At 39.2% G+C, this 72089-nt stretch overlaps 1 protein-coding gene and 1 long non-coding RNA gene across 6 annotated transcripts; one reads left to right on the top strand and one right to left on the bottom strand.

Moving 5' to 3' along the window:
- Positions 1 to 19199: 19199 nt before the first annotated feature.
- Positions 19200 to 34991, bottom strand: LOC111610569. 3 transcript variants are annotated; one of them, XR_002753716.1, is made up of 4 exons: positions 34599 to 34991; positions 29540 to 29607; positions 21191 to 21557; positions 19200 to 19488 (listed from the first exon to the last, which is right to left on the bottom strand). It is a non-coding gene; the product is annotated as an uncharacterized LOC111610569 (long non-coding RNA). The 3 variants fall into 3 exon arrangements; XR_002753717.1 differs by having other exon boundaries at positions 34757 to 34991; XR_002753715.1 differs by lacking the exon at positions 34599 to 34991 and adding an exon at positions 31411 to 31767.
- LOC102227233 (teashirt homolog 1-like) lies at positions 29828 to 69642 on the top strand. 3 transcript variants are annotated; one of them, XM_023345177.1, is made up of 3 exons: positions 29828 to 29906; positions 33758 to 34270; positions 65158 to 69642. In XM_023345177.1, exons 2-3 carry the CDS (start codon positions 34231 to 34233, stop codon positions 68490 to 68492), a joined length of 3375 nt encoding a protein of 1124 aa, XP_023200945.1. In that variant the 5' UTR covers positions 29828 to 29906; positions 33758 to 34230; the 3' UTR covers positions 68493 to 69642. The 3 variants fall into 3 exon arrangements, with proteins under 3 accessions (XP_023200945.1, XP_023200943.1, XP_023200942.1); XM_023345175.1 differs by lacking the exon at positions 29828 to 29906 and adding an exon at positions 33407 to 33549; XM_023345174.1 differs by lacking the exon at positions 29828 to 29906 and having other exon boundaries at positions 33644 to 34270.
- Positions 69643 to 72089: the final 2447 nt, after the last annotated feature.

The raw sequence follows: 72089 nt of genomic DNA, 5'->3' as shown, positions 1-72089 counted from the left end.
TGACATTTTCAGTAAGTTTCATAATTCTAGGTCAAAACCAAAGAGCTTAAAAATATTGACTGACTAAGAAATTAGGAGCAGGGTTCCTGTAATGTCTGGAAAGTAAGAACTTGATTGAAGTATTTATTGAGATTTTTTTGTATTTCCAGAAGTATTTCCACAGCAGAAGGCATTCTGCTGTGTCAAGAGTTGTATTCATCCATCCATTTATGCATTTATCTATATTCTCAATCCACTTTCTTCACTAGTAATTCAAGCAGTCAGTCAGTCTCTGGTTTTTCCAAGTATTCTTAGAGTCAGAACGCAATTAGGAGACAAAAAGGGTTTAAATTTGCAGCCTGTAATTTTCTGGCAATCTAAAATAACATGTAAATGTTACAGTAGTAGTCACAAGACTGTGATACCTTAAATCAGAGACAAGACTAAGACCGTAGACAGTGTTGCTGGCCTACATAAAAAGGTGGCTCATATAAAGCAGAAATGGTACGAAATCAGCTGTAATTATTTACACAAGCAGCTGCCTTTTCCTTGAAAGTGTTCACTGTTCAATGTTTTAACAGTATCCACTTTGAAAATCTTGTCAAAATTACCTCTAACAAGTGCCACATTAACCTTTAGCTTCATTTACTGAGTCACAAGGCTTAAAAATAAGTCACATTTAGATTCTTCATCAAAAAACAAGTTCTCAGTTATTTTCTGCAAGCTATCAAAAGGGCACATGTTGTAGGTTACCACAATTATTTTTAAACCACTTAAAGATAATTTTCTGTTCCAACTCCATGTAGTATGATGTGAGTACATCTATAAGGGTAAGGACCCTGGTTAAATTGTAATTAAAGAAATATTTTTTTTCCTCTGCTACTCAAATATAAATCCAGGTTAAGATGAAGCACTAGAGCTGCAACATACTGCCAGTTAACTGTAAACGAGGCCATTTGATGAGCTAAGTTTGGACACAAGAGTCTAATGGCAGCATTAAAGGGAAGACTTGGGAGAATGGATGGCCGAGCATCACTCACTTTAATCACCTGTTTCATTATTCAGTGGACGGGTGCCAGCTGGTCATACATGAAGGGTGTCAATGGGATGTGAGGTCTGTTGAGGAGGACCAAGCCATAATGCGAGAACTCCTGTCCAACAAAACCTTTTCATTTTTAACAGGCAAGCTAACCAAGCCATCATTTGTATACAGTGTAATATAGAAGAGAAGTGAAAGAAATTGGTCAAACAGTTTTTTTAGTCCAATTTTTGGAATTTGAGGCAGTTTTCAGGTTGGTTTTCTAAAGGTTGCATTACAATGTGATGTACAAATCTGTGCTTTATATTTTGATCATTCTCAATAAGTGGAGTCAAAAACATAAAAGAAAAAAAAGAATAATTCTGAACCAGTTTTCTGTCCTATTTTCACATTTGAATTCAATAAGATCTTGTGAATATCTTATTGTATTCCAATATGCCGCAATGTATTTTGTAAAATCGTGTCAGTATGTACATTATATTGCACATTTGCTGAAAATGTGCTATATAAATAAAATCACCTTACCTCAAGATGTGTGTAAAGCTGTTCTGTTCCTTCTCTTTTTATTGATTTTTGTTGTCCTGAAGGAAAGGAATGTATTTTGTGAAGTGAAGTACGGTAAGTTGTTTTTCTGCATTAGCACATTGAACAGGGTGTATGTGATTGGCAGTGCTAAGACACTCCCTCTGGCTCTGATTGGTTGTTTTTGACCGGGAGCTGTGCATTTCTTCAGATGGCAATAGTAGCTCTGGGAGAAGCTCGATCTTTTCACAGATCAGTCTCATAACATATTGTCGCGATGTGGTGACAGTTTTAAAAAATATGTTAAAAACCTTTTTGTTTTTATACAAGTTACATATCCCTGCTTTGACAAGACAAAATAATTTTAAATTTTTAACCTTTAGACTACTTTCAGTTTAACTATTTAGATTCTAAGAAAAGTTAGGGCAGTAGAAGGAGAACTCACCCCTACCAGAGGATTTACGCTTTAACATCTCACTGCAGTCGTGCCACAGACTTTTCACAGACACACTTCGCAGCGGCGATAAGAGAGAGAGAATAAGCTGTCAGCATGCAGAGTCCACCACTCCTCTCTATATTCCTCACACCACCACAGAAGGAACAATGTGTCTGTGGTGGCAGGTGGCCATAGTTCATAATGTGCTGATGCTGACCAAGTGTCAGTTTGATCCATGGGATTGGTGAGGAGGACGGGGCTGTGGCTCCTGAATCCTTAAGCAAGCAACTGCGTGGTGCTCCTGTGGGGACGGTCAGAGACATGATACAGATGAGACCGGCGACTATCTGCCTAATGGCAGACATATACAGGGCAGGAAGGGAGAAAAAGAGCGATGAAAAGGCCCAGAGACAGTCAGCAGGACAGATGAAGGGGTTGAGTATCCCGTTTGAAAAAGACACAAAGGGAGATCAGTCTGTGTTATTTGTCATCAGAGCACAGCAACTCTAAAACTAATGCACTGTTTCTGCTCACAAAGAGGAAATGTAAATGTTTGCAGATGATGATGGGTGCTGCAACTCTCTGAGGCTGCCCCAGAATAGATGTTCTTCTTTTAGTTGGAAAGTAAACTGTGTCAGTTTTCTTACTTGTGTATAGGAAGAGGAAGGAGTGGGTGTGCTGATGAGATGAAAAGATTTAATGCATTTCACAGTTAAGTTGAATTTCTTCAGAAACGTCGGTATTCTGTTTGTGTTTGTTAGATTTATTCAATTTTAGAACATTTGAGATGTGAGCATGAAGCCATACCAATTGGAATTTAAGTCAGTTGCTTGTTTCTTTTTGGCTTTTAAAAAAGTAGATGTTGCTGTATTTTAACAGGATTCGACTCTCTTGGTCGGAGACATTTTCTAGCAAATTATACTTTCAACAGTATTCTGCCCGAAGTAGGAATTTGGAGTAGACCTAACAAAATAATCACGACACTTGGCACCAACATGGTTGACAACATACAAAACAAGCTTCATTTATGCTAATAATTTACGAGTGAACAGTTACCATAAAGCTTAATCCACATAACTTTGTTCTGCAAAATACCCATGGTTTTCCAGAGAGAGGTTAACTTGTTTCACTTGGTTAGAAATTGTTCGTAATCCAAAGGCAGTTTTATAAATGTTATACAAGATATGATTACTGTAAATAAGCATGTCGCCTTGTTCTGACATTAGGTCCTGAACCAAGCTTTGCGCAGGAGAATCTTGTTCCAAAGTTTGGGGTCACAACAGAAACACGTTGATCACCTTTCGGTTTCCTCGGTAACTTAGGACTCCCCACCAGCATCTTGTAAAATGACCTGAGTGAATTTTGTCACAGCATGAAGGCACTTAGCTGAATGCCAATTGAAGCCTTCTCTCTGTACATACTCCATGTTCTCTCTGTACATAAGTGTTTCCAGCAACTCTGATTTCCTTTGGATACTCCAGGTTGCTATCATAGCCCAGAAATACTAATTTCAGGGAATATGTGTATACTTGGATTTTTTTCCCCCTCACAGCAAGAAGATTCTGGGCTGAAGTCCCAGAAGCAGCCGTTCTCAATTTAGTTTATTTGTTCTCTTTATGTGCAAGGTTTTTATTTTTGTTTCCTTTGTGTTGTCCAGGTTTTCTCATCCAATATAAAAATATTTTTACTCTTGCTTCACTATTAGAAGGTCCAGAGTTTAAATCCTAGATGCAGACTTTCTGTTTGGCACATGCATGGATCCAAGAGTTTTCTCTACTCCATGCATGCTCAAGAAGATCCTGAGTTTGGTTCTTGGATGGTAGAGTTCTTGTTGTACACTAGTGGGTTTCCTCTTGATACCTTGATTTCCTCTGGGTACTCCTGTTTCCTAGCACTATATCAAAACATTTCAGTTACTATGTATGTACATTTTTACACCCTACCTCACTTCAAGAAGGTCCTGGTTTCTAATGGCAGACAAAGGAAGCCCCTTCCTGCTGATTTTTGCTTGTGCTTTCTGTACACAACTGGGTTTCTTCATGAAACATGGTTCTTTTCCGTGCATGTAAGGTACCGGATAAGTTTGGCCACTCTGGACTATTTTTTCACCACTAGAGCAGCCAATGTTCCCACCAATCCAATATTTGGATCCCACATTTTAAACACGTTTGTTAGCAGGCAACCAAAGGAGCTTATAGCGAGCAAATTCTTTTAATCCTTTAGCAGTGACATAAGTAAAGTTAACTTTATGGGGGACATGGTAGGGACACAGTTGTTTACGTAAATATATACACACACGCTCCTTAAGGCAGGTTTAGCAGTGAGCTGAGTGAACATGATCAAAGCAACAAAGCACAGCGGAAGGAGACGCTCACATCCAAATGTATTTTTCTCTGCGAAAGCCGTGCAGCTCGCACACATTGACAGAGCCACTTTATCAGTCCCAGCATCTGACTCAATGGCATTTACATATTCAACAAACTGTCACATTCACAAATGTGCACCGGAGCCCAAGGCATTCGTTTGAAATGGATTAATATATTAAGTGATGCGTGAAGTATGCACAGAGTGACAATATATTCATTGTTTAGGTGAGTCATTGTCATCCAAACAGGCACATCATGAGCAGCGGCTCAAGGTGGGCGCCTAGCTAAGGAAATGTTCACTCATCAGACGTACTTGTGAGATTTACTTTTTTCAAAACCAAATTACATCTCAATACTCAATGAGCCAGTGGTGAAGTGTTTTTAGTTCATATAGTCGTGTGTAGGTCATGAGGTAGTGTTAATTTGACAGAAGATAAAAAATAAATAAATAAAATAGAGATGATTTCAAACATGTTTGCAGTTTACCCTCAGTGGCATCCCTGACCCAAACCCGTTGCCTCAGATTGTCGCTGCTTTCACCTTCACTTCCTCTTTAATTTCCAAATACCTCCCCTTCTCTCTTCTCTCTCCATCCCTCTTTTGGTCTCCTCCTGCGATTTATTGCGCGGGGCAGGCGAGACAGCAGAGAAACCTCCCTGTATGGAGCGATCTGTCATCTCAACATTATCAGCCAAACACACCGCCTTCCATATTGTGCTACAAGGGCTTGGGCAAATTGCTATTTTTATTGGACATGATAAAGGAAATGCTGCCTTATGTTCACATTTTTTACTGCCCCATGTAGGAGCGGGACATGCAATGATTCACTACCTTGGAAACCGGTTTGCGTGGCTTGTGATGTCTATATATAATGTATGTGTGTGTGGGGGTGTGCGTGCGTGTGTGTGAAGATTGAAAAAAAAAATAATAATAGCAGGACTATGACTGTAAAATTGCCAACTATTAGACAACTCAACAGTGGGTTGGTCCAATAGATCTTCGAGTCATGTCAGTCATAACAGCAACGAGGCACACGTGTCTTGCACGACTGTTTTTAATTAAAGAAGGAAATCACAAGTGAGGGATTAATCTCAATTACTTAAAAAAAAAAAAAAGATGGCAGGCAAAAGGTGCCAGGAGGGATACTTGGATCTACCTTTTCCATATTTTGTTGTATTGTACTGGAAAGTCAAGAAATGTAAAAGGACAGAAGGAAATGAGGAAGGCAGGGCAACAAACAAATTTGAAGGCAACAGGCAAACGTATTACCATGTTCTGTGGGCAAAATGTGTGCATGTTGACTTCATCTGTCTGCTGTTTTTTCCCTTTCCCTCGCTTCCCTTCTCCTCCTGTCTTTCCCTCTTCTTCAATCCTTCTCTCCCCAAGCCCTCGGCATGCCTGACAGCCAGCCCTGCGCCAAACTGACAGGCCCTCAAACCGTGGCCAAGAAAGCGAACATTAATTAAGTCATTGCCGGACTGTAATTTCCTTGAGAAGTAAAAAAATTTTCTTCACACACGAAAAGGTTACCAAGACCTTTTCTGTGTCAAAATTACCATGCGTCATGAATATTAATGCGCTTAATGAAGACAACCTTTGGTTCATCAAGAATGTTCCAGTAGCAGGTGCCAAGCTGATAAACTCACTTGGTGAAGGCTGTTTCCCCCCCCTTTCTCTATCTCTTTCTTCTTTTTGCAGTTTTATGTCAGATCCTTAGAGAGTCCGTTATTTAAATCGACATCTTCCTATCTGAATTTACCAGCTCACGTGGAAACACACACGTTAACACACCTACACATATCCAAACACCCTTTCATCGTCCTTGGGTTTGTTTCTCAGGCAAGCTTGTTAATGTTGACAGTGAGATTTACTTTAAAAATAAAAAAAGACCAGGACAAATTTATTCTTCAGTTTGTGAAACATTTAAAATGTCATTTATATTTATATATATCATATTTTTGAAAATGACTCACAATACTATCCCATCAACAAAAAATATTACTAGTTTCATAATCACATACTTGACCATTACAAAGTTAAAAGACCTGTTTGATAGACACAGAAAAGAGCAGACTTTATGTCTAAAAAGTGAAAATTGAAAAGTCGTGGGATGTTGACTGATTTCAAGGTGTGTTTGAAAGACGGTTGTGGTGCTAAAATGAGCTCACCAAACTGAATTTACTCATCTGTGTTTAAGCTGTTGTCATAATGTCTGTTCCATGTATCCTGGCATAGTGGAAAAATTAATATATGTCTAAATGTGGAAACTAAAAAAGGTTTTGGTGTATGTGTATCACTTTGATGCACTTTCCCAGTTTATGAAATCATGAAACAAAAAAAAAAAAATCTGATCTAACCACCTTTCATTGTCCCTTAGTTTGTCTGAGGTAATAACTTTGTTAATGCCTGTAATCAGCTTTCTGAATGAAAGTACAGAAGTGGAAAGTAGCAAGAGTTTAACATATTACATCAGAAATTGTACTTGTATGTGGGACCAGTTGCTGTGGACTTTAGATCAAGGGACTTATGAATGTTGTTTGTATTTTCAGAAAAAGATAGAAAGTAAAGAAATTTACAACCACTGCATGTTTCGACGTCTCTATTGTTTGAGTGTGTTTTATGTTTTAAATTACACAAAAACGGTTGAGAACCTTGTAAAATATTTTTAAATACCTAGAGATTTTAAATAAAAATCTGGTGTCTTGTAGGAAACCTGTTCTGTGAACTAAAAAGAAGATCAGAGGAGAGAATATAATGAATTATCCCCCTTTCTGTAGTTCCAAACTTGATATATGTGAAATCTTACAGTGTCCTATTACCGATAAAGAATGTTTTGTTAAAAAAAGAACACAGACAATGTTTCTTAACACAAGACTTTTTCTCCCATGGAAGAACTCAATTAGATTTTCCTTTGTACGTTTTTGCAATGTTAGATCGGTTTATTTTAAGGGTCTTTACACTTCTTCACCATGGGTGCCAATAAATGCTGCCTCCACCTCGTGCGGGTGTATTCACAGGTGTTTGAAATGATAGTCACACATCATCGTGGCTGTGAGTGACTGCTGGTTGAATTTGAATCATTCTATTGGCTGCTTCTCTTTCTATGCCAACAAAATGCTCAACCAGGTGGGAAGGTAAAAAGAAAGAGTCCATCTAAAAATACTGAAAACTCTGTTGAATTTCTATTTTAGTGTTTAACATTGTTCCTCTTCGTCTGTCCTCATCTCGATGACAAAAAATATGGTTCATCCTCTTGAGACAAAGGACCTCAGTCACAGTCATCTGGACACACTCTCAAACACACACATAGACAAGAGCACCGAGGTCTGCTGTCATACACCTCTCATTAATTCCTACCTGTCAGCCGGCTCCCCCTACCGTATCGGCCCCCCAAAAGGTGACAGCTTTCCAATGACTGACAAAGGCTCTTTAGGTGACACAGAAGATCCCCAGCAACTGCTGGCTTCTGTAAAGTGCCCCTCAAATGTCACTTTTGCCGCTCCGATACGTGCGCACTCACACGCCCACACACAGTATTTTTAAAACGGAGGAGCCCGCTCTCAACTCTTCAACCATCTCTGACACACAGAGGCTGTGGATGTCACAGAGGCCTCAGCTCTTAGAGCTTTTAACATCCGAGAAAGATGCCGTTGTTTGACAGAACTATTGGTGGATGCTATTGTTGCATGTAGTGTCCCTCCCAAGTGCAAAGGATTTGCTTGTTTTCGTCTTGTTCTACGAGGCAGAAGGGCGGCGGAGAGCGTAGAGCAGAACCAAACTTTCGCCCCAGGTGTCCATTCGGCTGTCACACGTTGACTGGCAATAGCAAAAAGATTTGGTGTCACCTCGCGCTTTTTCTGAAAGGGGTCAAGTACAGAGAAATTTTGGCTTCTTGTATTGACTTCACTCAGCTGTCGAGGCCAATTCCAAAGTGTAGGCTTACCTGTTTCCAGTGTTGGAGGCAGTAATAGTAGACTGTGAGACATAACTGACTAAAAAACAACTTAACACCTGACATAAATAGAAAAAGCTTAAATTGTCTGTGTTAATGCCAAGTGTTTATGAATTTGACCAGAAAGCAATGGAACATAAACACCTTTCCTAAAAGCAGTTCAACAGCAGTCACCACACGCCCACAGCAGACATTGGTGCTCTTGCAACACGCCACAACAGGGGTAAACAAGAAGGTCATTACTAATGAGGCTCACTTGGAAAGTTCAGTGGAAGGAAAACAGTGTGGGACAAATATAGACATAAGGAACAGAGATGACTGCACACTTCAGAGGATTGTGATCAAAGCCCATTAATGAGATTCATTTTGGTGAGATTTACAAGGCATTGGCTTGCTTCAAGAGCCACAACACAGACACATTTCCATGACTTGGGCTTTAACTGTTACATTTCTTGTCTCAAACCAGTTAAATAGAAAAAGGGCAGGACTGTTGATCCTCAATCCATCCTTCCATTTTTAACCTAAATTATGCATTTCATTTGAAAATCAAGATCTTAAGAGTCTGGAGGAAGAGCTGAACAATCAACTTAAGGTGCAGTGGGAACCTTTCACATTCATGGTCTAATGAGAAAAGCCATTGTTTCAGTTCACTGTTTTCTGGAATCCAAAGAGAGTCCATATACTGAGAAACATCAGAGCGCAACATGCTTCACTCTGCTGACTAGCTGTACGAAGACGCTAATCTTGCTTTCCAGCAGGACTTGAGTCTTAATCACATAGAGACCAAAACCTGTTTTAATGATTTTAGTATTACTCCTCCGATTGACAAGCATGTATGGCAGGTAGAATGATTTTTCCTCAAGACTTTATACTGGTTTGTTGTTATTGAAGATGATCAAATTATCATTCAATTCAGCCGATTATACGGAGGCAGAAAAATGCTCATAATAATTGCTACAAGACACAGTTGTGAAACTGGGGTAAAAAACAAAAGTCACCCGATTCTCATTTCTGAGAAAATTCTGTTAAAATGTACTCAAATTTATTTTCAAACGTTTACTTATTTATTTATTTATTTATTTATTTATTTCACTTTGGCTTTTTCCCTTGATAAGACATTAACATCTGAGTTCAAGCCGCATGCAGAATTTTTGAACTCTAACTTCTACCTGGCGAGGAATGAGAAATTACGTTTTTTCATCCTGCCATGTCAACAAGCGCCATTGCCAAAGAAGGACCACAGGGTCTGAGAAGAGGAGAGATTCTCTGACTTTTAGCAGCCAACCCGTTACTTAGCGATGCTTGAGAGAAATAAGTACTTTCACTTCATTCTCCTCTGGACCAATACCCAGGAAACCTAGAACAGTGAATGAGATTTTAAAACATGTAGAGTTTTTAGCTTGACTACTGAGTCAGTGTTATTAGTTTACATGCGTTTTTAATGTACCTCAAATTAACACTTTACTTACTACAAAAAGACAAAACTTTTCACCAAAAGCTGAGCTGTTTTTAGTCCAGTATTTCATTAACTGGACTAAAGTGTTGTTTGCAGTAAGTGATTCTACACACAAACAGGAAGACGGAAAAAACATCTGGATCAAAAATCTGAATTATTGAGTTGGAACCGATACCCGCAGAAATGTGCGTCAGTGGAGGAGGCTGAGCTTTTCAAACGAGCAGCTCTTACAGAACGTGTCTCCAATAAAAATAACATCAGGATGTGGAGGTTTTACTGTTTTGGGACACAGCACACTTTCCAACATGAGTGGATGAATATAAGAATTTTAAAAAAATTACTGAGTGAACTGATGCAAACATAATTATAAGCGGTGCTGTAAATTTAGACCATACTTTTTAGAACATCGGTTGAGAACAATTTTAGGGCTTTGAATATTAAATACTTTTCTTTAAAAAAAGTGCAACATCTCAAACTAGACAAAAAAAATCAGGGCACTGTTTTTAACATACAAATAATTAGCCTCATCTTGTTCTATGATAAATTAATTTGGTAAACAAGTTATCCTTTAGCCAGCAGCCTCAGACTCCTGAAGACAATTTCTCAGAGAAATAAAAAGAAAGGAAGGTGATTCTCTAACAGAGAAAAAAAACTGGAAAGCCATTATCTCAAGAAATGGAGTAAAAGTGATTTTCATGTTCTTACACAAGCAGGGGTTGTCATGTAGGCTGAAATTTAGTCCACCAGTAAATCAAGTGATTAGAATCACTGCAACCAGGAAGTGAAAGCAGCTCAAATGATCACATTTAGTTTTAACTTCAATGCCGTCAGCATTTGAATGCAAATTTGATTCTTAGGACTGACGAGTGTCTGTATTTGTTCTTGAAATATTTGTGTAACTGATACAGATATTCATTTTGAAACAAATTTATTAGAAACTAGAAATGCACTGAATATTATTTTCCTGAGATTAACCTAACTAAAAAGCGAAAAGGCATGTTGCATGTTTTTTTAGAGAAAGTAGTTTTAAATTAACCAGAAACCAAAAGAATTTAAAGACTAAATATCAAAACTAATTTACTCAACCTTTCTTTACTAAATGTGATGGGATTTTTTGTTGTTTTTTTACCTAAAACTGTGAATGTTCTAAGTTTTAATTGATAAAGTGATCATAAAAACAACCATATTTTTCTATATTTGCCTACTGATCATGTAAAGTCGATGATTTGAATCTCTGGCTGGTGGATTGGTGCACCTTTATTAGAAAGTGTCAGAATAATTCCTTAAATTCTTTACTGTGTGAGTCAAGAAATCACTCTTTAAAAAAAATCCTTTCCCATTTTTCTATACGTCTTTCTAAATTTAACAGCTTTTCACATTTACTTTAGCCTTTGAAGTCAATAAAGCGCTAACATTTCAACCTTTTTTTTTTTACAGGATGATAGCAGTGATTATTTCTTCTTTTACAATATCCAGCTCTGTGCCAGTATCACCCTTTATAGTGATAAAAAATGTTGGAAATATAGTGCACCGTGTTTCCTGCAGGAATTAATTACTGTACATAAGCTGTGAAGCACACCTCAAAAGTTCACGGTGCATAAAAATCTTAATATGCATGGCCTTCACCTTTACAGACTCATAAAAAATGTGGAGTCCTGCAGATTTTTTTTTTTTTTTTTTTTTATAATGTAACAGAAATAATTTATTAAAGACCAGCATATGTACAGTATGTCACAATCCAGATGAAGAAAGACTTTAAAAAGTTGGGTTAGAGGTCCACACGCTTAGCTACAGAAAGCTCAATAATAATTTCTAATAGGGGCTTAATGGTATTCATGGTCACAGTCACCTTATTGCAGTTGGATTTTTGCAGGTATCAATTGACTTATGTCTTTAAAATATTAACATCTATGAAATACATTGTCATTTTTCTTACAAATCCATGTGAGCAGACAGAAATTCAGAGAGAGCTGGGATAACAGTACCAGGATGCATTTTTGTTTTTTTGTCAAACTTGCAATGCATTTCTTGATCAGAGCCAATTAAATATAGTATGAGGAAACAATATGACGCTATCACAGTATCAACAGAAAATACTTAACATGATTACATTTTTTTTAATAAAAAAGATGAAACCGTTATTCCTTCTGCTGCCAAGATTATGATGATTATTATAGCATATTTTTATTATTTTGGTGCACATACCTAAGTAAAAACATAGAATCAAATAAAATTGATCAGATAATTAGTAGATAGTTTTTGTGCAGAATGTTTCACAGATTTGCCTTTTTTGCTCTCAGCACAAGTTCATGAAGTTGATAATAAATTCACTGGGGCTTTTATCTTTTGTTTAAATTCCTGATGAACTGGCTTTAGGATTGTGACAGCTGCAGCCCAAGTCCTGGATACATCTTTGCGTTGTGGCTGTTGAAGCACTAAAAACACACACTGCATTTGCCTCTTTGTAAATACTTGAAATATCATCTGTTTCATTTGGACCTGGATTAGTGGAATAATTAAACTTTTTTTATATGTGCCTGCATATTTGGCATTAAAACAAATGTTGATGAAAATCTGACATTTTCAAGCATCGATTAATTGACTCCCCCACAGACAACAACTTGAACAAACCTAACCAAGGTGTATTAGTACTATTCAAACTTAGGGGCGTTTCAAAATTAATGAACATTTTGCGCATTTAGAGACTTGAAATGCCAAGCGTGTTTATTTGCTTATTTGGCATTCCTCCCCCTTAAATGAAAACACTGTACAGTGAGCCTGCCAACGGGGTTAAATGGTCACTTTTAAACCATGTGCTCTTTGTGCACATGTATCAGCTGGACTGATGAATCCCGGGCTCTGCATGTTCTCAGACGAGGCCGGGTCTGGCAGCTCTGCCTACTACTTGATTAGGCCACTGTGACAACCCAGCAGCCTGGTAAGGTCAAGCCCTACAGAGTGTCAGAGAGGTGGGATGATGATCTATCTCTCCCAGGCCTCCATTTTTAACCTATTGACTTTGTTGTTTTTCTTCTTTGTGTCAGCATCAACTTTTTGCCCATCTGCTGGGGACGTGTCTCCCATCAGAGTGGGACAGTCAGGCAGTTAACCCCCTGTTTACCTAACGTGTGTTTCCTGGCGACAATGAATCAGAGTTCATCTGTTTCTATGGTGATTTCTCAGTCAAATATTTGATAGGTTAAGGGTGTTAATTTATTAAAGCTACCAACTTATTTGGATTGTGTATGAGTTTGTGTTTTAGAATTTCTAAATGTACAACGCTCATTTGTCAAAATGAGGCCTCATTAGAAGTATTGTTTTAGAGTAAGGCGTAGAACTGAAGTGTGAACTGAGTTTATGTATTTATGAATAAATAAAGTTGATCCAAACACTCTTTGTGTATATAGAAAGACGTAATATGTATGCGTGCGTGAGCTATATGGACAAAACTGAGAACATCCTTCACATTTTTGTAAATATTTTTAAATCTTTTCATGGAATAACACTGGGGACATAACACTTTGATCAAATGAGTAAAGTAGTCGGTGTTCAGCTTGCATGACAGTGTGAATTTGCTGCTCCCTCTAAATAACTCAACTCACAACCTTTTGTTTCCAGTGGTTTATGTCTAAACCACAGAATTTTTTTTGTAGATCAACAAGGCAATTCAAAGTGCTTGAAGTGTTTTCAAAGTCGGTACATGCCTAAGTGAAAATGTCTAAATTGTGCCCAAAGTGTCAGTATTTTTAGTGGACACCATAATTTTCCAGCAAAGCCTTAATTCATATGGGCACAAAGATCGCAGTAGTTTCATAGGTTACCACTGGAATCCATGTTTCTGGTTCCTCAAATTGGGGCTTTATGAGCTTTTTATGATGCAAAGCACTTTGAACTGCCTTATTTTTCTGAAATGATTGATCATAGAGGTTGTGGATGTTGAAGACGTTGATGAAAGTGTTGGCGATCCTCAAAAAAAAACAGGACACATTAGAAGAAGGTTTCTGGTCAGAGTAAATTGTAAGTTTCCAGCTTGCATACAAAAAGCATTGTTTAACAGAATACTAACACTTTCTGAACACTCCTCCCCCATGGAAAACCATAATATTGGGCGCATCGTGATGTGGAGATGCTTTTCTTCAAGAGAGACAGGGAAGCTAGTCAGACTGTGAAGGAAAAATTTAGTAGACAAGTTTAAATAGATTTGAATGTACACTTTATGATGTTTTTATTAAAGGTTTGCACTCAGTTGCAGCTCAACAGGACATGTGCTCTTCTGACCCTCCTCAAATAAGTGAAGAACAGGGTGTTCAGCAGTTAGAAATATGAAGACATGGCTAAGGTGATAAGCGTAGATTGTAGAAATTCAGTTTCTAGTATCTGTTTAGAAATTAGCAGAGAGGCTTTTTGGAGAAACGCCTTACGTTGAGCTGTGAATGTGTATGCAACTCTGCTCCACTGAAACTTACAGATAAGTAACGTATAGATTTTTACCTGACACTTGAGCCAGGGGGTGAGACTAAGTAATGTGTGATGTATCCTATGTAAATGAGGGGATGTTCAGCCCCAAGTCAGAACTCATCCGATTCTCACTGAGATGTGAGCTTTGTATGTTTTCTCCATTTGCAAATGTTAATTAAAGCTGTGTTTGTTCTCTTTTAAAGCTGAAGTTTGGTCTCAAATTTTGTGCAACTTAACAAGACGATGGGAAGATAGATGGAGGTAAAACAGGGCAGAATCTGTGGCAGAATGTGAAGACTGATGTTAGAAATGCTGTCTGTTTTAGCTGAGCTTGAGCTAGTTTCCTACAAAAATTGTCAACATCTCAATGCTGGTGTCTGATAGACACACTTCAAAAGTCTTACAACTGTAATATCAAATGCACACCACACTTTTCGAATTTTATCAGTACAAGCATTTTCGTCCACCTGAGAGTCATGCACTTCTTTGACATGGTTCATCACATAAAATCCCGTCACAAAACACGCTGAAAATTATGGGAAAAGGTGGAAAAGTAAAAATGGTATTTCTGCTTTTGTGAGGTGGAGTAGCCATTGCTTTTTGTTTCCTCACTCCGGCAGCAGAGAGTAAAAGGAGGAAGGTTTTAGAGAAAAAGGAGGAGCCGTTTTCTGTTCATCCTGAAGTCATACTACCCAGCAGTTTCTGCTTTAGAACAGTGTATTGTTACTCCATTTTATCTGTCAGCTGATTTCTCTCTTTGCGACACACAATCTTTAGTTCAATTAGCCTCCAGTTTTCTGTGCTCTGCTGTTTGTTTTTTTTTCTGTTTTAGTTGAATGTCAGGAATAAAACTGCCCAGTTAAGGAATAAAACAGGTCAGCTTCCTTCAACACTATGCAGCTCTACAAAGCGGGTTGGGTTTTTGTTTGCAGCCTGGTTTTATTTGTATGAATTTATTCCAGGCTCATTAAACAAAACGTTAAAAACCGTGTGACAGCGGGGATTATCATTTCATCTTCTATTATTCCTGGGTCTCAACTGACCCCGATGTTGACTCCCTCTTTGAAACAATCCCAAAATCTAGGCCAACAGCTGGATAATAAGTCCTGCAGAGATTTGCTAATAAGTCTTCAGCACTCAAATCAATAATTGGCAATTGCTTTAGCTGAAGTGCACATCTAAGCCTTCTTTGTCACTCACTTGTATCTTCAGAGAAAGACTCACAAAAGGCAGCTGAGACGAGATCATTAACAGTCTTCTCAAATTGAAACAGTCATCGAGAGTGTCTTTAAATGTCTCCGGAAGCTTTTGGTTGAGTGCAAATGACATCTCGCTCATTTTGCTGGTGGCTACATGACTGATGTGTAGAATGAGACAGTCCCCATGCTTTTTTTTTTTTTTTTGATGCTTTTGAAGGATCCGGAGGTTTGAAGTTTATGATTCTGAAGTGCCAGCATATGCTTAGCGAGATAAGTAATTTGACACACAGACATCACAGCCAGCAAAATCTTTCGTCTGACTGCCTCGAGTGTCCGTGCCGGGCGCTTTTTCAAGAACACTTTACAACTGTCACAACTGACTGTCAGCGTGCAAATGACACACGCAAACGAGCTCATTTTGAACACAGCGAGACAGCTGTCATATCAAAAAATATGAATCCGGCCTAAAAATACCATCAAGCAGATCTTGAGTGTTTTAGAAATTAATTTGCTATTTAGGAAGCAAAGATTTTTTTTTCTTCCCCGTTTTAGTGTTGGTTTGTTCATTAAAGTAATTTAATTAACTGCTCATCCTCCAGAGTGAAGCTAGATTAGAAGCAGGAATCATTGAAAGCAACACAGCAGCAAGAAAGAATATCTTGCTGCTATTTCCCCTTTCTCTGTCTGTCGATAAGACACTTTTAACTGAGTCACCTAGCTTAAAAGTAAGCGGACAGCATTTGATCTGATAAATATAAAATTCGGAATTCTTGCTTACAGTCAGGTGAGTAAAATTAAGAAATTCTGTGTGTTTTGTGAATGCTTAAAGCTTCAGTGTGCAAATTTTATGTCGCGACAGTTTAGCTCCTATACTTTATCCTTGTGGTCCTACTGATATGAGCAGAAATGCACCACTACCAGTCAGAAACAACCAATCAGAGCCAGGGAGGTGGTCGTAATGGTGTCAATCATGCTTGTATATCCGCTGCTTAGTGTACTAATGACAGTGACATAAGGTACCGTTGCAGGAAATCACTTTATCTGCCATCATTGGTGGCCTGGGCATTCACCGAAGTCTCCAATGTGGAAAGCTGCAGCCTAGAGAGAGAGGAGAGCCACGAGATCGGCCTCTGATTGGTTGTTTCGGACTGATATTTCTGCAGGACAACTCAATGACTTCTGGAGTAATAGTATTGGGACAGTTTAAAATATATTTTCTTTCTCCTTGTGGACACGAGGACAGAAGACATGATTGACAAAAATGAAAGGCGGCATTTCAGGAAAATAACTTTGTATCAATTGTACAGCACAGAGCTGGAAGTCCCATGGTTTGGGGATTCTGCGCTGCAGCAGCACGTGGCCACTGGCCTCATAATAGAATCAACCTTGAACTCTACAGTGGTTTAAGAAAATGTGAGACTACCTGTAAAAACAAATTGATGCAAAGTAGAACCGGACTCTGCATGTCCGTGATCTAAACATGCCACTACAGACTCCTAATTATTCTATATAACTGCATATGCATGCAAGCAGATTCACATAGAGACACACCGGGTGGGGATAAGGAGGGGTGGGGTGGCGGTGGGGGGGGGTCAGAGCTGCAAACAAAGTCGCTGACATTGTGGCACTTCTTTGGCAGCATTGTGCAGGTGTTGTCTGCACACACAGGCCCCTGAATAAATGGATCTGAAATGATTTACAGAGGGTGTCTGCCACCTGAGCACAGACACACGCATCCCTCTCCGCATACACATATAACGCCACGGCTTCTGTTGTTCATGAGGAGGTGCTGATGCAGAGGTGCGCACAAATACCAGGGGGAAAAGGCGGAGCTGCATCTTTGGCGAAGTGAGATAAGGCTTGGTTCGATCCTGATTCCGATTTGCTGGGACTATTTGTTGTCAAACACATTGGAAAAAGGGACTGAAATAGCTTTCAAAATAGAAAGTCTCTTGGCTTTTACATAGTTGCAATTTTCTACAAACACAAAAAGTTAATGTGTCCACAATTACACTCTTAAAAATGAGACACACCACGAAGAAAGCACCAGGACACAGGATAAGTCACTTAGAAACATCTGGAGCAGCTGTTTTCATCAAAATGTGTTCTCTAATAAAGTGTGAATAAGATAATAGATGTACACTATTTTAGTGTACTGTATCTATGTTAGCATGCCATTTACACACTCGCACCCTGTCCTGTTAAAATCAGCCCTCTCCTTGCTTTTAACATGTTTCAGCACTTGTCAAGGGATGTTTATGTCAAGGGACTGATTAGATCCCAAAGCCCTCTGATGGATAAGGTTCATTCATCCTGACGTCCACTGATATTGGTGTCTTTGACTGGTGAGGCAGATGCAATGATGGGAAAAACAGGACAGACAATTTTACAGAAAATAAAACGTCTCGTCATCTGGATGATAATGTGCTTGATTTTTGCAGTGTTGTTGAAGTATTTTCATCATGTTTGAACTAATTTAGAAAGTTTTGTTTAAATGTTTTGAGGAATTGAAATAATTTTGTCTAAAACGTTTGCGTTAACTATAACTTTGTTGACATGGCCAGCAAATTTAAAATGTGGCTAAAACTGAACAATTAGAGTCTCAAAGAAAATTCTGTCACAGTGCCCCAGACATGTTCACACACCTTGGTCACATGTCTCAAGTGTTTGAGGGGCAAGTCTCAAATCTTTAGTGCACAACTTAAAGTTGAATCAGAAGTCTTTTAGATTTTTAACTTTAGCATGACTGAAGTTAGTCTCAAACTTAAGTCACCCTATTGTTCCCAAATTTAATGTAAACTCAGAATGTTATGAATAGATACATTATTTCAGCAAACTGCTTTTATAAAGTCACTTGCCAATGATAAAATGCATAAATTGTCTAACCCTTCACATATAATATTATTTCAATATTGTAAGTGAAATAATAGTTCAATTATTTCTATAAGAGAAATAGATTTTCACTTATTAAATAACCTAAGCCTTTTAAAAATGACTATCTTTAGTAGAGATGGGAATTAGTTTTATGATTGTTTTATATCATTAGCAATATCACACCACAAATAACCGGAACCAAACAATCTGGGGATAACAGTCTTGGTCCTCTCTCTGCAGGCCACCAATAAATGTTTATATCTATTCCCAGACAGATCAGAACATTGGGAATAAGACGCTGCTCAAAATGTTATGGCTGATTAGAACATTTCCTTAGAGCTGTAATATCACTATATTAATGTTCCCCAGCTAAAGAATTTCAACCTAAGAGGCATAAAAGCAAAGGAGGCGTTTTATGATAAAGTGGTCTGAATTTGATGACACGTCTGGTGCACCTCTGTCATCTCAGCTCATTTTAAAATCACTGTGTGTCACTTTCCAGCATCAGGGCATGCTAAATTGTCAGGGTTAGGGAAAAATTACAGGGCAGGGTGCAAAATGGTGCCTAGTAATAACACGCAGTGTGATATGACGTGTTATTCATATAACATTTCGGGAGTCCAGCCCAAAATGAATAAAATGCGGTTTATTTTTTCCAAGCCTGTGCATATGTACAGATGAGGCTTTTTAGAAGCAGGAAATAAAGCTTGAACCAAATGAAGAGAGGAAGGCAGAAGCTCCCATATAAATGCAGATAAACCACACAGAAAATATGTTTTATTAGAAAATAATTAGGTAACCTAATTATTTAAGTTACCTAAATAATTAGGTTACCTAATTATTTAGGTAATAAATAATTAGGTTACCTAATTGTAGTATTACGTCAAATAAGACGTAATACTACAAAATCTTTTGGTACAGATTTGAGGCATTCTAACAAGTTTTATATACATATATAAATTGAGTACAGGCCCTAAACTACATAAAGTCATCCAAGTGAACTTTTAATACATAAAAGCTGAACCCATCCAAATCACGATACATGAAATAGTCAGATTTCAGTTTAAATCTAAACAAATGCATTCCACCTTTAACTAAATATCTCTGATTTAACACTGTAAAAACAAATGTGATTTAACAAGAAGGAACCAGCAGAACCAGAATCAGGAAGGTGCGACCGTCTTCTTCAGCAGCAATTCAGAAGGATCTGCTCCAGAAACAACAAAAACACAATAGTAGAAATTTTAAAATGTTAAGTTCCTTTACCTTTTTCCAGTTTATTTGCGTCTTTAGAGACAGCGAAAACTAAAACCCAGTATTTGCTAGTCTCAATCAAACATAACTTGCCACAAACAAATTTTAAGAATATATTGTCAACTCTGGCACGTTTTTTAAAACATATGAAGTCAAGCAAAAAGATGTTTGCCATGTCAGGAAGTTGAAGTTGTGAAAGTTAAGTGTAATTAAAAACATTTGAGTCTTGAGTGAAGAATAAAATATTTTTATTTGGTCCCAAGGAAATTCTCAAAGTGCAAGTTAAAACTTCTAAATTTTGTCTATTTACAGGACTAAAGCTACAGAAAACCATAATAATATTTCCCTTCATGATCAAATGAATGTTTAAATTCCTTAAAGTGAAAAATTATTGTTAAACTTAGTACTGACCAAAATAATCCTGATTACTGAATAGTCTAAATTGCTGAATTGTAAAACTGAAACATGTCTGTAATATGGCTTCATGTATTAGCAACTAAAGATTTCAGTTGGGTGTTGCAATAAAAAACAGTAAAATTAATGAAAAGACATCCTGAATATACAGTAGCTATTGCAGTGCTATGTAAAGGACTCCCTGAAAACAATGTTAGCTTCTGTGCTGCTTGCCACAGTTTTCTTTTTCCCGTCATTCATCTAATTTTAGACGCTATGATTGAATCTTAATAGAAAAAGAGTCAAGACAAAGTGAGATGGTGGTGGAAAAAAAACACAATTACTATGGTTTCAAGCACAGAAAACAGGTATGCGTGAAAAAGGGTTTTTGTCATAATGACAAAAAATCTCTGCATATTTGGTCTTTGTGAATACTACAGAAAGTATATATACTGTATATATATAAATATATATATTGTTTTTTAACTAAAATCTTTTCACATGTGGATAAAATACAAAAGAGCTGCAGTGCTCATGCTGTGAAACTTTTGGAAATGCCAAATAAATTCTCAACCAGCCTGGCTTAAGCTGATCATAAAATTGTCCTTATTAAACCACAGAAATGTAAAGAATTGATCCTTCAGAGTGGCTTCTGTGGATTAACATTAAAATAATTTAACAAACCATAATAACATAACAATTTTGCATCACTATACTTCACTTGGTAGTTATTTTCATGCGTTGGGGAGATAATCCCAGTTTGGTAGAGTTTCATGAAATATGAGGAATTATGACCACTTGATCAACAAAAAATGAAAATAAGCTAACTCCTGTTTGTGATTAGTCAAAACACTTTTTCTCGAGATGGATTGATGGGCTCCTACAAACTTTATCAGTTGTCTAATAGAGTTTAAAATGGTGGTTTGTATGAAACGTTCCATCATATTTCATTTTTATACCCAAAAATGCCCCATATGATGGGGCTAAAACCAAAAAAGTACAGCTTGGGGGGAAAAAAAGAATGAAATGGCCTGCATCCATTCTGGTCACTCATTCCTGAAGTTTCTAGACGTTAGTAGACGATTTCTTCTATTGATGCTTGATAAACTCAAAGAGTTTGACCTGGAGCAATGCCACTGAAGTCACACATTACCTGCCAGCAACTGTAGCTACTGGTGGGAGATGAGGGGAGTGCTTGGATTAAACTGAGCTAAATGCTGGATGTGGTGTCAGTGAGGGATTGGGTGATGCAGGGTTTTTACCGTGGCTCCAGGTATTGTCGTTTCTCTTGGAGCAGAAGCGTCATTGATCAGGGTGATATCTGGCAGGAGGAAACGTCTCGTTAAAGGCAAATATTTCACAAGCTTTTCTGGCGTCCAACAAAAATTGTCTCGTAAAGACTTTCCATTCTGAGTCAGATCGAAGACGGAGTCATTCTGTTTCTGAGATCCATCTTTTGTCGGAGAGATAATAGCTTTCCAAGATCAGACAGAGTAATGTTTGTGAGATAGAAGCACAGCTGGACGTAGCTCCATTTTCTTAAAACGTATTGATTATAGTCGAGTCGGGCCAATTCCTTCGACAATCAACTGAACTGTCCTGCATCCGTCCTTGTTTCTTTAAGACAACCTACAAAAAAGAAGCAGAAGAAACGAGAGCCTCCAATAAAACTAACATTAATGGCGTTGGGATATGCAAAGTTATGCAAATTTTATGCACACTGTCAACCTACATTGTGGCCGTTCTTCACTCGTTTCAAAAGGTGCGGCTGCAATTAGATGACAGTTGATTGAAATCATGCGCGTTTTATGATCCAGTTACTTTTGTGCACTGACAGGGTGTTGTGCAATTCACTGACAGTATATTTTCACTGCGCGCAGAGATTAACTGCTATTATTGACCCTGATGCAAACCAGCGGGTGATGCATTTCAGACAAACCACTCGTGATCCCGGGTGATTTGCATACGGTGTGTCATTTACCATATTCCCTTTTCTTACCTAATGATTTATGCTTTAATATAACCTGCAAAGCAATATGCGTGCCGTACCTTTACAGTGACTTAACAAGACTGAGCCGGGGAATCTGAAATGATAGTTTAAGGGCTGCAGGGAAAAAGAGAAGTCTTATCAGTTAAGACTTGCTTTGTATGTTGCCCCCCTCCCCTCCCTGCTCTCCTTGGAAGGCAGAGGTGCAGTTGATGAATTCTTAAGCAGATCTTGCTGATAATTGTATTTCATAACTGTCATACAGAGAGGGACTGTCCGCTGAGAAGCTATTTGTGTCACCACATCCCTTTCCTCCCTCTGCCTCTCTCTTTCTCCGCAGCCTCTTCAATAAAGCTCAAATCACGACAGGGATTGTTAAATCTACCTCCGAGATTATTAAATCCAAATGGAGAATTTATGGGTGACACTTCATAACAATTAATCCCAGATGCTTGATTAATAAAGTTCGCTCACACACCTCCCCCTCCTCCTCGTTTCCCTTTCATCTATCCACATTCTCTCCTTCATCGTCACCCTCTCCGTCACTAAAGTTGTCCTGTTTGAGTGGGATGGAGGTGGAGGAGGAGGAGGGGAGCAGACGTACGGGTGGCAGGATGGTTGTCAGGGACGACATGGGTGTCATTCTTTTTGATTAATGGAGCATTGTGACCCTGCCTCTACCCCCCCCCACACCCTTCCGCTCTCTTCCTTTTTCGGCATGCCCACTCACCTCTGCAAAGCCCCCAAGACAACCCCTCCTCTACCTCAACACCAGGTAAAAATAGATGTGGGCCAACTTATGTGAACCGTTTGCATTTATGCACGGCATGATCTGATGGGAAAGAAAGATGGAAACAAAGAGAAGGGAACTAAATGGAGAATTAGAAAGAGGGCTGGAAAGATGGAAAACAGAAACGTCAGAGAAGAAGAGTAACAAAATAAAAAAGTAGATCGAAGATGAGAAGAAATAGGCATGCTAAAGGAAAGAACCGGAATTCAGGAGAACGTCACCTAGCTAACCTTCACTTCATGTTAAGTCAGCTGAGATTAATTAGTTGAGTGAGTCTGAGCAATTAGGTCAGTAGTTTAAGAGTGTGTGTGTGTGTGTGGGGGGGGGGGGGGGGTTTGGGAGGTGTGTGGGTGTGTGTGCATTTTTTTCCACTTCTGTTTCTAGCAAGATTGCTGCAGTAAAAGAGGATATATTTACAGCAGGCTCCACATTTATTGGTAACCCTGGTAAAGATGTGTTAAAAACCCTGGAAATAAATGTATCCTTTACTGCTGCAGCAAAACCTAACAATGTTTTTTCAATATACCTTTACTTTAAGCACATATAAAACAGTTACTGATTCCAATAGAATAAATGCAACTGAAGTTTTACTTAATGATTCACTGATTTAAACTGATTAGTGTGTGGATAAAATCCAAATGAGTCCTATGGGGAATAAATATGACCTGAGTCAGATGCCCATTTGTTTTAGCAACTCTTCAAAATGCAAAAAGACTACATGAGGTAATAGCGTCTTAAAACCAGCAGACATGTATTGTGTTGCTATTATTTAGTACATTAAAAAAGTCTAAATGTAGGTCACTGGAAGTTAACAGAGGCCTTTAACATTCCCCTGCTCAAAGGAAAACAATGTTGACAATTTCTGTTTGTGCCACACAAGTCATTTATGCTACCATTATTTTGAAGATAATAACATAGGAAAATAGGTCGTCATTATTATTTGCACCCTTACATCTATTTTAAAGGATTGGACAAACCTTGTTTTAGGATTCCAATTCCTAATCTGTAATCTGGACAGCACCAACACAGACTCTACCACTGCTGTCAGTCAAAGTTGGCGAAAAGTGAACATCCCATCTGATGCACCACAATAAGATGATCCAAAGTAAGTTGATAATAACTTGCCAAGTGTCTGAGGAGGAGTTCTGACCTTTTTCAATTTTGCTTTAGCTTACCGTTTCACTAAATATTGTGAGCGAGCAGCTGGCTAAAATTTGGGCGGCCACTTTGTAAGCGCTTACATTGCCAAGTGTACATCAGATGCTAACTTCAGTGTTGTGCTTTCCTGAAAGAGCTATAGTCTGATCAAAAAAACCCAGGTAGCAAAAAGCTACTTTCTCAGGATCAGATCTATTATTTGTACTTTGTTGCCTCAGTGACAAAAGACTAAAGATCATGTCGGCTTGTCAAATGTGAACACAGTGCGAGTTTCTGCTTCGTTTTGCACTCTTTATGTAGTGTTGTCTTCCACCATCTTTTCCTTTTCCATAAAGATAAATAAATCATTAAGAACACTTCGTACAACCTGTCAACAGAAACCACTGGAAATATCTCAGTTTTGGAAAAGAAAGGACACAGTCAAGACCAAGCTTTTCACTACTTAGTTATCCGTTCTTGGCACATTTAATAAAATAATTAGTTCAGATCTTCATTACTTTTTTACTGCTATTAAGTGAAACAAAAGTTTAATGGAATTGTAAATAATGCCACTATGTAAATATTCTCCAGATAAATTAATGAAATATGACTTTAAAGTACCTCTCGCTCAAATAGAATAGAGAATAGAGAGGAAACATAAGCCCTAATTAAAGGTTTCCATATTGATGATATATTGAAATTGTTTTTGAATTTGTTGCATTGTGGATGTCTGCTGTTGTTCTATGTTGAGGGTTGGATTTCTGCTGTATGGCTCTGCATGCCTTATTAACTATGTAGATGACAGACATTATGTCGAAGCAGAAAAACTCAAAGATTTCAGTGTGCTGAAGTCCACACCTGTATTGTATAAGTCTGTATAAATCTGTATTCACATTCTGAACGAAAAGGTCTGAGGTTCTGATGTTAAGGAAGGTGAAAGGTGAGATTATACTCCTGCAGTAAAATATGAAATTATTTAGGGTTTTTTTTCCCACAATTGTCAGTAAGTGTACAGTAAATGACACTGTACCTGATGACCAGAATACGTAGCTCGTTCAGTGCAGAGCTTGTAACAGTCGTCTCTCTCGGTGGAGTCTGGTCTTAAGAAGGTATCACCTCATGTAGCTTTACCAATAATTACTGCACAAACATTTCAAAGACAGATCTCACTTATTGCTTTTATCCCCATCCTGTACAATCCAACATCTGTGCATTAATTACATATGTTTTAAAAATGTTGAAGCATTCATTACAAAAACCTATTGTAAAAGACTGCCATGCATCCCGAGCTGATGCTTGTTTATGGAAAAGCAAGATCTGCAGTGTGGTGTGTTGGTGAAGGTCCATTTAAAACAGTATGAGCATAGGGAACCCCCTCAGACAAATCCTCGAACCAGTAAAGGCTTACAAAAGATCATATTTAACAATGATGGCTATATATTTTCCTTTTTGCAATTAAAGAGTCCCTCTGTGTAATTTAATGCTTCTTTTCAAGTGTCGGGTCCCCCGAGACTTGGCCTGTAGCTATGCCATCGCTCTTGGTGATTATCATTAATGAATGTCGGCGAGGACCATCCCTCAATGTGACTAGAGAGGAAACACAAGCCCTAATTAAAGGTTCCTATTCATAAATATACGCCTGGAACTGCACAGATCGAGCGGCGCCCAGGCACACAAGTCATGTTAATGTCAGGAAAGCACATTTTTAAGAGCATTTTCTCCCCTAATGTGCGGCACACCAGCGGCTGTGACAGATTTCAGCAGTCGAAGCCCCAGCGAGGGGATCTGTGCAATTTGAGATTCGCAGATTTACATTTAAGTATAAAGCCCAAGATTAGGATGCTCTAATTTGACACACAAGAGGACTGATGACACACAAAAAAAGATTTGACTTCTAGCTGTAGTCTTACAGTTTAGCTTAGAATTATGATACATTTTAAGCATGTTATTCTCAGAGACTTTTGTGCAATTTCCAATGAAAAAGGTTTAACAGAGCTTCTGGAGATGAGGCATCGTGTAAGGTTTAGAAAATGAAAATGTTTAACAGGTTTACAAGATGTCACTGGAAATGAAAATAATCCCAGTTGCTTGTGTTCCCTCATACATTTGAATTTGTCATAAACAGAATTTGTTGCATTTTGATGTTTAGCAAAGAAAAAGGGATATTCTTATGCAGAAAAGATCATAACATTGGGAATTATGCTCTACTTGACAAAAAAAAACTCAACTCAAACTTGTTAGAAAACAGAAGAAAATGGTGCTCAAAAAGATAAACATTTGGTTCCTTCTCTTTCATCCTAAATGGCAAAAAAAAACCTGCTAATTGGAGTGCATGTGTCAGTGAAAACAAAAGCCAAGGGAGGAGGAGAGGGAAGCATGAGTGTGTATGTCAAAGAGGAAATGTGGATATGTCATTTTGTTCAGCCCAGCAGGGTTTTAAGCAAAGTTGTTCCAGGAAGCAGGAAATTTGTCTTGTAAAAGTTTGGGCTGTGGTGCGACACACCAGAAATCATGTTTTGTTTTGTTTTTTAGTATTAATTTACAATAAGACCTCCCGTATAAACCACTTAGAAATAGTATTAACATTATTAATTAAGCTGTTATCCCTTTATAAATCAATACTAACCAGTTATAATACACACATGCTGGCATAAACGGTTAGCCACTGATGAAATCCAAACGGTTCTGCAAATCTAAAAAGATAAATTCTCATTCACCCTGAAACTAACGCAATGTCACTGCATGTTATTGAATTATTAAAGCTTTTGGGTTGAATTATTACTGTGTTTTTAACAATGTATTACAATAAGACTCTTAAAGGAATGTATAAATAGTTAATACTATTATAGCAATTAGTTAATAATATTAATATTAACCCATAAGGCACATTTGACATAATAATGCCGACTCATGACACTATTCCAATCTTTTACTAATGAACTGAAACTACTCATTATTGATCTATGAACTCTTTCCAGCGTTCAGACACTTAATTTTTTGTATAATATTACAATTAGACTCTCCTTAAAATGAATCAAAAAAATCATGATCCTGATATTCAAGCTGTAAAGCCTTTATAAATCATCAATAAATATTTGTAAGGCAGCAAGGAGTCACTCAAACTATTCATCCATTCATCATCTTCTGCTTACCCAAGAAGGAGTCATGGGGTAACAGGAGGGAAACCCAAATATCCCCAGTCATATTCCAGCTCATCCAGTCTAAGGTTGTTGTTGTTATTCCTTTAAGTCGTCATCAAACAATCTTCCAGTAGTTCCTTAAGGAAAACTGAAAGCCCTTTCTTATTGCCATGAATGTCTCCCATACCCCTGATTTTGCTTCTGTAAACACAGAAGTTGCAGTCCGTCTGTCCACAAGGTATCTGAGTGCTGTTTCCCTAAAGACAAACCTCAGCTCTTTATCACCGCTGGTGTCCGCAAGCATTAGAACAGGCACCAACGATCTTCAGGCCAGAGTTCCTAGAGGTTGCATCTGCAATGGAGGTTCTGAACATGGTACATTGTGATTTCATGTTCCCAACCCATCCACAAGAAGTGAGTTCAAGATATTCCAGACTTCTTTGTTAACTAGATGTTTCCGGTTCTCCCATTCGTTTGGATTTACCAGGTTTTCCATCAGCCTCTCCTGAAACCTGATTCAACTCACTACTAGTGTTGGATCCAGTGGTGTGTTGTACATCTTTTCCTCTCTCTCTTCACCTAAGTGTTCAAGACATGACACAGAAGATTTGCTTACTCGGTTACAGACTTGTTCATTGACGTTTCCCCAAGTAGCTCAGTACCAGAAACACTTGTGAACAAACCTTGTTCTAGAACTAGGTGTTCATTATGGACATCTGGAAATCCGATAGGAAAACACAGCTCAGAGTTAGATAAGGGAAGCTATCGCTCCCTATCACACCACTCCAAGTAACGCCGTCATGCCCCACATGAGCAATGAAGTCCCCAAGGACCACCACAGAATCCCCACATGGCACCAAATCACTACACCATCCAAAGATGAAAAGAAACAGAGCAACCTAAATTGCTGTTTGGTGCAAGAAGCCCAGGAAACAGCCAAATTCAGCACAAAGCCACAAACAGGTGACCATTTCAATCACTGGGGCAAACTTTAACACAAATGCACTCAATTGGATATTTGTGAGTAGCCCCATACCTGCCTCTTTACAGCGCAATTTCACTACTATTATTAATTTATTAGGACACGGTATTTTTTTCTGCCTCATCTAAATGTATTGCTAAACAAACTGAAGTTTCTTATTTTTGTCTCTGGGAGGTTTGAATCTTTTAATAAACTTGTATCTGTCACTACAGTGCTGCACTTATTCACATCCTTTCATCTGAACTGGCAGTCAAAAAAAAAGCTTGGTTAAAAAAAAAAAAAAAAACTTTTGTGGGGGGGATTACAAACCTTTAATTGCATTGTCAAAACCCCACAGAGACACATCGTCTCACGTCACATTTAACAAGTAAATCTCTATAAAATATCAAAAAAACCCTTCTTTTCTTTCTCCTGGTCTCCATACTCGCAGTATATGGCACTTTAATTACGCAGCCTTATCTCGTAGATGTGGAGATAGAGCTCATGTCAAAGTTAGAGCCTATTCTTTATTAATTTCTTAGTGTATATTCCTATATTCAGCCTGTCAATGGATGAAATCTGATAGGACCCATCGCTGAATCAAGATCACTCAAGATTAGAAAGAGAGGTTTTCTCATAGGATGCAAAAGGAGCTGTTAAGGTATTTAAAGTTTCTTATGAGGGGTTTTTGAGTGTGTTTAACCTCTGAGTTTATTTGAAAGGAAATCTGTGGTGCGGTATTTGGTGATGCATGCAAGAATAGCCAGGAGGATTCCAAATCAGAGAGTTAGTGCAGAAAAATGCTTGGGTGATTAGCCACAGGCTAACATGTCTGACTCCGGATAAATTAGTCATTAACATTAAGAGGAAGGCATTAAATAGTTTCTTTCTGTTTGATGCTACTTCAGTGTAATTTCCTGTAACTCATTCAAAAATACATATATTTTTTAGCTAATAACATGACAGATTTGTTTGCAAAATGTGTTTCCTTAAACCACCGAAAAAGGTTTTTGACTCATTAGCTGCTGTCAAACACAAATTAAATCAGCTGGGGTGTTTCACTGTGTTGTGTTTGAATAAAAAAAAACAGGAGGGATCGTTAAAGCTCGATCGTGTGGAACATTTGATGAAAACTACAGGATAAAGGAATGCAAAATAGTTGCAAAAAATGATGAAAAGGTGCCAAAGATAAAGAGACAGAAGAGGGAGAAGTTTGAAGCATTTCTTTTTGTCTTCATTTGAATTGTGTTTTTCGGCGTCAGAAGCAACGCACAATGGCAAGTGTGAGGAATCAAAAAAGAAAATGTGAATGCACATCATCAAGGCACAAACATGTTGGCTTTATTCTTTCACCTTAAATGCTCATTAGGCTTTACAAAGAATTTTTTTTGTGCTAGATGGTTAAACAAAAAGGAAGAAACTGAATTCAAGACAGAATCATAAAAAAAAAACCCAGCTCCACACTTGTCAAAAGAACAATTTGTGATTTTTATGTATTTATCTTTTAATCACAGGTTTCCTCTAATTACATATTAGAGTGAGAAGGAGCGCGTCTACAAGTAAAAATGTGACAGTATCCACTTTTTCTTTTCTCACCTGATTCGACATCCTGCGTGCAGGACTTCTCTGCAGTGTGTCTTCTCCTTTGCATGATTGTGTCAGAGCTGCGGAGACAGAGGACAGAAACAAAACAGGTTCCGCTTTAATGTATGTGGATATATACATGACGAGGACACGCGTGTTCTTGCCCGCTCTAAGGGGACGGGGGGCGGTGGTGCAGGAAACGGGGGAGGGGGGTCTCCGTGTCAACATGCTGTCACCGAGCCACCGTGGTTACATAGAAGGGGGAGCAGGGGAGTCTTCATGTGTAAAAGCAGAGGGTGACGGGAAACAACGGCTGTTCACGGATTGTGTTTGGCTTTTGCGTCGGTCAATATGTGGACACGGACGGGTGAATTGAAAGGTAGTGTGTGTTTCACACACATCACACTCAACATGCTAAATGTTTAGTTGTGGGGAGTGTGAGTGTGTTTCTGATGCAGAGGACTGTGAAAATATAAGCCTGAAGGACAGAAAAAGTGTGAATATAATTACAGAACGCTCTATAATTATCGTCTTAAAAGCACTCTGCTTTACTGCTACAGTTATTTTAAACTTTTTAAATCGTTTGTGATTTATCAAAATGTGGATATCTTACAAGTTTAGTCCAGAAGGCAAATCAACAGACATTTGCTTTGTGTTCTCCTGTCTTCTCCATTTTGAAGACAGTCTAGTGTCTTAATATTTGTCATTTTTATCTCCTAGGAGAACTTAACAAACTGATCACTAATTAAGTGTTTGAAAACACTCTGATCAACATTTTTTTAAAAAAAGCTATGTACAAATTAAAAACATGGCTTAGTTAAACTTGTTTTGGAAGGAAGGTCAGTGCTAAAAATAATTGTGGATTTTGAGTTTTTGTATAAACAATATTTTTTTTTCTCAGTGAGAAATTTATCTCCCGTTGATTCAGTGTTATTAATTAAAAGTAGGATTATTCCAAAATTTTCAGTGTGAATTTATGCTACTGCAGTAAAAGTTGCATTTATTCTAAGGCTTTTTATGCATTTTCATCAGGATGCCAATCAGTGCAGGGCAAGGCACTGTAAATACAAAGTGCATTACAGAAAATTATACACACATAAAGAACTTTAGAGAACCTTTCTATTAAGAATACATCCTAGGATGAACAAATTAGTGGTAAATAGCTGTGGCCCGAGAACCAAACTTCCCCACCACACACACACACACACACACACACACGCGCGCGCGCGCACACGCACACGCGCACGCACACACGCACACGCACACACACACGCACTCTCACAACCAACTATTGGCCTCAGATTATGTTTAACACAGTTTGTACTTTCTGCTCCGTACAAACTTGTACTGTGAGGATGATCAAATGTCATTTGTAATTCCCGCTACTAAATAGGTTTCGCAGAGAAAGCAAGTTTGCAAATTAACATTGCAAGATGAAATATTAGCTGTGCAGTTTTCCTTTATTACACACATAAAATGATTGCTCTTTTTTTTACTTTAGGCAGTAATCCTTGTTACTGGAAGAGCAGCAGACTTTAAATTAGAAAACGTGTGATCCAAGATCCGATTAAACGTAAAGCGCTGCTTTTCAGGAAAACGCGCGCTGGAGCGTTGGCTAAACCTCGAACACGATCTGATCCTGCAGTTCCTCCTGCACACTTTTGATGGAAACGTCGGTGACGTAGGTCGGCTTCATCACTCAGCGCGCAGGCCCCTTTGACAGACACATGTTGGGGCGGTACTCTGCCGTTTCTTCTCCCACAAGCTGCGTCGGTTATCTTCCAGTGCGCGCCGCGAATCCGGGTACGCGGCTCAGACGCAGACGGACAGCGGCCAGCAAAAAAAAAAAAAACCTGCCGAGGGGAATAAAAACAGAAACTCACCAGAATTAGAACTGGAGAAAGTTTTGACTCCGTTTCTGTAAGATCGGAATCCATGAAGCTGGAGGAATGAAAAAAAAAAAAAATAACAAAAACAAAAAAGAAAGTCCGATGCGCGATGCGCACAGCGCTGGATTTCATGCCATCCAAGTGATTATTTAAAGAGAAAATAATCTGATCTCCCTCTTAACCACCCTCACGTCGCCTCATTTGAAACAACATATTAAGGCTCAAGTTGGGGGCTCTTTATAAACACTTTATGGTAGATAATAGTTTGGACGGTGAGGAGGCTATTAATGGAGTCTCCAGTGGCTCCAGAGCCCCTCCCCTTCACCAGAAGCCTCGCTAAAAAGGTGTAACGAATCGATCTGCAGCCTCCTTTGTCCCAGTAAAGAGGTCACTGAAAATATACACAATGTTTTCTTTTTCTTTCTTTATCTTTTTTTTTTTTTAAACTGTGATGCAGAGGAGCTCTGAAGGAACTCTTAAAACTTGTGTTCAAAAGAGAGAGAGAGAGAGAGAGAGAGAGAGAGAGAGAGAGAGAGAGACAGTGTTTTGGGAATTTTCAGAAAATGCTTAAAAAAGCTTTATGTAGTAAAAGCAAGCATGTGTGTCAGATCTGTGATCTCATTAATCATCCAGATCTATTGGTTTAAAAAAATAACCAATTTCTAGCAACAAATAAAGGGTTAAATTAGGTTGTACACTGTAAAACATGTTTCTTTTGAGGCTGTTAAATTCTAGTCAATAAAATTATTCCAAATCAAATCAAGCAGATAGGTTTTAAAACTGCTTGGTAATGAGTGAAATCTTAGACACAGCTTACATCTTCTGTAGAAATTTGTACAATTTACAGCAAAAAAAAAAGTTAGGTTGACATATGAGTTGGATTATAGATCAGCAACAACTTTGTGAAAAGCAGTGGCTGGTAATGAAACTTGTTGGGAAAGCTGCTTTGTTTGAGCAAGAATTTAAGTTTGTGTCCTATACTTTAACTAGATTTTAAAGCAATTCCCCCAAGCATGTGGTGACAGCGGAAAGGAACCATCCCCTCTTAGCTAGAGGGATCTTCCAGCAGAACCAGGATCAGTATAAACGACTAGAGGCTGATAAGCTGATGATGGCTGGTAAACTTATACATCATTTCTGTTTCAAATTGACAAAAATCTAAGCAAATAAATTGTATATACCGATATCATTGGATAAATTATTTGATTTGATTTATTAGAGTAGTTCATTTTTAGTCATAGCAGATTAGTGAAATAAAAACAGGAGACAATTAACTGGATTGTACCTCAACTTTGGGAGACGCAGGAGCGAAGATGTTAAGAAATGCATTGAACAACAATAGTTACTAGCAACGAGATGCTATTGCAACAATTCAAATGAGAATAGATTAAGAATTATAATTAAAGACTTTAAAAAAGTAGAAATAAACACAAAAACCTACTTATGATTCAGACAACTGGTGTAAAAGTAATTTGATCACAACAGAAAACCTAAAATAATTTCAATTAAACGTGTTTGTACATGCATGCAGGCTATAGTGAACTTAAGAAATGGGTTGTTATGAATAAATAACATTACTCTCGTAATAAGATACACAAACTGACAACGAAACAAACTTTTGTTGTTGTTGTTTTTGTTTTTCTCCCGCCACTCATTCTTTTGTCTGAGCGCGGGGTCCCACGCTCTTCTTCCGTACGCGCACGTCGGGGACGCACCTCTCCTCAACCCCTGCTTAGGAAAAAGGAGAGCCATCCCTCCTTTACAATAATTAGAGTTGCAGATTGACAGGTGGGCTCTGACTGTCAGGGTGACGCTTGTCGGAGGGGTGGAGTAAAAGAAGGAGAAGGGGCCCGGAAAGGCAGCTGGATGTGTCTTGTCTGTCAGTAGCAGCCGTCTGAAGGCGATGTGCGCACATTTTTCCCCCTCTCTGCGTGCGGGAGACTATCCAGGGGGGCCTTGGGGGGGGGGGGGGGGGGGGGGGGAGAGACGACGCTCCTTGTTGTTACTTTTCAGTCGAAGTGCGTTAGATGTAATAAAACAACAGGAAGCAACAAGAAGAGCAGGCCTGCTTATTTCCCGATGAGTTTCTGAGAAATTCCGAGCGTCCGTGTTTTGACAATCGGACGGTGTTCTGTGAGTATTTCATTATCCAGGTGGGGGCGGGAGAGAGGAGAGGGGAGGAAAACCGGGGAGGGGGGGTGAAGGAGGGGGGGGGGGAGAGACGGGGTCTCAACACTCGCGTTTGACTGACTGACATATACACCCCTGTCCGCTTTAAGCGTGTCACTCTTTTTTTTTTCCCCCCCTCGCTGATCTCTTTTCCCGATTTTCGTCTTCGCAGCGGAGCTTTGGAGCGCGCGGAGCTGCGGCTGGAACCTGGCCGGGACCGGAGAGACACGAGACACGAGACACGAGACACGCCAGAGCCGCACTTCAGACTCCGCTCCTCCGACAAGGCGACGCGATGTGTTCCGTTATCGGAGCGGCACGGTAGTCCGAGTCCGGCGGCGGGAGCGTGTTTATTCGGATGGAAACGCGGCTGATCTGAGATCTGCACCGAGCTCTTTTTCCAACCACATCAGCCCTTCCTGGAGTTTTTTTTTTTTTTTTTTTTTTTTCCCTGATCGGACGAAGTTAACGATTCCTACTCAAAATCATAAAAAAAAAAAAACCCGAAAAAGACGTAAAGATTTAGAAACTCTTCACCCTACGAGGGGATCTACACTTTTAAATAAAACCACCTTCGTTCGCTTCCAGCTTTGTCCGCTGTTTTGATCTCTGCATGAACAGTCAAGCGGAAAATCCCGCAGCAGCATGCCGAGGAGAAAGCAGCAAGCACCGCGGCGGTCAGCAGGTAAGCCCCCAGCTCTGCAAACACACACACACGCACACACACACACACACACACACACGCACGCACTCTGAAATCTGCACGGATAGTTTTCTTCACGGCAGCTTATACGACAAACTTCTACATCAGTTTTCTATAATGAACTTTAGAACTCAGAACCTCCCAATTGAAAAGCAGTGAACTTTTCTAGTTCAAGTTCTACAAAAATAAAAAAATTACATATATGTGTGTGTGTGTGTGTGTGTGTGTGTGTGTGTGTGTGTGTGTGTGTGTGTGTGTGTGTGTGTGTGTGTGTGTGTGTGTGTGTGGATTTTCTGTTTTTGTTTTTTACCCCAGCGTTGTTTGAAAAGAAAAGAATGAAAAGTTGCATATTTCCAGCTTGGGTTCCGCTCTGGGATTGCCATCCTTGATTTGATGCTTGATTGATCGTCTGTCATGCAACTTGCCTTTGATCTATTCATTCCTGATAAACATCAGTAAATCACTCACCACGTGGAGACGCGCATGCGTTAGACTCTCTGTGGATTAAGAAAAAAAAAAAAAAACAGGCGTTTTGAGTGTGAGGAGAGGGTCACTTTTTAACCTTCCCACGGAGGAAGAAAAAAAAGAAAAGACAAATTAGAAGAAGAAGAAGAAAAAAGTTCTCATGTGGGATAAACAGTTGACGATTAAACGTCCATAGGGGAGGTGGAGATGGGAGGGAGGGGAAGAGGAGGGGGCGAGGGTGCTGGGGCGTAGCGAGATCACAGGGAGATGATCCACAGACGCTGCAGGGTCACTCCAATGCCTTCAACTGACCTCTAGAAAAAAAGAGACGGCCAAGAAAAAAATAATAATAATAATAAAAGTGCATTTCATGCCCAGGAAACTTATACATCGAATTCCAGAGTAGCAACATGTGAAATTCTTCAAGTTTGAGTTGAAAATGTTCCAGACAAAAAGGGAAAAATCAAGCTGATTAGCTCAGTTTATTCATTTATTTCTTTTTATTTCCAATTACACGACGTGATTTCACACTAAGCTAACGGCTACACAGCTACAAATGTCTGCTTCCAGCGTGTCGCGAGGCGACCGACCCCCTCCTCCCCGACAGATGCGAGCGCGTGATTGACTGACACGCGTTTCCAGAACGACCAGCGAGCGCGGCGCTTTGAAGTTTCACGCCGTAATGACCAAAGCCGAATAAAACAGCTGCAGAATGTTAAGCAGCTATAGGCGGTGGAAATGTGAGGTTAAGCAGACTTAATCAAGGTTGTGACGGAGCAGACTTTGAACTCTGCGTGGCTGTCGTCTCTAATTGAGCAAAGCTTTGGGGATGGATGGATGGATGGATGGATGGATGGATGGAGACGAAGAACAAGGGGGGAAATGAGTTGTGTTTATGTTTCCTGTATTTGAGATATCCTGTATTTTACAGCCTCCTTCATCTGAGGTGGCCTCACTTTGGGTTTAGCGTTTTATATTGTGATCGTATTTTTCTCTTTATCCCGTCTTGGCATGCTCTGGATTCACGTTTTTTGGACAACCCCAAAAAGTTCAGGGCTAAAAGTTAACATTTTACAACGCATTAGCTCAGCTTTGTCACAAATACTGAAGGTTGGATATGCACCTCAGCAAGCGAGAGAGCTTCTCAATAGGCCTTTGTATGCCATTTCAAATGGGCTCTGTTTCATCAGTCACAGTGATGATTTTTTTTTTTTAGACCCGTAATGGCGCTGCACCCTATCTGCTTTATGACCAGTGACAATACATCAGTGTTCTCTCGTTTGGAACCGCATTACTGCATCTGTTAGTTTTGGCGGATGGATGCAGAGCCCTGCAATCTGAGCTGCAGAGACTTTTTTTTGTTCTATTGCTGCAGTCATTTGTTGTCATTTCCAGGAGGTTTAGTCTCTCTCTCTCTCTCTCTTTCTTTTTTTGTTGTTGTGTTCTAGGGTCGATTAGTGACATAAACGGTGCAATGATCATCTGTAACATGACACAACTAGAGATCACAATCTTGACGTCAAAATCAAATCTGGGTTTCCTATCATCCAGTCAACTTAGTTCTAAAATGATTCTAAGGGTAAAATGACATTAACATTTCACCGATTCAATACCCGTTTACACTGATACTACTCTGTCTCCTGCTGAGTAGATTAGTCTCCTAAATGCTTCTTTATGCTATGAACTCGTGTGTTTTTTTTCCTTACAACGTTTAAAGTTGCATCATTGGCTCAGGAAAAAAAAAAAAAAAAAATCCAGCAGACTTTAAAACTTTCCCCGAGTCTCGTTGAATGGAAACTGGATCTTGCAGTTCCGTGTTTACATATGCATTACAGCAGGTTTGATCAGTAATTACAGGAGTTTAATTAGCAGATGGAAGAACACACACACACACACACATAAAAGCCATAACTCGGAGCTGAGGTCGCTGTTAGAAAATGAAAACCACCGCACGTCTTACTTGCGCTCCTAGTTTGCCAACTGCAGTATCTTAAATCAAACCCTGACACTCGGAGTAATGAATCTGTCAACTAATCATTCAACACATCACTGTGATTACAGCGTGGCACCATGTCGAGTGAGTTCCATGAGAGTTAAAAAAGGGTTTAGCATTAACAAAGGAAAAAAAAAAAAAAAGTTCTTCTGTTGAACATTTAGCTGTTCTGTCTGAGGAAAAGTCCAGCCACAGTAAAGCGGTTGGAGCACTCAGAGTATTCTCGCTTCCTTTGGATAGACCAGCTGCACTAGTAGGTATGGACTGAAGTGAGATTCACTTCAATTTTTACTGATACCAAACAAAAAAAAAATATCACATGATCTAATTGCTTTTATTTAAAAACAGAAAAGCAATAATTAATCCTGCTGCTGAAATAAAATGGGATGTACAAAACTATAACTAATCCTTAACTTTTTTTTCCCCTTATTTGGTGCATACTTAATTAAATTCAGCTTTGCAAAAAAAAAAAACATTTTGCCATTCCCTTTTTATAGTAACACAAGCTGATATTGGCAGGTTATTCGGTCAGACTGTCTTGGTCTCAAAACAGCCTTTGTCAGAGTGAAAGATGGTGATACTTTAGTTCCTAAGGTAAGCGAGGAGAAAAAATGTAGCAGTCTTCTCTCAGCATGGACAATTTTAGCAGTTTTGTAAGTGGTATGTGCTGATATGGGAAATCCTAATTACAACACTCTTCAGAGCTGAAGTTGTCACTGACGGAAGAAACCTAAGTTATTTTCAGTATCAGTGTGTTGTTAAAAGTAAAGTCAGAGGAAGTGTGGAAGACAAAAGAAGCTATATAGAAATGGAAAACAAATATATATGAACAGTGTGAAGGAAAGTTTGGGCAGGTTTGAAACTGTAACTGCTTGAAGCGGTTGCATGCTTTGTTGCTGGTCTCCATCCAGAGTCTTGGTGGTAGTTCATTAGTGAGGACAAACTTTACTTTGCTCACTATCGTGACTATTGCCGCTGGCCGGGTTTGATTGACTAATCGCAATTTTACACACAACACCAATAATTATCAATCTTTGCTAGATTTTAAACAATGTTCCACCAAATCTCTTTAAACTCGCCGTACGGTTTTTGTCCGGATTATACTCAGCAACTACATCCCTCTCCTTGTGCTCTGCCTCCAACGCCACTTCCAAAAAGGAGTCTCTTAATTACGACTCGCGGGGTGGGGCCTCCCTTTATCCTGACGGCATCATTAGCCCAGGTCCCTAATTATCCAGGTAGCTGGCAGATCAGTGACGGGTCCGCAGATTATTGCTGACAAATTCAGCTCGGTGTCAAGTCTGCAAGCTGCCTTGATGAAATCAACCCTGCGTCGTTTCTGCAGCTTTTTTTTTCCCCTCCTGTGTACACTCAACAGCAGAAGTTGCTTACTGTGTCATTTGACATTTTGTATGTCTGCTTTAGCAGAGGTGCTTCTTAATAGTTTTCCAGCAGATGCGGCCCTAATTTCTTTTCTTTTGTGTGATAGAGAAATGAGTAAAGTTATTTGCATTAAATGCATTTTAACATTGATATTTACTATTGTGTTGACTGGGTAGGCGATTAGCTCGTGGCACCTGTCGAGGAAGAATCAAGCACAAAACTCGGAGTTGGTTTTTATCGGGATTACTTCTGATAAAGAATTTAATGACATTTGTCAGGATGAGAAGCAGCAGCTGTGAGACGAGAAAACATTATTTGAACTTAAGTCTGTGGACAACAGAGCATGTTGGGGTGTGTGTGTGTAATTTTCAGATTCACTGATACGGCAGAGTACGTAAAGTGGCATTAACAGGTGACATTGACTGAAGGAGTCAGTGGATGTATTTGCTTCTCCACACACTCTGCTAGTTTTCATTTGCATGTGCCGTCGGAGGCAGGAGGCCTTCTGGAAATCAAAGACGTGTGCTAATCTGCGCGCACACACGCACCCCTACACACGCACGCAGACTCGACTCCGCTTTCTCTGTCCTCATCGTCGTGGAGGTTAAGTGACAAATGAAGATCGATGACTGCTCTTATGGAAAATAGAGGGTCGAGCTAAAAAAAATATGTGGGAATTAGACGCGCCTGAAGAGTGAAGACGTAGAGGCGTTCTGCGCTGCAGGCGAGAGGTAAAACTATCCCCTCGCTTAATGAGCTTCAGTGGAAGCAGGAAAAACCTGGACTTTCACTCGAGCACAACAAAAGGAGAATTGACTGAAAAAGACATGAAATCAAGGTCATTTTTACAGAGCTAAAAATGACCAGCTTCCTCTGCCTTAAATCAAACTTTTTCACTCGTAGCTCATATTGTATCGCCAGCTGCTTTTGATCCACAAAGATATCTTGGGAAACATTTCTTAACATTCTGCAGGCTAAAGAAAATTTATGGCTTAGGCGTAGAACAATAGCAGTGTTGAAGAAATGAATAATATTTCTCACTCTACTGTGTCGTAGGAAGGTTAGACCACCCCACGGTGACCACACAGAGGCCTGAAGACGCAAGAGAAAGATTCCTGTGTGAATAAGTAAAGTAATAAAGAGTTGATTGAGATGAGTGAATCTAGTAGAGAGCGAATGATTCTTATAACAGCCTTGACTAAAAATACCATGGCTTCAAGGTATTAATATAAAGTGCAAAATAAAAATGTACATTTTCTTTTAATTTAAAACAGAAAATCAAGAATTTATAACGCATCTCCAAAAATAAGTCAACATATTCAATATTACAGTTACTTGTTCTCCACATCATGTATCTATGTAAATATTTTAACTAATTTTAATTAGTTTCCATTATGTGCTCAGGTAGCAAGCCTGCAGTCTGCTGCTTGACAATAACGTCACTTATAGCTTATCAAATCTAGATTTAAAGCTGTGTTACTTAAAATGAGTGATGCTCTTCTATATGTGCTGTATTTTCTTCCACAACACATTTAAAACGTGAACTCAACCGAGTTTCACAAAGTTATTAAAAGATAGATTATTGTCTTCCTGACTTTAATTAAATGTGTGTGTGCATGTGTGGGGGCGTGCGTGCAGGGCTGGGGGCGTGTGTGTGTGTGTGTGTGCGTGCGTGTGTGTGTGTGTGTGGGTGTGTGTGTGTGTGTGCGTTAAGAAAATAAGACTTAATGGCATTTCAGTCCTTTCCACTAGTATCAACACCTCGATGGGATTGTGACAAACTAGGCAGAGCTGTTAGTTTTTGAACTTTCAAAAAGCTGAATTTGGTTTTGAAGAGCACATGTTCTTCACAGTTGGGGACAGATAAGGGATTTTCCATGTGCAGAAATCTCTGCAACGTCGTAACTTCTGTGGAGTTATTGGTGTTTGTCAGGGTTGCACTAGAAAAACACCAAAATAGAAATAAAGTGTTTGTACCTGAACAAAATCTCAAGCAACACTGAGGCGAGGGCGAGAAAAACTTGGATGCAGTAAGTTTTAATGGGAAATGAGGACGAGAGGTCCTGTACGAACTGTTTTATTGTTTCTTCTGGATGATTTTTGTTTTTTTTATGTGAGCTAGATTTATTAAAGCATCTGTGTTCTTATTATTTATGCATTGTATGCATTGTTCACTGTATGTTTTGTGTTTGACCTTGAATGATTGATTCTGCACACCATGTGAACACAGTGATTGTTTGGTATAGTTACAAAGGTCTAAAAGATGGGGTTTTTTTTTCTTCATCCCTTTCTGGATTACATTTGACTTTTCCCCCTTAATTAAGATCAATATAACCGAGTTCCTCTTGATTTTCAGTCTGCTGAGCTAAAAAGATGTCTTCTGATCCACAAACGGATCAGCGCAAACGGCGTTTTCTTGTGACTTGAGTCGCGCGGCACCACTCGGCCTTGAAGTTGTGCTGCTGCTGTTGAGCAGCCCTGAACATCTGGCATGCAGCAGGGCGGATGAACGCGGGTGTGGGTGAGGTAGAGAGCACAACAGAGGGGTTGTGAAGAAAAAGGTATTAAAAGTGACAGATGAACAAGACTCTGGGAGAAGTTCGCCTGCAGCAGCTGTGACTGCTGCCGTTCCTCTGACAGGTGTCAATTAAGAATTACTGCAGAAACCCCGTAGTCATTTTTCCCCCCTGCCCAGCTGTCTGTCTCTGTGCCTTTTCGGAGAAATAGCACTTTACCCTTGTCAGCGCGTTAGCACCTCGCCACCGTTGCCCCAGAAAATAAGTGCATGGCGGGCATTCTAATCAATATCCGGCGTATTAGCAATTATTTTGCCCATTGATTTATGCCGGGCCAGCGACTCCCAACGTGGTCTTATTAGCTGCTGATTTTATGTGCCTGTGCTGCCACTGCAAGACATGCGGCGCACACACTGGCTCTGGTGTTGCCAGGTAGTTTAACTTTACAGGTAGAGCCAAGTACACAAGTAGGAAGACAGAAAGACAATTAAGACCTTGGAACTGTCTCTGTATTTCTCCAGATTATAACATCTAACTGTTGTGTTTGAACCCAACAGTTGTTTGACTAGTGACTGCCAGATCTGGCACATAAAAGTAACAATATTTATCAATCAGACCTTAAACCCAACATAATAAGGTTGCTAAAGCAAGCTGGTATTAGTGCGTGCATTTAGTGGGGAAGTTTATCCCGAGTAAAGAAGACTCATTATTAGCTTTTTGTAACATCTTTTAGGTATTTTTAAAGTTTTGTCATTTAAAAAATATAAACTTTCTATACAGTTATGTGGGCTGCTAATGAGTAGGAATTTCACTGAAATGTAATTTCTTGTAGATATATTGGTTACACCAAATGAGGCACTTTTGTGTGTTTAAAAATAGGCAAAATGAATATGTAGTTGAGTTTGTTTGAATTTCTCTGCTTACAAGATAGCTCTCTAATGTAGTCCAGTTTTTACACTTAAATTCAAAACCAACTACTGTAGAAATAATAATAAAAACATCTAGGTAAATTGCATCCTTTAAAAAGAAGAGCCTATCCAGACTGAATCAGTGCATGTTTTTCCAAAAACAGATTAAATGTATGATGTTGGACAAATATTTATTCTGCGCACCAACCAACAGCTGGGATACCAGAGAGCTCAGCTGGATGAGTTGGTACCTTGTGGGATTAAGTCCCAACCTGTAGCTCTGTGACCTCAAGTCATCCTCCGTTTCTCCCGGGCCACAACATGTTTATATTCTGTGAAATTAAGGTCAAAGGCCCAAGTTTAAGATGAAAAAGAACTCAGACACTGAAACCGAGATAATTTACTTTAGTATAGCAAACCAAAAGGGTGACGAAGCTATTTATCTGCTTTAAATTTAGATCCGCATGTTTTTTTAGCTTCACCTTGATTCTTGAAAGGCAATGTGAAGTGAAGGCATCACAAGTTTATGTGCATTTCTCAATGTCCTGCTTTGTTTTTGAAGTCATGTGATGGAAAAATTATGAAAAAAAGGTCATTTCTAAACAGAGCCTCAGAGATCTCATCCTAAAGTGGTAAATGACTGACAGTCTAGCAGTGGTGTAACAGTACATGCAAGTGTTATTATTTTACATTTACAGTACAGAAGCAAAGGAATAGAACTGCAAAAAAAACCCAAAAATAATCCTGGTAGAAAAATAATTCACCTTTATTAGTAAAAGGACTTAATGTGCGAGAATGTGCACAGAAGGACAGGGTTGGTATGCTGTTCAATTTTCCTTGAATTAAAAATATCTTAGAAGTTTTGATCCAGCGTATACTAAAAAGTGTCCAGTGGGGCAAAAACGTGTATGACGAAAAGTAACGCATACACCACAGTCATATTTAAGTTCAATTCATTAAAGTGCATGGCATTAAAATGCATGACATGGTACACTGGGAGGAAGCCAAAATACATTTGCACGCAAAAATCATACAAAACGGCTCCAGACAGCAACTGCTCCACAAAATATAAAGTCTGTAAGATGGGAAACTGTCAATTAGATTTGGTGACATTTTTTTAAACACCTTAAGCAGTCTGTTCTATAACAGTTTGGTCACTCTGGCAATAATTTGGTGTGGAGTGCTTTAGCTAGTAGCTTAATCCACTGATGGGTTCATTATGCGTCTGTTGTCAGTAAACAACAAGCAACTTAAACACAAGTTCAGTCCTTTTCTTAATTAGTGTTGATTACGTGACAAGTGGCGTCTATAGTGTGACAGGTCTATATGATTACATATCCTCTTTCACACAGGAAGTTACGATTCAGTGATGAGCAGAGCAGCGATGTATAGCTCTCCAGTGTGAACATTAGAAGAGCTGTATTTTCATGCACATGAAGTAATTGGCTTCCCCTGCGACTCCACAGATAAGTCTCTATGTTTTTATTGCATAGCGGTTGATAAAATCCAACCATCGCATATCCAGAAGTCGGAAACCAGTGGAATTTTCCATCCCTGAAGCAACGTTTAACTGATAAAGTGGTCCAAGAAGCAATGAATATTATTTTTTGAGACACTAGTTTACTACAGATAAGCCATCTGGGATTGGATACAGCTAACAGATGACACTGCGTCCTTGGGAGCGGGCGACGAGGAAGGTTATGCAGGAGTCCGGTGTAGTGCCATCTCAACACTTTTTACCTCTTCATCTCTGTCTCGTCCTACTCCCTCTGCCTCGCTTCCTCGCTGCTTGTTTTTTGGGGATTACTAACCTCCTCTCTTTCTCCCTCCTCAGTAAGCCCTCTCTCATCTTCCTATCTGTCATCAATCTCTATCTTACTGACTCAATTTTGCTCCAGCCGGCTCATACTTTCTTTCATCTTCCTCCCCGTCTCTCAGCCTCATCTATCGTTCTCTCGCCGGATGCTCAAGAGGCAGTGAACTGGCTACGAGAACATGAACTCGACATCTGAAAAGGAGACTGTAATGCTCTCCTTTCCCAGGCCCGCTGGCCTTGTTCTCAGCTTTCAAGAAACCTCTTTTTTTTCCTCAAATAGTAGAATTTCCAGCAAACTCCTCTAGTCACACTTCTGAGTTGTGACAATCCAAAAGGTCACAAAGCAGTAAAGCCTTGTGTCATGTTCTTTTGAACCCCAAACACATGACTGTCACATATTTTCCCAGAGCTGTTTCCTGTCCCATTTAACAGACAGTTTATCCGTACGGCATGTTGCACAGGAAACAAATGAAAGCACACTCTGTTAGTGGGGCTCTTTGCAGTTTTGTATGTGGGGGTGGGGGGGAGTTGAGGGAACCCACCGCTGAAGCGCCATCAGCCGCAATGCACCGCTTGATGGGCAGCTGAAAGGGGGATATAATGTTTCGGGATCCTACTCAGTTCAACAACACCACATGTTGCCCCAGAAAATTCCTGTAAAATCTTTCGAGAGCTGCCGCGTTGTCTCAGACACTGTCAGTCGCAGGGGGTATAAGCCCAGCTCCGGCTCTTTAAGTCGTCTGGCTCTGAGAGAGCAGCGGGAGGCCTCTGTTACATCCACATCTCTTAGCGGGTCTCTTTTCGTCACTCTGTCTCTTAGTGTCTCTCTGGCTGGATGTCTGTTTCTGATCACCTGCCCCTCTTTGTGTGAGGACCAAAACGTTGGCCTGGCGTCTATTTCTGATCCGTCTGCCTTTCGACTTCTACCTCACAAAAGTCCCCAGTGGCACAACAGCCACTGCATCACCCACTGAATAATGTCTGTTGCTGCATCACCACTAGAAGATGAAAGTGTAATCAAATAAATAATGTGATGACTGCTGAAGGCAACACTTGATCATTGCTTAATGAGTTTGTTGGGTCCTTTAGTGCATATTTGCTAAGTATGCAGTTTTTGTTGACACATTTCATTGCATGCTGTTTGAAAGTTTAGTTCACGGAACATAGTCTCGATTGTTTTGTCCCTAAAAGCCTAGAAAGCCCAGCTTTCGTTTTTTTTATATGTATTAAACAAGTGATACATTTTCATGCACATTGGCCTTACTGATGTACTGTGTCTGGTGTTCAGTCGGTATGAACCTGCATGATATTCTCATTCTATGACCAATGCTATAAATTATAATGGCCAATTGTTAACAGCATGATTGGAATTGTAATCTCATCTCTAAATGTTTTTATTTGAGTCTTCAAGCTGCTTAAATATTTGGTACATTACATAATGAATAGTCTTATTGGTCTCGTTAAATTAAAGTGACTTAATTTAATTTATTAATATGTATTCACAACCTCTGCCACAGCTACATCTTTGAACAATCGCCAGGTAATGAAACAATAATACTTTTGCTTTTTAAAACTAATGCACAAATATAAATAATCAAAGCTAAAGCTGTCATAATTTTAAGTTTTGTCATACAAGACCTACAAGGTTGTGAGAACATACCTGACCCCTTAAAGATGTCACCCTTAAGTGTTTTTGGCCTACTACTTGACCTGTAGAGTTAAGATATCACTCATCCTACCTGGCAACAGGAAGTAGACTAAAAGTTCTCTAAAAGCAAAACACCAATCTAAAGAAATGTAAAAACAAATGAGATAGAAAGTTAATTTAGCCTAGAGTTGCACACCTACCCAAAACACTACCAAGAGCGCATTAGCAATTTTGAAACTCTTATTTTTGAAATACTTCGATTTTTGTTGAAGAGGTAAAATATTTTAAAAAAGAAAAATTGGCTTTCCAAGCTGTTACGTCTATTTAAAAATGATGCCATTCTTTTAAAATGATGTCAAATAGAAGCATACTTAAGGCAAACCATATTGATGCTTGTGCCCTGTTGAACTCTGTGACTAGTTTGCTGTGAGGAAACATGCAATACATTAAGCAAAGCCAACAGTTTTTGAATTTAGTTTTTTTTTCTAGCTCATTTGTGATTTTTTGTTTATTTATTTATTTATTTTTACACATTTCATTGATGTGAAACTGCGTGCTGTTTGGAAACTGTTTCCGAGCAGCTGGTTTTTGCATCACTTCTATGTAATCTGGACCCATGTGGTATTGCTTTATTAACTGACTTACACTTCATGTTTCACAGTTGGACGGAAGCCACTGTAAAATATATTTATCATCTCACTCAGGATTAAATTCAAAGTCCTGAAAGATCAATGAAGAGTTAGAATTTTGCAGAACTGCTGCAAAATTCTCAAAGCCCAAAACACGAAACAGATTCAAGCTGGGTTGAAAGTTATTAGCTTGCTTGAAGAAGTCTTATGTATATTAAAAACAATCTTTGTTAATGTCTAAAGTGGCTAATTTTAATGTGTAAATTTTAATCATAAAAAAAATAGGACTGTAACAATTCTATAGGAATTTTAGTCAAATTCTCACCAAGGATTGTGTCAACCTATAATTAAACTGTCAATGACTTTCTGGCAGAATGTGGAAGCAGCAAGTGTAGTATGAAGCCTGTTTCATTAAATGTTTTTACCATTTTCGTAAAATGCTAAAAAAACACAAACATTAGAATTTTTATAGGAAATAATAGCCAACATAATTTTGAACACTATTCTTTTCAAAAGGAGAATTGCTTTTAGCTTTTTGAGGTTTCCTGAACATAAATTTAGAAAGAACATGTGTTTTTTTTCTCACATGTAAGTCACCAAGAAAGCAGATGTTGGGTGGATTTGTCTGTGCTCTGCTTTGTTTGTTAAATATATCATCTTATCACTGTGAGAAACAGGAGCTGAGATTAGTTTTTCAACTAGTGCACGCCGATAAACCTGAAAGCCTTCTTTAAGCGACTGCACTTGCTGTAAAAAACAATGTTAATTAAATATAAAATCTGACGCTGGTGGAGAATAAAGACGTGTTTTTTTTTTTTTTTTAACAGAGCACTTTGTGCATGTCGGGAATGTTTAATTAAACTTTGTCAAACTAAACAAGATCAACGAGCTGAATTGCTCGCGCTGATTAACATCACGTTCATCAAGTTCAGTCAATTAGCCCATCACCTTGTTAGATTTTCTGCTCCTCTCGGTGTTTAAACTTCAACAGGCAGACAGAGACGAGTTGCAGGCGGCGAGGAATCCACCGAATTAAGGTCCCTCAGCAACTTGCTCTATTTGCTCTGTAGTTCAAAAACTGCAGCAGTACAAGTGTGTACAGTTATGAATATTTTATAGGTCCTGTTGTTAGAGCAGCTTTGACTTTTGCTGACATTATAGTTTAAAAGAAAACAGCTTTTCACCAGGTGATTTGAAGGTGTGATTCCCAAATGACGTGTGTGTGACTTAGTGAATGTGTGCATGTGCATCAAATATTAAACATATTTTCAGAAGAGAAAAAAAATACTGTAACATAATTGTTCTACAGAGTTTTTTATGCACTTGCATAAAAAAACATGCACTGTTCCTCAGACAACAGCCTTAAAACAGATGGAGCAATGCTGCAAAGATGCATGCCTGGTGGACAGTGATTTTAATTACTGGTCCACAAAGACAAGATGGAGCCTTACACTCCTTGCCTCTTACTGAGGAAGAGGGGAGAACAGAAGAGTACAGGGAGACATTTTGCATTTCTTTATTTTACATTTCGCTGTTGAATATTTTTGTTCTGTTTTTTTTTTTTTTTGTCTCTATATTCCACGTGCCACAATTGTACGGTCTGTACACCAGTGATCTATCTGGCCAGTTGGATAGTCTTTCATTCTAGTTTCAGCCACATCTCATTTAAATGATAGTGGCTAAAATGCTAAACGCAGAAGCTTAGGGAGCATTTTGTGCAAGAGTTAAAGACAAATAAGGTCAATCTGAATCTGTCATAATTTGTATTATCATCAGTAGGGATAGCTTTCCCTTACTTTATGCTACAGCCAAGGCTTCTAGAAAACTAAGATCTAGCTGACACTTGCTCTGGTATCTAATTAAGATAACTTTAAACTGTAGGAATAGTCTGACTAAAAATTTTAGTTCAACATTGTAAACGTTTCAAACTGAAGTGCAAAACCCTGACATTTCTTAGGCAGTTTTTTCTTGCTTTCAGCAGAGTTAGTCATGGAGTTCCACAGGGTTCTCTACTAAGACCAATAAAGTTTGCTTAGTACATGCTTCTCCTTTTATAAAATTAAAAATGAATCATTTACACTTCTTGTGCTGTCTTTGTTGAAACTAACTTGTAAGATTAGGGCAAAAACATTATATAGTATATAATTTCAAAGATAAAAACCTGCTGTTGTTTAGGGCGTACTGCATCTTTAAATATAGTTAAGGGAATTGTTTGCATTCTGACTTGTTATTCATATCACGATTAGAACAGCATGGTACTACAGCTTTTTTCTGGAATATTTTGTTTTCTGTGTGGATATACTGTATGTCTTAAATGGAGGAAGAATAATCATGACCTGTGGTCTAAGATAATAGAATTACTCAGAAATAAATAAATAAATAAAAATATGCATCTTTGCTCTGGTTGTTTGGTGATCAATTATGTACGGAGAAACTGAGTGTCTCCAAGACCGGAGCCAGAGAGCCAGACGGGGCCGAGCAAAGCACCATTGTATGTGTGAAAGAAAAAGAAGCTGTAGAAGGATGGTGTATGAGAGGTTGGGAGAAAGGAGGAGAAAAGGAGAGTGACAGCAGACAAAAAAAAGCAGGGAGCCAAAGGGAGGGAGGAATGAGGGAGTGGAAAAAAGAGGAGGCAAAGTAACAGAGGAGTGAAAGAGAAATGACTTGAGGGGTTGAGGGATGGAGAGAGAGGTGAATGAAGCGGGAGTGAAAAGTATCAGGGCAATGAGGAAGAGAAAACAGAGTGAAAGCAGTTGGAAAGCAGTGGAGAGAGAGAGCAAAAGAGGGAGGATGTCACCCATGGCTGCCACTCATCACTCACAGCTTAATGACGCCGTTTTTTTTTCTTCCCCCCCTTCTCTCGTTTCTTCTCCGTGGGAGAGGGGGGGAGAGGAGGGATGGGAGTTCGGCCCACACCCAATCAAACGGGGTCGAATAGAGTTCACAACCTCCAGGTGGGACCGTCCTCCACCAGGGAAACGTTTGTGTATATGTGCTGGCTCTGTGTGGAAAAAGATAAAAAAAGTCTCTAGACCAGGAGATCAGTTTTAAAAGCGATTTGAGGGCATTTTTAAAACACGAGTATTGCAGCTGCGATGAAAGTAAGGTACCGGATTAACACATTATTATTATACATTATTTAAGGTAATTCATATCTCTATGTATGACAGTTCTTTAAACCTTGCAAACCTTTTGTTTTCCTTTTGTGTGTTTCTCAGATTCGTCAGTAGCAACGGGCCAGTTACTGGTATCAAGATACACTAAGGGTTTAAACGGCAACAAAACCAGAAGTAGTTTACGGTATAATTTCTATGGTCCTTCTTGCATATTATTGAAACAGACATAAACTATAACAGATCTGTAAACAGCAGAAAAAAAAATCTCAAGTTTCCCAAAACGACATCTTGAAAACTGCAAAAGGTTTGAGTCATGCTTTGGTTTAATGTCCTTTTTATGAGAAAACAGAGAATTTAAAGAGTGACCTGGTCTTCCTTCAGCTGTTAGGAGCCCCTCCCCAACCTGCTGATAAACTGCTCCTCAGTGGAAAGTATAGGACAGGTAATGCTATAGCTAACATAATACATGTTAAACTATTTTAGCAGCAGGAGGATTAATTGTTGATTTTCTGCTTAAAATCAAAGCACCATATACATTAGTTGTAAATATTGTGAAATCCCGATACTTTAGCTTCATGAGAACCTCATGCTTGTGTGTCAAGCTGCAAATATGTTTTGGACTTTTGCATATTTGTGAATGTTTATGTGCTTGCAGCAGGAACTTCTGTCTGCTTGCTTCTTGCTTGACTTTATGCATCTGCATGACTGTTTAGCTCCTCTTGTCCTCTCACTCATTCCCGTTTCTGGGAAGCATCAACCGTTTGAAACTCAAATGGCAGGATTTCTTCTCTCCTTACTCTCCTCCTCACACCAAATTTGGGGAACAGCTGGGCCGGTCATGACGATGATTTGTCTCCCTCCACCCGTCTGCCTGACAGGTTGAGAGCACACACGCAAGATGTACGCACTTGGGGAGACGCAGACACTAACTAATGAGCACAAACACACGCGCACGCACACAATTAAACATCCTCTCTGTGGCGCAGACAGACAGGCACAAACATGCGAGTACACACTTGCACAGACACAAAAGTAGACACCAGAAATAAGGGGCCGTTTTCTCAGGGTGCTGCCAAAACATTCTGATTTCCTCTAGCCCAAGCGGCCATACATCAGCTCGGGGCCTCCCAGCCCGGATGGCAGGGGCTGACAGGAATGACATGTGTCATTTATCACACGGGGGGCGCCAGGCCTCAGGAAGAGAACAGACCGCTTTGTGACAAAGCCCTCCATGAGCTCTCCTCCACTCACAACAAGGCGAGTTTGTCATGGGACAGACGCTGACAAATCTGCGGAGATGGAATGCACATGGATACACGCTGACACGACATGAGAGGAGAGGAAACGCACACTGTGAGACTCTCACCCAGGAATCACACACTATATCCGAGCTGCCTTTTGGTTCGAGAAAAAAGCCAGTTGGCTGTGTTTAAAAAAAACACAAATATGTTCTCAGTGTATTCTTGAGGGGAAAAGGCCAATGAGATAGCACACCAACTTTTGCAGTGTTGGTAAAACTTGCACCAAACACAGAGGTCCAAGATAAGTAGGAGTTTGATCGTAAGTAGACCACAACATCCTACAAAAAAAAAATCACTCTTGACTTTTTTCCTTATGTGCAGACAAAGTATTGTTGGAACATAAAGAGCCGGATGGTCAACTTAATACATGAGCCAAACATGGTGATGTATGGCTATTAGCAAATAGGAAAAAATACTCGTATTTGTAGAGCTATTCAAATGTGTACTGTTTTCACTTGCTGACTGAAGTATTTAGTCAAATTCCAATAAGAAATCTTTGACCTCTTTTTGTTTGTAAATAAAATTGATATACACATTCATTACTGCCACCTACTGGTCTGGAGGGTGGAACTGAAGATTCTTGAATTGAACACTTTGTGGCAAGACACATTTGGCCATCAACAGCAAGGACACAAAGTTTGTCAAGATGTTTGTGACAAAATAAGTAAAACCTTTCTTCTGTGTAGACAAGTGACAGACATGTATTAACGCTACCTGATACTTTGCTTCCCACACATACTCTCATGTTTCCTCTTTTAACTAGAAAAGCTTGGTCTTGTTTCCAGTTGCAGACCCGCCTTTCTTAATGAAAAATTACATATGCTAAAATGAACTCCATTGCTTCCCATGCCACTTCACACACATACACAATCTGTTTTGCTTCTTCATTACGTCTACCTGATCTTCATTCTTTCCATCCCTCTGTCGTGATCCCTTCTCCGTCCCCCTTTTACTCCTTCCACAGGCGGCTCATTTCTCTTCATAAGCCTAATTTATTTTCTCTGCCAGATGTAACCTGACAGCCATCAGTCTCTCTCCCACTGACACACACACACACGCACACATGACCTCCTGACGTGCAGACAAATACACTAACATGCACAAATGCACACCGCCCTCTTCTCGCTTTTTATTCATTTACCTTGTCTCTATTAGACACACACACACACACACGCCCGCCCATAGCCCTTATTACCTCACACTGTTCTGAGGTAAGCTCTGCAGTCACATACCCTCTGTTTTACCCCTGTCCTCCTTCTCCCCCTCCTTCCCCTCCAAAAGAACCCTCCCATTAACATTACTGAAGATGGATGTGTCTTCATAGCGGAGATTGATTGCGGATACAGAGTTATGGTGCCATTTATGTGTGCGAGTATGTGTGTGTTAATGCTAGATGGAGGGCACTTTGGGAGGCGGCGTTGGGAGCCGAAATGTGAGGGAGGTAGGCTTTTCTCTCGTTTCCAGAACCTTCCAGCCGTTTGTTGTCTGTCCGCAGTCTGATATTGTGCTCTGTTGAAGGATCGCTTCCTCCCTTCCTGCCTCACTTCATAACCATTGTACACAGATACTCTCTTTCTCTCTCTCTCTCTCACACACACACACACACAATTAGGCTGAGATGTCTACTGATACAAGTCCGCTTTAAGAGCCCACTTTATTATTTACTGACTCTCTCAAGGGACCCTATTTCTTGCCCTCTCCTCTGCTGCTATCTTTTGTCACTTTATTGCCACGGTAATCAGAAGTAAAACCTCCACAAAACCCTGCATACGTGAACCTTCTGTCTGGTTCAGCTTATTCCTTTGATTCTATTTTTTTTTATTATTATTTTGTTTTTACACCCCTGTGCTATTCATCATACTTAAATCCTAAGCCAGTGCTGAAATGAAACAGTACAACTATCTTTAATGGATCGCCAAACTTCAGGCGCTAACTCGGTGCCGGAGCGGGTGTAATGAAAAAGAAAACTTGGCGATGTAGAGGATAATGGTTTTGATGGGGGCACAATTGCAGAAACTTCCCCTGGTGACACATGCAACTAAAAGCACTAAAATGTTTGCATGTCCAGAGTATCCTGCAGCCCAGAAGTGACTTTAAAGGTTTCTAAAGTTGGTTTTTTTGTGTGTTTTTGCTTGTCTGCAAAGGGATTGGCATCAAATCTCTGAGGTCTGGTTATTTTGGCGTATTTGAGTTGTTTCTGATTGGCACGCAGAAGAAGATTAGGATGGAGAAAAACTGGTAATGTGTCTTGTCAAAATAAAAGTGTGTGTGTTTGTAATTCAAGCATGACTAATAATTTGAGAAGTCTTCTGTATTGGGACAGAACTCTACTTATTTAGCTTTATTTGCTTTACTGTAACACAATGAGAAGTTTTAAGGAGCTAAATTAGACTGTAGTCATGACATTGGGAGTCTGCATTTTTGCGTGGAACTCGTAATTTTCTTATTTATTTGACTCTTGAACAGTTTAGGTCCAGAGCTTTGAAAACAGTGAATTTAGTTGTTTTAAGTGGGCTTGTCACATTCAGGGGATTTCCTTTCAGGGACACAGTAAAGCCACTGTTTTCAGTTGCGTCAACTTGACTGCCTCAGCACGAACCCACTTGATAAGACCATAAAGTAGGACCCTATGATTTCCTCCTTGTGGGAAAACCTGCCAAAATTTGACGAATTTGACAAATAAATTGGTATGAGAAGTAAAACATGAATCTTTGTAAAAGAAAACCCACATCTACCATTAAAAAAAAATAAAAAATTACAAACTAAGATTCAGATTCAGCATTTGCATCTGCTACGTTTGCACAAACCAATGTTTGTAAATCCCTCTGATTCAGAAAATCCTCAAAAGATTGGTCTTGTTTTCAAATTTGTTTGCAAAAAAACTGTCTCTCTCATTGTTTGCCCACATTTATCAGATTCTTTGTGCTGTTTACTCAAATACTCCCATATTTATATATATATGTGTTGATTATCAGCAGAGCAGAAAAAGCGTCAAATTTTCCAAGAGTAGTGGTGTTTGCCACACACAGTTGGCAAAAAATCCGAGCCCCTCTATTTTCTATTTTATTGTGTCACACAGTTGCACATTCACGCTCTCCTTTGCTACTCCACAGAGAGAGACGTAACAGGCACTAGGGGAGAAAAACCAAATAAATAGTTTGAGTCAAGAAAATGTGTATTTGAGTTGGATTTTCAGACGACAAACTGACACAGTAGTATTTACCATTATAATATTTTCTTCAAGTATAAGTCCAATTGCCTCATCATAGAAAATATTTCTGCTGATCTAAATATTTCCTAAAATCCAACATATTAATAAAAACTAGATAAGATTAGTTAACCTAGGCTGGCTACTTCTTAAAAATATATAAACGTCTTTCTAAAGAGTTCTCTACAAGGAACAGACCCACAAAATATGTCTCCTTTCAAAAGCCGTAAATCCCATCTCTATTGGTTTGAGATTCTCAACAAGTAAAAATACCCCTGTTCCACAGTGCCATGGTATTCACACAAAAATTTCAAACATAAATATATATCTTCATCTAAAAAAAACAAACATTTTTATCCAGACTAAATATTTAACAGTCACGTAATGTAGTCATAGTTTTCGAATGTTTGTTGCACAGGGCAATGTTTTCTTGATGTCGTTCGGCTGTTTATAGAAAACTCAAGTATAAAACGTTGATGCAACTAGTTGAATTAGTGAGGCTTTCTGCTCAGGTAGCTAGCCTGCAGTCAACTGCGTAACAAATGAACGAAACGGAAAACAAAATGAAACGAACCGAAATTGTTACTAATGTGGTCTCAACCCAATTTTTTAAACAAAATGAACGGCGGTGTTTCTCTAGTACAAACTATGAGCATAGACATTTTTAGCAATCAGAAATATTGTCCTATAAAAAGATAGAGGTAAAGTGGACTTTCCCTTTCAAGCAGTTGGTGTTTAGTGCACAAATATTAGCGCTGTCCTACTTTAACTTGCTACACTCTGTACAGTTCAAATTTATTTTTTTTTTGCTTTCTCGTTAAAGCGACTTTAAACTATCAGTGTGACTGTCTTGAGAGATTTTAAATCCTTTGTTTATATTTATACCAATAATAGCTCCAAGCCAATTGCTGGTATAACAATGTACTGTTTAAATTCTGAGTAATGCACACATTTAAGAAACACAAACTTTACTGATGAGCGAAATAAAGCCAGCAAGTCACCAATACTAAGAAACTAAAACAACTCAATGGTTTCTCTATGCGTTGTTACTCCAAGAGCAAACATTTGACAAACAATCTAACAATGATCAGTGCTGTAACAGAAAGTCTTCACCCCATTAATCTGACTCTCACATGTTTATTGGCTTCCTAATCTTTTCCATCTATTCTTAAGAACCAAATACCTCATGAAGATGAGCAGATGAAAATCTTGCTGTGCCACTTTCTGTTACTGCGGCAGTAGGGTGCCTCCTTACTGCTGAGAGTAAAGGATCACATTCATGTAGGGGTGTGTTTATGTGTGTGTGTTTTTTCCCTTTCCCCCTGTGTCTCGGTTGGTTTTCAATGTTTTGTTCCTCAGTGGTGTACAAAGTGGATGGCCTTTGTGAATTGAGGGGAGGGCTGACAGTGCAGAGAACGTTGATTGATGGCTTATTGTGCAACTGGGCTCAGCTAGACCAAACTGGTTAGGTTTTGACCCTGTTTTGGCCCCGTGCCCTCTTGGTTTCGTCTCCTGGCGTTCTTTTTCCTTTTTCATTTTCTTGTATCTTACACTCCTGCCTCTGTCAATCTCTCACCACAAACAAATATGCTCTTTTTTCCTTTGTTTTTGCTGCTCTAAACTCATTGCCATTGCCATTATTCTTTGTCTGCTGTTTTCTTTCTTCCTTCCTTGACCCACTTTGTTTGTCAGAGATCCTCCAGGACAGATTTGATCCCATGAGTCATTCCATCAGACTTCATTTTATAGCCCTTATTCATGACTTTTCTGTCATAAACACTTCCCTCCTAACTAGTTTTAACCTGCAGACGGACCACACAGCTCTTCACCCCCCCCCCTCCCACACACACACATAAACACATTTTCTAATTTTAATTTATGCACACCAGCTAAGACTTTCGTCCCGTTTTTTTTTTTTTTTCTATCCCTGCAATGATTTTCCTGCCTCTCTTCACCACACCGCCATAGTGATCTATGGTAATTATCCATCTTTGGGGTCATCCATCAAGTGGTTGTTGCTACGCGATGAGAGCAGCTGTTGTTTAGTCGGGGGGAAGCTCTACTGTCGGGGTTAATGCAGGTGAATTCAAAAGACAGCATCTATGCAGAAAGCATGAAACTGTTATTTTGTTAGTACCTCAGATTTGTGGGCCATTTATTTTTGATTTAGACTGAACAGCTTTATAGGCCTGCAATGTCCATTCATTCATTAGGCAGAGAAACAGCAATTTGCAAAAGTACCTCAGCCCTGTTTCATCTTTTGCTATGCGACATCCATAAACCTCAGTGTATTATGGTTAAGATTTTATGTAATGGCCACCAAATAAAACCTGAAATGTGTGACCTGCATATATATTGTATAATAAGTTCCTTTTACACTAATATTCTTAAAAACAGTGAAGCCAACTAGAACCACAAGTCGCCTTTTTAGTAAGCAAACTCCACCTGGTTATAATTTAATCTCAGCTGTTGGGTGGACGACTTAGGGGTTTAGTGAACAAAGGGCATAATGAAGACCAAGGAACACAAAAGGCAGGTCAGAGAGAAAGTTGTGTAGAAGTTAGATTATAAAGCAATTTTTCAGTTTATCTTTTGAAAATGTAAACAGTAGCTCTGGAGGATCTGATTCCCACTTCAGATTCACAGCTGAAGTGGGAAAATCTGTTCACTCATCTACTATCAGTCATTTATGGCAAAAGAAAGGGTCAAAAAGGAACAAGCCTGAAGAACGTGTGTTGAAAGTTTGCTAAAAATCATGTAGGGGGCACAGGTGTACGGAGAGGTGGGCAGATGATCACCTTCCACCTGGGCAACAACTAAAACATACAATCAGGGTTAAAATGTAACAGATTAGGTCAAACTACACTGTGTTAGCGGTGGCTCAGTCAAAGTCCAGACCTAGATCAAATTGAGTGGTACGAATTGCTGGTCAAAGATGTTCCCCTTTCAGTTTGACCAAGCTTAAGCTATTTTATAATAAATAAGATTTTTAGTCTGTATATTTGCAAAACTGGCAAAAATATACCACATCAGATTTTCAGCCGTAGTGTTGAATCTCCAGAGTATTGCATAAAAGTGTCAGGAAATAATTCTCGTTTGGTTTTTGTCAAGGAATTTTTGAAAATTATGTATTCAGGTAACTTCATTTAAATTATGCATTACTTTCAGTGCCAATAAAATATATTGAAGGTCGCAGGTGGCAAATGTGGAAAGGTCCAAAGGGTGTGAATACTGTAGCAAGGAGCTGCATACTTTGCTAAATATAAAACTACCGAATCAATGCACAAAGATTTGTAAGACAAGCTAAAATTTAAGACAGGATAAGCAAAACCCTGACGCCTGTTTATAATGAAAATATTAGATATGGTGAGGAATCTGTTCAACAAATATTATCTGCCTACGTTGAGTCACCGCTTGGCACAGGTTGAGTAAACCACACTCGCATCATTGTTAATTAGCAGCAGTTATGCTTTATCCATACTTTTGCTTTGAAGGCGAACCAGATGGTTTAAAAAAAAAATGTCTGTGCAGCACAAGAGCAGCGTTCAGGAGGAGGTGGTGGGGGCTTGGGGTGCACGGCGGTGGTGAGCGGAGGTTGGCAGGAGAGTTGAGCAGAAAGGGCTGGAATCTGTTGCGTCAATGATCTAACGGCTGTTGTTTCATCTCAGAACAAGTGGGCACTGACAGTTCAGGGAGAAGGTGATTTATAGACCGCAGTCACTGTCATGGGGCATCAAACCTGCCTGGCAATCCAAGGAGGTGGAGGGGAAGTAGTTTATTTCATCACTGATTTAGTCGTTTTGTGTCTTTCTAATTCTATGTAATTGATGAAGGTAATCCAGGGGGAATTCTGAGATGTCGGAATGATTTAAAAATGCTTTTAGCAAAATTTGCTCCCATAATTGCAAAGGTTTTTTTTTTTTTTTTTTTTTTTTTGGAGTTTTATTTGTAGCTGATAATCTTCTTGCAGCAGTGATGATGAACATAAACCCATACAGACGCATAAAAAATTATGTCTCAGAAAGACAAGGAGAGCAGGTTCTCGTGCCAAAAGTAGTGCAGCAACCCACAGACCCCTCATAAAAGAGACTGATGAGACTGAAACAGCATAAATGCTCAAGGAGGATGATGCCAAGTACACCAGACACGTCCTCGCTCCTTTTAGCACCATTTTTCAGAGCAAAATACAATATCTGCTTTCAGCACAACAAGGTGTATATTAAGGAAAGGGCATGTATTTTCAGCTAAGCCCAAAGTTATTATTTGAATGAGATTTAATATTATTTCTATTCAAGCCTATATTTTGAATAGATAAAAAAGATAACAAGCAATGAAACTTTAGGAAAAAAAATCCTACCTATTTAGAATCTCACAATTAATTTGCCAATTTTTTTCTCTGATTGGCTCGGAACTGCAATGGGCAGATCAAATACTGCAAAAACCATTTTCTGTTTCCTATTGAATAAATGCAGAAGAACTCTAAGCATTTTCACTCTATGAAAGCATCAATACTTTTATCCACATTAAAAATCAGATAGAGGTTTTACACAAGTGGAGCTAATCTAGCAATTCATTTTCTGTTGAATTCAAAAGTACAAGCTCTGTCAAATAACTTGCAGCACATAGTTTCTCTTTTTGTGTGTTGTAGCCCCTAAAAATCAGTTGAATTTAAAAATGGCATGTCAGACTTATGCAAAAAGAGGTAGGGGGCAGTGAGCAGATAACTACCATGTGGCTAAATACAACCAGCGAAAATTTATTTTCCTCCTGTGTTCAGTTCTCATTGAAAATACTTTTAGATGTAGAAATGGTAATGATTTACTGGCTTCAAATTGTTACTTTTAAAATAGTTATGTCCTCTGTCGATGTCTATGTACAACACATAGCTTTGTTTTTCTCGACTTAAGCCATTTTAATGCCTTTGCTGTATTGATTCATTTCCAAAACTAAAGATGTAAATTTTTTCTAGATGTTAGTATTTGATATTTGTAATTTAAATGAGCGATTGGTTGATAGCTTCATAGCTCCTGTACTCCTATAATTTTTGATCTTTCTCATGTTTTCAGCATAGTTTTTGGGCCTCCGTTTTATTTTAGAAACGTGTTTTAACTTTGTGAAGCACACTGATTATATCTCTGACAAATTTATTTAAATAAATTAGCTACTTGATCGTAAATAGCAGAGCAGGTTGCCAACATGCTGCACTAATGCTGCAATGTTTCTACTCTGTTTTCAATTGATTTGTTAATAATGCATTTTAAAATCTTGTTTAGACAATACTCTCAGAAAAAGCTCCCTTCATAAACTTACAGTTTTGATTTGATGCTGTAGTTGTTATTGACTATAACAGAGAGTGTATCTGACAATGGCAGGGAGCTTCAGCATCCAATACAATCTCTTTCACCATTCACGTCATTTGAAAGGGTGAACAATTATAAGATTGTTAGGAAAAACTGATTAGCTTCATCTAAAACATAATGTGCACATCCTGCAATGCAGTTTTGCAAGGTTGGAACATGAAAACAGACAGAAAAAGTTACAGAAATCAGAAAGTGAATTTTCTCAGGGACTTTCATACAAATATTTAAAGAAACCCTAAAACTTTAATTACTACTTCTTTTTTTTTTTAATCAATGCAGTCAGCTTGTATAAAAATAGAATAGTTGGCTGTAGTACAGCAAGCACTGTGAGGATGAGGCTGCACTGGCTGTTTTAATTTCCCCAACATAGCAGAACTGTGGAGACTGGTGGTGGATTTGTACACCAATGAGCTACAGGAAAGCCCAGAGCTGTTGTGCCATATGGTGGACCGCTCCATGTGGGTTGATGGAAAGGGGGCGGGGGAGGAGGAGGGGCACTCTAAGGTAAGCTTTTACATGTCTGGTCAAAGAAGTTGTGGATTAAATTATGGCTGCACCAGTGCAGCTTTACAGCATGTTCGAATGTAGTCACAGCTAAAATATGCCATAAAATAGCTTTTTATCGCAATAAAATCCTCTTCATTATAGGCATTTTGCAGATCCCATCCAAATGTTTTGAGCCACTCAAGGGATGCGGAAAAAATTAAACTGATTTGACGGGTAATAAATCTTGCTGAGGACAGGCTGCTGGTCTGTGCCAGTTTGCACCGATTTGAACCATCGTCAGAGAAGTCCAAAGAGAGTGTCAGGTCCTATGAAACCACAACTGCAAGTTCTGCATTGAAAGGAGAAGCAAGAATGAACAGAATGAAGGGGAGTGTGGGGAGGAGACAGATATTGCCCGACATACTAAGCATTACCATAATTGGCTTTTCTACATGATAGGACAGAGGAAATAATAATGTCATTTTATTTACAGCCTTCTCTCCGCCCGAACACGCACACACTCATGCACACCGCACAGGTCAATGACACACACTGATCAGGCCTGTCCAAAGCCATCAGAGGTGAGTGGCAGGGAATGGAGGGACCGGTGACAAAGCGAAACGGTAGAGAGAAATAAGACTGCCACGCCGGAGCTCCCGCTTTGAAGGGCCGCTAAACGCTGTGAGGGAGCCTCGTCGGCTGCCCCGCCACAGATGCAAGCGCTCGGCACGCGGGGTAAATCAGCAGGGTGAAGGCTGCTGGAATTGGACATTAGCACTGCAAATGAGAGCCGGGATTGCCCTCTTCTCTGAGACAACATGAATAAATGAGAAAGGCTTAAAGGGGGAAAGTGTGTGTGTTTTGTGTGTGTATACAAAAGAGAAAAGAGAGGGAAAAGAAGCTGGATTGAAGTTGTCAGGGCCACGTCACGGTCAGGTTACCCCGTTTCTTGAAATAAGGCAGATGTCCTTAATGAACATTGAGCTCAATAAACTGAAATGTGACAATTTTCAATTTGAAGGATGTAGATCAGATATTCAAGTACTTTGCACGAGTTTAAGCACATTTTAAGCATTGGCGTGCTTAAGTGAGAGAAAAAATATTTGGTGGAAGTTGTGGAACATGTCTTTCCTGTCATTATATTACTTTATGGACATTTTCTACTTGTGATGAGCCTTAGGACTCTCACAATATCATAACCTTGAATATAATTAGTACAGTATCAGCAGCTATTCAAAGATTTACTAAGCGAACTGATATTATGATTTCAATCATTTTATTTAAAACACAAAAGCAGTTGTTGATACTGGTGCTAGAAAATATTAGTTCCTGCGGGTGTTTGCTAATTTTTGCTGCCGCTAGTCTGGTGGAGTTGAGTGGGGGAGGGGTGGTTTTTGGCCTGGGGGCTTTGCTGGGGGACTGAAGCTAAGACAGAGTGTTGGGTAAGTTGGTGGCGCTTTGCACGACTGGGCGTTAAAGCAACCCTGAATGGCTGCCATTGCAGATTCAAGGATTCTTCAAAACATGCATGAATGAGTCAAAGCAATATTCCGGGTTTGAGTTGGATGAGGGAATGATGTTATAGCATAATATAAATCTTTAAAAAGTCAATACCACTCCCCTGCAAATCTTAAATAAAATATAGAACTAAATTCTGCTTTAATAAGTTTTAGTTCATATGAGGTCTTTCTGTCCTGCTCTTTGGAAGGTAAAGCAGATATAACACACTGATATTGGTGGGTTTGTTGTCAGTCAGCTGCTGCTCCTTCTTCTTTTTTTTCTTTAACAGAACATGATGCTGGTATCTTTAATACTCTCATTTTAAATTTGTGTTGCCTTAGTAAAAGTTTTATTTCCACAGCAATACTGTCCTTGATTTGTTGTTTAGTTTGTTTTTTTTTTTACAATCAGCAATATTTCCAAGCAACTAAATTTCAAGGAAAAGTGCCGTAACTCTGGCAACTCTCAGCAAGGGCGAAGGTCTGTGCTCTGTTCTGATTCTCCAAGCAGCTAGAGAATATCACTGACACTTTCTATTAGCAACTTATTAAACAGACCTTCAACAACAGAACCTGATGACAAAAACTTGCAGCATTTCTGAAATGGTATGTTGGTAAAACTCTGGAATACCTTGATACAGAAAACAGAACCGTGGCTGGTTCCACTTTAACAGGCAATATAACTCCATCTACAAAAACAGGCCTGACTAAATATGTTATAGTACTACATTAAAAGAAAATTAACATAGTAGAGAAAATTAATATACTCATATTGATGAGGGAGGACGAGGCGAGTCCAAAGAGTTACAACTGCTTAGCAAAATGTGAAAAGATTGGAATAATCTGATTTAACAGTCAGATTTTTTTTTTTACAGATCAAAACTATATTGGATAGTGCTGTAGTTTAAGTCAAGGACTTGAGGATGTTTTTTATTTTACCCGATATGGTGAGAGCAAATTTGCTTTACATGAGGGATTAAAACTCTCCTCGGTACATTTCTGGGATCTCAATAAGTCACTAGTTCACTCTTTCTGGTATTTTGTTTCTACTTTTGATGGATGAAATTTTTACATGCTTTTCAAAAGCAATAGGCCCAACAGAACTCTTCCTTTGGCGAGGAATGTAGTTTTATGGAAGAAGGCGTGCTAGTTTGCATGTACATGTGTGCATATGTCACAGGGGCTGGGGGGCTAGAGGGAGGGGCCGTCCTACTGTGGTGTCACCTGTCTGCAGCAGGAAATCCTGGACTCTCTGGGCACAACAATAGTGACAGGCTCCTCTCCAGACACAGATGGCTTTGCTTCCCCCCCCCACCAGCCACATTGCAGCTCTGCTTGCACCTGACACACTGTGACACCTAGAATACACACAGACACGTGCAATGCGCACCCACAACTGATCGACCACACCTGTGGTGTGCTCTTAGAAACTTGAACTTGCATTGAGAAGATGTAATTATTGCTACGATTTTAGATTCTTTTGAGCAGTTAAACTTGATACCGTTTGATTTCTTTATGTCAGATGCACTGAGACACACACACACACACACCTCACGTTCATAAGCCTAAACACATCTTTCTTTCTCTCTTTTCAGAACTTCTCTTTCGCCTATCCTCCCTGACAGCACAAAGTGGGCTTACGTTTTTGACTGACAACCACAACAGACACTTTTCTCCCCCCGTCCTTCCCCTCCAGCCTCCTGTTTTAATCCCCTCCCCATCCCGCTCTCCCTCATTCTACCCGCTTCCTCTTTTGTTCTGAGTGACGCTCGAAAGCCGCCGTGTCAGCATCTTTTCCATCTCTGATTGCCTTATTAGCCGGCGGTGGCACCCGCAGCTTTTCTGACACAGATGGTGAAGGAAGAGGAGGAGGCTCGAGCAGGGGTGAAAAGGGAAAAAAAAATGGCTGACTTGTGTTTGTTGTTGTTACTTTCTCCCTCTCTTCCTTCCCTCCCATCGCTTTTCTGGCTTGTTTGTGTGGACACTGACACCTTGGGCTGACACTTACATACTCCTGACACTGATGCCTGTCAGGGTAACATACAGAAGTTGGCAGGAAAAAAAGTAGACTTTAATGTTGGTGTGCTGGTCGGGTGTGTGTGTGTTTGTACTGCTGTCAGGTTTCTCTCACCGTTTTGTCTTTACTCTCCCTCTTTGACTTTGCATCAATTTCAATACAGTGGGTTGCATAGTGATGAGGGAGCATGAGGCAAGTCCAAAGAGTTACAACTGCTTAGCAAAATTTGAAAAGATTGGAATAACAGATCACATTTTGAGATCAATTCTCTCAATGTGTAACAAAGGGACAATGCATGTATATGAGAGTTGCAATATTTATACACAAAGTGGTCTAAAGTGCTTTTTAGGTAAAGAGAGGAGTCTAGGTAAAATGCACTAAAAACATTAAGTTAAAAGAAAGATCTTTCCTCTTAGGTTTAGTTCTTGTCCTGGGAACACTGACCGTACTATGATCAATTGAACTAGTGTTGTTCATAACTTCGGCAGCATAGTTTTTGAAAAGCTGCAACTGCTTAGTTTTTTTTTTTTTTTTTTTTTTAGATTAGTAAAGGCACTATTACTACAATATTACCTAATTGAAGTAAAACATTAGATCATCTTCCTGCGTCCTTTTTTGGCAGGAAGCTCCTCCTTCTGGTTGGTATAGTAGTCAACTTAAAATTAAAATTAAAATTAATCCTCAGTCCTTAAAAACTTCTAGGTTTCTTGCCTGGATTTTTGAACCTCTGAGTTTAGTTGCGCCCTGATCTCTAGTTTTGCTCTGTTGGAATCAAAAACGATGAATTCTGTTTTTTGATGCGAAGATGTGTCAGCAGCGCATGTAAGCAATGTTATACTCTACAACCTGAGCAAGGGGGGGAACATATAAATGTTATGTTGAATGAAAGTGGTCCAAGGATGGAGCCTAGAGGAATCCACCTTGTCATCTCTGTTTGTTCAGATGTATAATGGCCAAATTTAGCAAAGTGTTTGGTGTTTTGCCAGATGAGATCCCAACTAATTAACTAGTGTATAACACCAACCCATCCACTTTTAAAGTTGATCAATCAATATGTCAAACGTAGCCCAGAGATTCAGGAGCACCAAAACAAAAGCCCTATAATGCTTGAGTACATCTTTGTGAGATAAATTTCTCTAGAATATTGTGAACTTAAGAACCTTTGAAAGTGTTTGTAGCATTTTAAAATAAGTATTGCCTTTGTGTTTACATTTAACTACGTATGTGTTTGTAAAAGTACATTTGCTCTTCCAGTTTAGTGAGATCATAAAAGTACAAAAATAGAGATGTGCACAACCGGCCAAAATGATGAAATATGACATTTGCCAACAGGGCTTGTGCCGTTCCTGTTGAAGGACTCGTCTGAAGACACACAGGCATTCACCAGGTGTAGCCATCACTGTTCAGACATAGCAGCAATTATCATAGCAGACATGCACTATAATTTTGAAGAAGAAAGTGGTATTGATGGGGTTTTTTTTCCCCCTTACACACAGCCAGGTGTAAGACCTAAAGCTTATTTCACAGACGTTAGAGCACCTAGCAAACATCAGGCATTATGTCCATTTTGATCATAGGATAGAGAGCTGCAAGCAGCCTGAAGCTGACAACATATCCATCACCTCACTTGAGACTGATTCTGGCACTTTAGACAAGCATTTAATGAGGGATGGGTAAAGAAACCTCGGCATTTGCAACCCTCTTCCTTTTGCCATCTGTGGATTGAGCTTCACTATGAATTTTTCATTTGGTAAAAAAAAAAAATTGTAACCTAGGTCATCATAAACATATTTTAACACAGCTATATTTGTGAAATGTATAGGCATTTGCTTTTCTAAAATGATATAACTTGGCAGTCTGAGCACACAGGGAGCACAGGCAGTAACAACATGTCTTCTCATGTCCACTGGCCGTTTCCTAACATCACGCTGGGAGGACTTCCACAGCTGATGCCAAGTCGACTCCAGCCAAGCGGGGCTTGGCAAGACTGATACTGCTGGCATTTTGTTCCACTATTCCTAACTTGTTAATACATAGCATGAAGAAATTTCAGCAAATAAAGTGAAGTCAAGAACATATTATGAACAGAAAGACCTCCCAGCGATATATTGCTTTACCATTTTCATGTCTTGTGCAATTGCATAATCAAGGTTTCATATAAAAAAGTGCAATATGCCTACTTAAAATCCACAGTAAAAAAACTCATGAATCAATGACAAATTTTCTTTAAAGTAGAACAATTATGTTATTTGCTGTTTTGAATAAACAGAAGAATGTTCTTGTACTCCTTTACTCAGGAAAATGTAATAACTAAAACATAATTTAATAAAATATTTTATTTAGAATATTTTAGTTATAGAGAGGTCATTGTCAAGTTGTGAATCTTTGCCACTTTATTATCATAAACCTTTTTCCTTTTTAGGATTATTGCCTCCACCACCGACTCAGGGTGTTTTTGTCAAAAATATTAAAGTACACCTATATTAGTATATAATATCCTTATTCCCTCTTATTTGTCTTACAGCTTATGGACCAGAGGATGAGTTTAAAACAGGGAAGACTGATGAAGAAGAGCACCTCCTGGACGATGGCCTTTCCCTCGATGGTCAAGATGCAGAATTTCTCTTTAACGACGACGAGGACCCGAGAGAGCATTATAGCTGCCAGAACTCTCCACTTAGCAATGGCACTAACCAAGATGCTGGATACGCTTCACCACTCAGTACCACTAGTGACCAACTGGTGGACCTTAAGACCACAGCTTCCTCCTCCAGCGATCAGGAAAAACTAGAGGAAAAGCTTGGGGAAGGTACCGAGTCAATTAATGGCCTCTCTCTCCAGGACAGTCTGACAAAAATGAAAGCCGTCTATGCAAATTTGATTTCAGATGCCTCCTGGTCCAGTATTGCCCTGGATATGCTTAAAAGTAAACAAGGGAACAATTTGGCAGCTAGCAATGGTAGTGGTAGTAGCTACAAAGGCAGCAATGGGTTTCTGAATAGTCACAGCTCAAGCAACAGCCATGCGAAGAGCAGATGTAGCGATACCCCATTCACCACTCACTTAAACAGCAGCAGCACAACTGCAAAAACAGTATCAAGCAACAGCAACACTGGCATCAGCTCTGCAAGCACTGGAGGATTAGCATATGACTGGCATCAGGCAGCTTTGGCTAAAACTCTTCAGCAAAATCCGTACCAACTTCTCCCTGAGCCAAGCCTCTTCAGCACCGTGCAGCTTTACAGGCAGAACAACAAACTGTATGGGCCGGTTTTTACTGGGGCCAGCAAATTTCGGTGTAAGGACTGTAGTGCTGCCTATGACACCTTAGTTGGTCTGACTGTGCACATGAACGAGACTGGCCACTACCGCGATGACAACAAGGATCCAGAGGATGATCGAAGCAAAAAGTGGTCCAAGCCGCGCAAGCGTTCTTTGTTGGAGATGGAAGGGAAAGAAGATGCCCAGAAAGTTCTTAAATGCATGTACTGTGGCCACTCTTTTGAATCCTTGCAAGATCTTAGTGTTCACATGATAAAAACAAAACACTATCAGAAAGTGCCTCTAAAAGAACCAATGCCAGCCCTTACCTCGAAACTGGTGCCCCCGACCAAAAAAAGAGCATTTCAGGACTTGATGTCTCCAAGCTCACCAGAGTCTGTGTCTTCGGGTATATTCCTAGGAGACTCTCCAAAAGACCAAAAAGCAGCTAATCCCTACGTCACTCCTAACAATCGATATGGCTACCAAAATGGTGCCAGTTATACCTGGCAGTTTGAGGCACGAAAGGCACAAATTCTCAAATGCATGGAATGTGGAAGCTCCCATGACACACTACAACAGTTGACAGCCCACATGATGGTCACAGGACACTTTTTGAAAGTTACAAATTCAGCCTCTAAAAAAGGCAAGCAGTTAGTTTTGGATCCTGTTATCGAGGAGAAAATTCAGTCAATTCCTTTGCCTCCTACTACGAAACGCCTCTCAGCACCCAATGGTAAGCCACAGCCAGACTCCCCATTGCAGCCCTGCAGCCCGGAAGAGAGAAGTGAGGAAAAGAGAGATAACGAGACAGAGGAAGAGAAGTTAGAAGTGAGAGAACCTGAGAAAAAAATTAAAGAGGAGAAAGAAGACCCTACTGACAAGCCTGAGAAGCCAGTAAAGACCCGATCTTATCAATATCTTACAGAAGAGGACTTGGAGGAAACACCTAAAGGTGGCTTAGACATATTAAAGTCTTTGGAAAATACAGTCTCAAGTGCAATCAGCAAGGCCCAAACTGGAGCACCAACATGGGGTGGATACCCCAGCATTCACGCTGCTTATCAGCTCCATGGATCCCTGAAGTCTAATTTGCCCTCTTGTGCATCAGTTCAACCTTTGTTCAGTAGTTCCAGTATGAAGGCAATGTCCTCTGACATTGGTTCTCTGATCCATTCACCAAATAGCCCCTCTCCACCTCTCAGCCATAAAAGCAATGTGCTGGCTATGGAGGAGCTGGTGGAAAAAGTGACAAGGAGTGGTTCCACCAATGATGAAAAAGAAGAAAAACCTTGTGAGAGTAAGTGTATGTCTGCAAAGTCACCACTGCAAAATCCCAAGGCCAATGCAGAAGCTCTGTCAAAAGTAATGCAAAGCTCTACAGTTGACATTTCTATTGATCTAAAAGGTAAAGAAGAGCTACCCGAGCCCAAAACAGAAGTAAAGCTCAAAACTGGGTGTGACTCACCACAAAAAACAGGTAGCAATGGCTGCAGTAGCCTCAGCATCATCACCGATCACTTGTCTGAGCAGCCTCTTATCAGCCCTCTCAGTGCTTTGCAGTCTGTCATGAACAACCACTTGGGCAAAGCTACAAAAGTTCCCAGACCCTCTGTGGACCCATTTGCAATGCTTTATAAGATGAGTAGTTATGCCCAGAGTAAACAAGCAGAGCCTGCAAGTCAACATCGTAACGATGAATATGATCAGCCCATTGACTTAACAAAATCCAAAAGCAGCAGCAATATCAGTTCAGCTAAAGCTAGTCCTACCACACCAAACAATAGTAACACAAATAGTGTCAAAGCAGCTTTTAGAAATTTCTCATCATCATCATCATCATCGTCTCCACCTCTTCGAGAAAATGCTTTGATGGATATTTCAGACATGGTTAAAAATCTCACAGGCCGTTTAACACCAAAGTCTACTACACCGTCCTCTGTCTCAGAGAAATCTGACATGGATGGCTTTACTTTTGAAGACAGCATGGAGGAGCTGTCTCCTATCCAAAGAAGGAAAGGCCGACAGTCGAACTGGAATCCCCAGCACCTCCTGATTCTTCAGGCTCAGTTTGCTTCTAGTCTTCGAGAGACGCCTGAGGGAAAGTTCATGATTAGTGACTTGGGACCCCAAGAGAGAGTCCACATTTGTAAATTCACTGGTCTCTCCATGACCACTATCTCACATTGGCTGGCCAATGTAAAATACCAGTTAAAGAGGACAGGCGGAACAAAATTTCTCAAAAATATTGATTCCGGCCAACCTCTGTTTTTGTGTAGTGACTGTGCTTCCCAGTTCAGGACTCCCTCGTCCTACATTAACCATTTGGAGTCCCACCTGGGATTCACCTTAAAGGACCTCTCCAAGGTTTCCGTAGACTTACTTGAGCAGCAGACAGTTAGCAGAATTGAGGACAAGACGTTTACATCTTCTGGACTTACTGAAGATGACTCTGGCTCAGCCTATCAGTGTAAACTGTGCAACCGGACATTTGTGAGTAAACATGCAATCAAATTGCACCTTTGTAAAACACACGGAAAGTCGCCAGAGGACCATCTCATCTTTGTGAGAGAACTTGAAAAGTTAGATAAACAGTGAAATCAGTGATAATATGACATATTTCTGTTGCACTAAATCTCTTAAGTCTCAATCTGTCAACACAGATAGTGCCACAACTCTTAACACAAACATGAGGTTTTATACCTTCTAATTCTAATCATTTGGTATGTTTTGAATTAAAAGCGCTTTCAGTGAAGTAGCTCAAAAACAGATTGTAAAGGTTCTGCTTTTACTTACAAAACTCTACAGATTGGTGCAACAAACATGGCACTATACAGTCATTGACTGATTGTTGCTTCATCAATGCACTGCATTTTATCTGAGCCTTTCACAGTCGTCTGTTGTTTTGAAACTGACCCATGCTCTTGTGTTCATCACTGTTTTTGAATAATTGTTTTTGAATGACTATATTTCACCATTACTTGCATATTATTTATGAAGCTCTGCATGTTTTCATGTAAAGCATTGGCTACATTAAGTCTGGTTACATCTTATTCAGAATGACTTAACTGATGTCCCTGTTGAACAAAGTTTGGGAAGAGATACTTGTCTAAAGTTGGATGGTATTCTAAAAATGTTTCTGCACTTTCAGTGAGTGTGAACCAATGAAGAAAAAATTGCTGAAAAAAAAAGATCAAGTTTGGTTTTTAAGGCCCTTAATCAAACTATATTATTGTTTGCCATTATACCATAGATATATTACAAATGCCTGTTTTTCCTCAATTAAAAAATATTTTAATGTTCTCTTTTTAACATGTACAGTACTTACTAAGTAGTCCACCAATTTATCATGAAGGAGATAAGCTTGTAAAGTTAACGAAGTTGAAAATTTAATGTGTAAATAATAATAAAAAAAAATGTATGTTGGCATATCTTGCTACTTACAAGTTCAGTATTATTTGTACTGTGTGCATTTTTACAGTGTTATTTTCTAGACCAGTTCAGGGGTGTGGGTGTAAAGCTACAGAATATTGTTGGACCAAAAATGTCCTTTTTTTCAGTGAATTGTTGGTCGCTCAACGTGGTTTATATAAAATGAAGTTAACAGCATCTCATGTGATGTCCATGACTGTATATAAGCTTGAAAAAAATTTGCTCTCAAAACTCCCAGGTTTTTGTCATGACCAGTTATTCTAAATGGCATCCTTTTATTCTTAGTTGTAAAATAAACATCATGTCCTGGAACAAACTACAGTGTGCTGTGATTCTTAAAGTAATGTGACAATCAAATAAATGGCCAAAGTCAATTGGTGGCCCACAGTCTATCATCTACCTTCATCTTACCATCTCTAACATTTTCGTCTGTCACACAAACACATTAAATTGCCTTGTTAAGGATCCATTGTTCCTCCTACACAAATGCCTAAACTATCTAAGCCATGCCTCCTCAATTTTGCCTCCAAAAGTTTACTCTAGGTTTTAAACCCAGTTTTTGTCGCTGATTCCACCTGTCTACTTCTCAGTTCATTCCTCGTCAATCCGCAGGATACCTTCCAAGGTGACTTACTTGTTCCATATTGTAGCTACGAATCGCAATGTCATCTGTCAACCTGATACAATGCCACAAACACTGAATCCATCTCATCAACTTTATCTACAACACCTTTACACATCCACCTTCTTGAGAATGTGTTTCAGGACATGTCTTCTCTCGTCTCCAAGCACTCTATTAATGATTGTGGTATCTTCTTACTACGTATGAGTAAAATACCTATATCAAGGTAATTACCCAGGATTTAAAAGGTTACATTTTCAAAACTGCTTAAATGTTCTATAATAAAATTACAGTTTAAAGTACCTTCAGTAAGATGTTAGCGAATGCCAGTCTGACTTGAGCTTTTTTTTTATCCGCTCATGTTAAAACTAAAGTTGAGTTAAGTGATATGCTTAGCTGAAATAGTACATTTTAAAAATACTTTTACTTGCTGTTAACTTACCTGCTCTTCATCAATCTACGTTTTGAGCTATAAATAAAACATCCTAATTTCTTTTAAAACAAATCTGTTGGGGTAACTTGCAAAGAGCCTTAAATAATAACTATTCTGCTCCATAATGAGGGTGTTTGGCTACGTAGATGAAGACAGGAAAAGATGCTCATGGCTTTAAAGCTAAAAACCTGCAGTGTCTTTCCCTTATTCATTTATTACTATGTTGCCCTGTAAACTGCAGAAGTACAAAACATTCTACCTTCAAACAAATGACTCTAAATTCAGTAGATTTTTGCTAAATAATTTTCTTAAGCCTTTTACGACTGTTATAAAATGAATATTAAATTTTATAAAATGACCTAACATGTCAGCTGATAGTTTTACTTTTTCTGAGTGGCTGGTGTAGAAATTTGTTTTTTTCACAAATATCTCTGGCTGAGAGAAAAAAATATTTCTAAACAGTCAGGTGTTTACAAAAAGGGTGACTTGATTTTAAACAATGACTGTAAACACACTCACCTGTCTTTGCCCTCGACAGAGGTAGGCTTATATCAAACAAAATGACATGAAATTAGTGTTGCAGACAACATTATTAAAACTGCAATAATCAGTTAGCTATATTACTTTAATGTTGCAATATAATAACTGATTTAGTGTAATTTTGCGTTAATATTATGATACTCGTAATAATCATACTTGCTCAACAGATGTATATTAAAAGTTTTAACATGTTGCAAAAATTGTGCCATAATAAATCCGACACTTACTTCTATTTTTAATATTTTTGATACTTTCTAGTTATAAAATTTGCATAAAATGTAAACAGCAATTATTTTTTCACTAATAGTTCAGTGTTCGAAATCCTAATGAACATTTCCTTTTTCGTATTCTATACCTGTATTTTCTAAAAGATCTTACTTTTCAAGTTAACGCTCGAGAGTTCAGCTCCATGGTCAAAAAAGGCGGCAGCTCTGACTTTAAAAGCCAAGTGTCTCCTTTCACTAGTATGACTGGTGTGACTCTTATTCAGTTTTTAATAAGGTGATGTTTTTAAATTTAAGCTGGTGTGAGGCATTTAAAATTCAAGCATAATCCCCCATCAGAAGGAGAAGAATAGAACGTTTATTTTTTTAAAATGCCAGTTTTGACTTTATAGTAATACGCAGGGCTGAGCTTTATAGTTCAGCTAGTGAGACACCTGATAAAAGAGGCCATGACATGTCTCCACTGAAGATATTTAAGTCGACATGCTCCCACCCCACGCAGCTCTTAAACACTAGCCTGAGGCATTTCTCTCAAGAAACAATGAAGTTCTAGTGCCTTGCAGCATGTTTTTTGTGTCTGGGTGGCAAGGGAAGCTGCAGCAAACAGAACAATGTATTACTCGCATACAACACGCAGAACGTTAACTCATGACAAACAGTGACTAAATAAACAGATACCTTCTAGATGAGATAGATATCTGCATAAAAACATCAAAGATTTAAAAATGACTTCCATTCACATGGATTTTTTTTATATGACTTCAACAAGTTGTAGCAAACTTAAATCTTCGTCAAACAACCTTTCAAACATTTTTTTATGAAAAAAATGTATATATGAAAAATGAGACCCATTTTCTCCAATACCCCCAAATGAAATCAAACGACATCCTCGGTCACCTGTTTAATAGAGTCTTGGAACAAGACCGGATTTTCAATACAAGAAT

This window comes from Xiphophorus maculatus, chromosome 13, assembly GCF_002775205.1.
Source record: "Xiphophorus maculatus strain JP 163 A chromosome 13, X_maculatus-5.0-male, whole genome shotgun sequence".
In the NCBI taxonomy this organism is placed as follows: Eukaryota; Metazoa; Chordata; class Actinopteri; order Cyprinodontiformes; family Poeciliidae; genus Xiphophorus; species Xiphophorus maculatus.
This window is presented reverse-complemented; position numbering and strand designations above follow the sequence as displayed.

What these genes read in the sequence shown, in the direction of transcription:
- LOC102227233 (XM_023345177.1), top strand. Translation starts at nt 34,231, where the DNA reads ATGCCGAGGAGAAAGCAGCAAGCACCGCGGCGGTCAGCAG. An exon ending in AGCACCGCGGCGGTCAGCAG is followed by an intron (nt 34,271 to 65,157) that starts GTAAGCCCCCAG and finishes TTTGTCTTACAG; the next exon opens with CTTATGGACCAGAGGATGAG.